The 72,089-nt window shown below is 42.0% G+C and overlaps 2 protein-coding genes across 2 annotated transcripts in view; both read left to right on the forward strand.

The window, feature by feature from the left end:
- The first annotated feature begins 34,765 nt into the window (after nucleotides 1–34,765).
- Nucleotides 34,766–46,203, forward strand: LOC117876210 (cytotoxic T-lymphocyte protein 4-like). Its single transcript, XM_034768178.1, has 3 exons — nucleotides 34,766–34,976; nucleotides 36,197–36,315; nucleotides 46,048–46,203. Exons 1-3 carry the CDS (start codon nucleotides 34,766–34,768, stop codon nucleotides 46,153–46,155), a joined length of 438 nt encoding a protein of 145 aa, XP_034624069.1. The 3' UTR covers nucleotides 46,156–46,203.
- A 20,972-nt stretch (nucleotides 46,204–67,175) lies between these two features.
- The window catches only part of LOC117887934 (T-cell receptor-associated transmembrane adapter 1), a 20,520-nt gene continuing 15,606 nt past the window's right edge, over nucleotides 67,176–72,089 (forward strand). The window contains exon 1 of the mRNA XM_034790756.1: nucleotides 67,176–67,404. The gene's annotated coding sequence lies outside the window, so the exon portion shown is untranslated. The remainder of the gene's footprint in view (nucleotides 67,405–72,089) is intronic.

Below are 72,089 nucleotides of genomic sequence, written 5' to 3' on the forward strand. Positions count from 1 at the left end.
AATTCCTTCATCATAAGATCTCCCTTCATCTCGAATGTCTTTTTGTACAAACTGCAACAAAAGGAATCTCAATAAATTAATTTTGTATGTAGTACAGGGCTTGGAGAGTAAGTTAGGCATGACGCCACACAGCAGCGTTTTCCCCAGGAATTGAAATTAGGGGAGGTGTTCGAATTTACAGGGAGGGGTGAGGGCTGATGAAGGGGTGAGACCATGAGGGTGAAGGTGGACTATATCGCACCATAGTAAAAATTGAAAAATGTTTCATGACCATTTTATTGGTTTTAAAACATAAGTTAAAGCTATCACACAAATTAAAGTTGGCTACTCAAGCCTTCTATGAAGCACTACATCTACATCCTTCTTGGTTTCTTGTTATAATTTTGCCCAACTCTGTTAATGAACTTATTAAATGCAGTGCGTTCATCTTTGGTGGCTTTTCGTGTGTCCGGTACTTCCATTCCTTCAGTTGATATGCTCATTAGTTCATTCGCATGATCAGGCAGAAGGCGACTTCTTTCAGAACACACAATTCTATTCAATGAGGCAAAAGAACGCTCAACTGTAGCTGTTGTGACAGGGAGTAGCAAGAGACGAATTTCTACTTCTTTCATCCCAGGAAACATAGCACAAAGATTGGGTTGAGCCACTAGTGATGATAAAAAAGAAGTTTAAATCAAATCTTCATTCATTCGTTGTATGATATTCCACTCTGTGTTCAAATTCTCTATTCTCTCCTGAGCACATGTCAGCCCCATTGCTGGTAGTGCCTCACTTCACTCAACTGTCGGTGTTTTATAGGACAGGGATCTGTAAAAGCTACATAGAGGTTGAGTAGAATCTAGAAGTCACTGTTGTAGATTTTTAAGAATAGAGTCTGTGTACTTTTTCAGTTGTCTTAACAAACACTTCTTGTCCTCTTCACTTAAGGATTCAATATAAATGCCTTCATTAGTCAACTTCTGGACTGAAGTTTTGCTTCTTCCAGTACTTTTGCAATGGATAGCTCTCTGATTGATCCAAATGTAGCTTCTATTGCTGGACAAAGATCTACTACTGTTGTAGCAGATGCCTGGATGGCATTGTTTAATGACCCAAGTGGTTTCAACAGTAGACTTACAAGAGAGAGAACGGCAATAGTCTTCTCTGAACATAATAGCAAAAGTAATCCACCAGCTTCACTACTTAGATCCATCCCATCTTGGTAGATACTTTCCAAAGCCAGTAATAACGGCTGGAGTAATTTTAAGACAACAGCCAAGGATCGCTCACGAGAAAACCAGAGGGTTTTCCCCGGTTGGACTAATTTGAACTTCAGTCCCAGTGTACCTTCTATATTTTCCAAGATAGTCAGTCTTTTTGGACTCTTGCTGAAAAAAGAATATAATGAAAACATTAAATGTATAGCATTTTAAATGTCTTTTGAAGAGTCTGCAGCTCATGCTAGCACTAGTTGGAGTAGATGGCCTCTGCAGTGTGTATAGGAGAGATTAGGGTTACACTTTTCTCTGAGCAAAGCTTGTACTCCACCATGTCTTCCAGACAAGTTTGCAGCTCCATCAAATGCACAAGCAGCCATCTCTTTGGGGTTCAACCAGGGCCGGCTCTAACTTTTTTGCTGCCCCAAGCAGCAAAAAAAAGCGCCGCCCCCCGAACCCCCCGCCGAGCGCTGCGCGCCTCCGGAACACCCCCGCCCCTCGCCGAGCGCCGCCGGAGCCCATCCCCCGCCGAGCGCAGCCGGAATCCCCCCCCCCAAGCGCCGCGCCCTGTGCCACCCCCCCTGCCGAGCGCCGCACCACCGGAGCCCCCCACCGAGTGCCGCGCCACCGGAGCCCGCCCCTGCCCCCCACCGAGCACCACCGGAACCCCCCGAGCACCACGCCCCGTGCCGCCCCCCCCGCCGAGCGCCGTGCCACCGGAGCCCTCCCCCACCGAGCGCCGCGCTACCGGAGGCCCCCCCCGCGGAATGCCGCGCCGCGCTCCCCCCGCCGCCCCTTACCAGGAGCCGCCCCAAGCATGTGCTTGGGTGCCTGGTGCCGGCCCTGGGTTCAACTGACAAGCATTTAAGTCTTCTAAGATGTGGGTTGTCAAAGATGCAGCCGATGTGGATTCTATAACTTGAACATTTAGAAATGCATCGACTGGCCTATCACTGACATCAAGATAACGTACACAATGACTTAATACCTGATGCCCATTTGCATCGGTGCATTCATCAGCCATGTATGTACATTTTTTGAATGTGGTGAGAGAGTTCTTCACTTTTTCAACTGTTGAGTCTTTCAGTGTTGCACTACATGCTTCTAGTCAGTCAGTTGAGTTTCTTGCAGAAAGATAGTGAGCATTTGCTAGTCTTGTTCGGAATCAGTGTTCAGCTTCAGGACGAACAAGTAACAATGCACTTAACATTGGCCTCCAGTTTGTAGTGTGTGGTATTTCTTGCTTAAATAGAAAGTATGAGGCCACAGCTGTGTTTGTTCACATGAACTGTGTTGTGTCTCCAACATTCTTAACAGCCTCATTAACACTCACTGGTGTTGTCCTTGGTCAGAGGGGACTCAGAGTTCAGAGGTGCTTTCACATGAGTTCACCTCCCAGGTGGGGGGCAAGAAGACACCTTGCTCATTCCTCCAGCTGCTGACTCGTCGCTCTGGCCACTGTTGTTCATTGTGCCACCGTTCACTCCATCGCTCTGTTGCCAAATTGGCCCTCCATACGCAAAATACCTTGCAAAAACTAATTAAAACCACAATTAAGGCCAAAAAAACATCTAATATAAAATTCGGTGTGCTCCCAGCTCCAACAATATTTAACCCAACAAATTTGTAGCGTGTGGTGCTATATTGCTGTGTATGTAAAAGGCCAATAGTAACCCCAGCCACAGTGTCAAAAAAAGGGTAAAAATCAAAATGGTGACCCCTCACAACAAAATGTTGATTCGGCGTCGGGGGGGTGTGTGGGGGGGGGAGGGGAGGGACTGTCACAGGTCCAAGGTCTCCCTCCCTCAGGGAGTCCCATGGAAGGCAAATTAGCATTGTATGTTGCTAACACAGTTGCAAGCATCACAAGGCATTTTGGGGGAAGGCCAAAGGTGTGAATGTGGAATGGAAGATTCCTTGCAGGGTGCAAGAGGCCAAGAGGGGAAAAGAAGGAAAAGAGCAGAGAATGGGTTAACTCAGCACTTCGGCTAGCTCTGTGTGGAGATAAGATGCTGGCCCCAGCCCAAGGTCATGGGCTAGACAAAAATAATCGACACCTGCCCAGCTGTAAGAAAAAAAAATACAACTAAGTTAAGCAGAGCTGCAGAGACAGCAGTGAGAACAGTGAGAGCGAATAAAGCAGCGACGGTGAAGGCCAACAGGAGGGAAAACAAAGTCTCCAGAGCTGGTGAAGGCCACAGCAAGCCCAATTGGGACTGGTACAAAGAACACAAGGCACAGAGGGCCCTGGACAACAACACCTCCAAAGAAACCCAGAACTTAAAACCCTCCCACAAGCCCAAGCAAGGAGAGGATTACAGTGGACCCCGGACAACCTGGGCCCAGAACAAGACTCCCGTCCACTCTTCCCCCTCTTCTTCTTATGTTACACCTAGGCTTGGCCAGCCGTGGGTAGAGTATGTGTGAGTATGAAAGTGGATTAGGGCTTGGGGCACTAACGCTTTCTTCCTTCCTCTGAGTGACATGGTGAGCACCCATCACTCTCCTCTGTTATTTTATTAATAAAGCTTTAAAAGCTTGGTGTGTTTCATCATCTCCTCCCCAAACAATCATGTGGCCTCAGCCTGATCACCTAACGCCTCAAGCAGATTGGTAACTGAAATCTGTCACACCATCACCTTCTGCTGCCACCTGCCACTGTGACCTCTACTAGTTGGTTTCTTGAGGTTCCACCCAGCTCTCAGTGATTTCAGCTGAGCTCTCAGTGGGGGAATCTCACTGCTAGTGCAGACTGGGTCATCTCTTCCACAGATACACTGTCCCACAGCAGATCTAAGCACTTAGACCTGATCATAGTGATTTCAGCTGTAGTGGTCACTTAACAAAACAAAAGATTATCTCTGGAGCCTAATCAGCTCTGTCTTTAAACAGTGGAGAGGGGCAAATCAAATAGTACTTGTGACTCAGGCAGACCATCAAGCAAAACACCTGTCCCCACCCTCTCTCTTGATGCCCTCAATCAGCACAGGCTAAGTACAGTTCTACTGCCCTTTACTCATACAATAAGAACAACATTTCATTACGCCTGCACACTCAAGTGATTTGTAATCCAACCCCAGCCAAAAATCTATCATTTGGGCAACGCAGCTCAGTTTCCTGGATACCTAGGTAGCTTAGGTGTGAATATAAATACAATCTGGTCCTAAAGCCTTTCCCCCCCAGCCCATCACTAGCTGTCAGGGAGAGCTCATTTAGACTTTGTTTACAAAACATATTTTGAAATTATTAGGTTGGCCAACATCACCGAAATGAATGCACCGACATGGCATAAAAAACAACAGCTGCATAAGGAAGCTAGTCTATGTTCATACTTTTCAAATCTATTATACTTTTTCAAATACATGTATTTTATCATACACTGTATATGCTTTTAAAGTGTGTATTAATGTTTCAATTTCAATTCAAATTTCCAAACAAACAATCACTAAATTGGCAAGACTGCATGTAACTAGTTCACAAAACTGGGGGGGAGGAGGGGATTGGGGAAATTCAGGGGGGGTGTAGGGAAATCTCTGCCACACAGAGAGACGATAAGCAATATTGAACCACCCAATTCAATGAGCGCTGTCAGTCCTGGATACTGCATGACATAGGAGTCTTGTGGAAAAAATAGTATATGATCATGTAAAGGCAGAATATTATAATTCATGAGAGTGGGGGCAAATTATGATTGCACAGGCAATCTAAAGTCTACCATTTTTTAAGTTTTGAGTGCTTGACTTTGCAACACTATTTTTATACAAAATACTATATATGGTGTTTTTTAATACAGGCCTCATCCAAAACCTATTGACGTCAATGAAAAGACTCTTTGATTTCAGTTGGCTTTAGATCAGACTTCATGTTAGCAGCATACTATTTGTTGATCTATAGGCAGATTCATTAGTGGGACTGCCTGGCCCAGGAGATTATGGGTAATAATGTCTTTCCCCTCTACTAGGGGTAGCCAATTCTCAATTCTATTCAACCTATTAGGCAGGGAAAGCCATTACCATCTGAGGGTGGTTTGATAGCCTGGTCCATTAAGTTGGCAGGCATCCAGATCACAAAAGCCACCAGTGGCTGTTATTTTGTACCATTTGGGGAAATTTTGAGGGAGTGGGAGGGACAGGACGGAGAAGCCAACTCTTACCCTCCTCCCCCAAATAAAAACCCCATAACTGATCATGAAGACTGAATTATGTTCTTGTCCCTACAGGCAATGCCTGCAGAGGATCAGGGTTAGGTTCCATTGATCCGTTCAGTGGGGAGAAACTTGAACTGCTAGTACTTGTGACATCCGTGTTTTACAGAGAGAAAATGTCTAACTCATGAGTTGGTCAAATGTTCATCACCAGCACTAAATTCTAATTAAGTGAAAAGAATCTTTTTCAAGCAATCAGAATATTTCCTTCCAGAATAGCCAGGTGGATCATAGCACAGGAGCCAAACCCCATTTTAAAGGTAAATCACTGCTTATCATTGACAAAATTTAGACTAAAAATATTAATTTAGCTCACTGGGTATTTTACAAAGTGACAGAATTGACCAAAGTCAGCATTGGAATAAGCGGTTTTGTCAGGGCTAAATTTAGCTTCATGTTTTATGGCAACTTCTCCACCTGATCAATGGGTACTTTGTCCTTCATCATTCATCCCTTTGGATCCCATCAGCACCTATCCTACTTGGTTTGTATTTTGTTTTTTCCACCCCCCTTTGAGACAGGATTTTAAATCTAGGGAGCATTGTTTAAGTTCTACAAATAATCAAATATAGTACAACTCATTCAGTTTGGAAATTCAGCTTGAATACTGCAGTTACTTCACTAACATATGCTTCGAGGCATAAGAGCAAAGCAGTAAACAATAAACCACAGACGCTAAACTAACTGCTAAGGCGTACTAAAACCCACAAGACTGGGGTTTCAGTTTAACACCACATATGCTGGCCGTGATCAGAGACCCTCTATGGTACACAGGACAAAAAAAATTAAAAATGCACTGCTACCTCATGGAAAGTTTTCAAACATTCCTCGCACACAATTCTGTCAACACATTTTAGGAGATTCTCTTTTTATTACCAGGATATTAGACTGACTTTTTCTCTTGTTTTATTGTCTCCGACTCCATATTCTCCATGTGAGGCCCTGATCCTTTCCGCAGCTACCAAGAGTGACAGTGCAGGCAGACTATGATTAAGAGCTCACCATCTACTACAATTATGAAGAGTCAGAAAATATAGAAGTAGCAGCATTAGAACAACGTGTATAGTGGGGGTCCTGAGAGCCATTGAACCAAACTGTAAACCCTGTATGTGATGGGAACCACTTCAAACCGGGGCGAGCTGCTGTACCCCCAGCACTCCTAGTTCCAGCATCACCCAGTATGGAAGTACTCCAGATTCCAACATGCATTATTATAAATCCAGCACCATAGGGGTTCATTGCCATTTATAGGCAAATTGTGGCAGGTTTCTGGCTCAAAGAATTTATAGTCCAAGTCAGACGACATAGAAAAAAATAATGAAAGGCAGGGACAGGCTGCAGGAGGACAATGCTTACAACCATACAATAACAAAGGCTCATAGCTAAGAGGTATTTCTGCAGCCAGTTGGTTTCCTTCCACCCCGCCTTTTATTTTTAAAGTGAGTTTACTTTGTGACCAGAGTGAAGGCTGTTATAGAACAGCAGCTTCGTGGCTCAGATGTGCTCCGTTTTAGCTTTTGGTTTGGTTGGTTTAGATTTAGCAGCATGGAAAAGCTGAACATTCAGCTTCCCAGAGAGATTTTTAGGAAGGGACTCACACCAAGCTGATTTCTGGTACAATTTTCCATGTTGAGGACTGGAGTAAGACTTAACTGTTGCACAGGGCTTTGTGTGGGTGTGATGGGTTGGATCACACAGAAACCCCCGTGGGAACTGCCAACTGATGTGCCAAGACTACTTCTGCCCCTGCTTTCCTGCCCTGCCAGCCTGATACTCCAGCATCCTGTCTTGTTGAGCCAGACACACCAGTCTGCTCCAACACAGACCCAGGTCTGAACCACGTGCCCCAAAGCTGCAGACTTAACCTGAAAGCAGCTCACAGATGTGTTCCTGTCTTTAACACTCATGCCCAACTCCCAATGGGGTCCAAACCCCAAATAAATCCATTGTACCCTGTATAAAGCTTATACAGGGTAAACTCATAAATTGTTCGCCCTCTATAACACTGATAGAGAGATATGCATAGCTGTTTGCCCCCCCAGGTATTAATATATACTCTGGGTTAATTAATAAGTAAAAAATGATTTTATTAAATACAGAAAGTAGGATTTAAGTGGTTCCAAGTAGTGACAGACAGAACAAAGTGAATTACCAAGTGAAATAAAATAAAACACCCAAATCTAAGCCTAATACAGTAATACAACTGATTACAGATAAAATCTCACCCTGAGAGATGTTTCAATAAGTCTCTTTCACAGACTGGATGCCTTCCTAGTCTGGACACAGTCCTTTCCCCTGGTATAGCCCTTGTTCCAGCTCAGGTGGTAGCTAGGGTATTCCTCATGATGGCTCCCCCCTTCGTTCTGTTCTACCCATTTATATATCTTTTGCATAAGGTGGGAGTCCTTTGTCCCTCTCTGGGTTCCCACCCCCTCCTTCTCAATGGAAAAGCACCAGGTTAAAGATGGATTCCAGTTCAGGTGACATGATCACATGTCACTGTAAGACTTCATTATCCACTTACCAGCACACATGTATACAGGAAGACTTACAGGTAAAACAGAGCCATCTGCAGTCAATTGTCCTGGTTGATGGGAGCCATCAAGATTCCAAACCACCATTAATGGCCCACACTTTGCATAATTACAATAGGCCTTCAGAGTTATATTTCATATTTCCAGTTTCAGATACAATAGTGATACATTTATACAAATAGGATGACCACACTCAGTAGATTATAAGCTTTGAAATGATACCTTACAAGAGACCTTTTGCATGAAGCATATTTCAGTTATATTATATTCAAACTCATTAGCATTTTCATAAAATCATATAGAGTGCAACGTCACAGTGGGCCTGGGCCTCTCTGATCTGGGGTGAATTTCATAGTGAGTAGCTATTCAACATATCTTTATATTAATGCACATCTATCCCCCCTGCTGCATAGCTACTGTCTAAGCAACTTTGTGTACTGTTTTGAGCTGGACCAAGATCAGTCAGAGCTCCTGGGTCATAGAGTCAGAGATTAAGGCCAGAAGGGACCACCAGAGCATGTAGGTGTGGAATGACTACTAGAACATTTATTGTACAGTAAACAGACAGACTCATCTCACTTGCTGCTTCAGCACTTAATTGGCATGACACGTATACAAGTGTGGCCAGAGCATAAAGGATGGAATTCTCAAGAATCTGTCAGAGGGACAATAGATCATCAACCCCGAAATGTAGTTTAAAAAGTCAAACAACCTCACCATCAATAATACACTCCAGTAACCATTTCCAGGTGGAAATTACAGACAGAACCTGTCTATAAATGTTTACTTTCACACCCTGACTCAGATTCTGAAAGCTATGGTCCTCCCTGCCCCTCAGTTTCCCCATCTGTAAAGTGGGGATATTGATACTTGCCTCCATTTGTAAAACACTTTGAGATCTACTGATGAAGAGCACTGTATAAGAACTAGGTATTATTATTTTAAGAGAAAAAGTTCGGCAAAGAAAGAGTCAGGTTACATTTGTACATCACATTGTCTCCAATTCCATGGACATACATATGGTATCATCTTTGGGTACTTTATTTTCTAGTGCCAAGCCCTCTAGACTAGGGTAATTCCATACATCTGAATTTTAATTAGAGGAAGTTACTTTCAAGAAATAAATCTCTAAAATAATAAAGTTTGGTTAATTAAAACCCTGCACATACTACCATCCTCCTCTTATTCAAGTTAATTTATCAATGTTACTTCTTTTGGAACATCCAGTGTTCTCTATCACAGTCTTTAAAATAGCTCCATTAACAAGTGAGATCTGTTAGACTGTTGAATAGTCTTGAAAGAAGTGGAAGAATCCCCATCTCATACAAAGTTAAATAGAACATAGTACTTGGGCATGTACCATACAACACACTGCTATATCGACAGAGGGATGGAGGAAATTACCTAATAGGTGTTTACCAACTCTGGTAGGATTTATGAACCAAAAGAACAAAATGTATGGTTTTATGTGATACATTAGTTCCATGCTTATTTACCTTCCTGTTTATTGATTAACTGTACTTAACATATTTTGTCTGGTAGTTCAAAAATGGTTAAAACAAAGATTGAATTCTGGTTTCCAGTTTTGTGCCCACAACCGAATAGGAGTTCAATTTTGTGGGCACAAAACAAGTCTGATTTGCAGGTGCAACTAGCTAAATCAATGTCTAAAGGAAATACTTATAAAACCATCCTGCAATCTTGTGAGGACTGTTTGGCTCTTACAGTAATTGCAGAAACATGCTTGTCTCATTTCTGTTCGTTTTGTAGGTGTTCATTACAGTCCTTTCCCCCAATAAGAACACAGTCTAGTTTTAAGTTTCCTGTTGTGGTTAACACATTCCCCCCCTCCAAAGAGCCCAACATGAATGATTGTAAATCTTATTTGTGTTATTGTATTTCTAGCAGAGTTAAAGAGGGAAAAAAGTCAGTTTTATTAAAGCGAGCTTTCAGTTTGCTTAAATTGGGAACTCAGAACAGAAAAGCAATGCATTCTCCAGTCATAGTTGGTTTATTTTATTTTCTCCTAATTAAGGCTTGGAAGAGCTTAACTGTCCAAAGTGAAGGTATGGTCATAATATATTTCAGATCTATTTCTTTAGCTACTAATACTGTTCTAATTTTGGAGGGGAAGTTTAGTTTATTTCATTATCACTATGTTGATCTTAAATAAGGCTGAAATCCTGGTCCCATTGAAGTCAATGGGCACATCAGTGTGGATTTCATGTCAAGTGTTTTTCTCTTATAGAAATGTATAGTCATGAAACTAAAGGTACTTCATTAAAATCAAAGGGCAGAGCTTCAGGATCCTGTGCCTTTGTCATTTTATAGCACAATCTCTTTTAAACTTAATTTTATAGTCATTATATTAGGCAAAAGTTCTTGTTGGTGGACAAGGGGTTATATTAGACTGGCTTGGATACATTTGCTGATGACAGACTTCACCTATGTTTCAAAATAATGGCCAAACTCAATGACATTTCTAAAAAGGAGGCATAGTAATGTTTTGTTATTGTGAATTTGTTTTAACAACTTCTTTGCAGTCAAAATATTTGGCAAACATTAAATGGAGCAATCCTCTTATCTGCTTTTTACGGCTGGGGAAAAATTAGCACAGAGGACGTGTGATTTCCCTCAAATCACACAGCAAGGCTCTGGCAGAATTAGGAACAAAACCCCAAATATCCTGCTTCAGAGCCATATGTTTGGATTACCCTTCTCTTTCACTAACATAGAAAAGGTGGTTTATTTTGGAATACTTTCTCCATAAAAGATGACATGACTAGAGCAGCTTCATGTTTACAGTAGCATAGCAACCAAGAATCAGGGAGGTCCGTGGTTTTGCCATTGAAATATCCATTTAGATTCAATTAGCTGTTTTTAGGAGGGTGAGGAATGAAATGTTTGAGACCTAGTCCGAACTTTATTTTTTTTCATAGCAAAGCACAGGAGAAACATTCTAAATCAATGTATACAAAATAAAGTCCACAATAGCAGATAAGATTCAAACAAAGAAATATAAATCTTTGCTTTGTAATTTCTTTATCATTGCAATATTTGAGAGCAAGAATTAACTAATTTTAGATTACATTGTTCTATTCTGTACATATACCCTGTTCTGTCTGTTAAGAATAACATGAATACAAAGTCTAGGAAGAATGGTTACCATGAACAGCACTGTACTGGTAACAGAGAGACAAGGTGGGTGAGGTAATATCTTTTATTGAACCAACTTCTCTTGGTGAAAGAGACACGCTTTCAAGCTCCACAGAGCTTTTCTTCAGGTCTGGGAAAGGTACTCAGAGCATCACAGCTAATTACGTAGCTTTAGAATACGTTTTTGACACATACTCTAAGGGATCATTCACACCCCTGCAGTCATAGGACAAAAAAGAAGAGTTGGTTGGTTACAGATTGCTATAATAAGCCATAAATCCAGTGTTTATGAAGACCATGATTTTTAATGTCTAGCAAAGTTGTGAATTTAAGCTACCAGGCTCATCTACTGAAGGTAGTGTGCAGATTTTCTTTGAGGATGACGATTGAGAGGTCACATACGGAGCGATTGTTTTGTGACAAGCATCTGCATGCAGACAACACAGTTTTCTTCTTCTATCACATTTCTGTGTGAACTCCTTCAAGAAACCAGACGATCACTATGTTCAGTCATGGTTTTTATTGGGGGCATTTAGAGTGCCCTAGATGAGGTACATCATATATTGTGATAGGCATGGCATGGATCTTGCAAGGTGTGTTGTGGGGGATATTGATCAGCATAGCAGGGGAGATACAAAATCTGTGATTCTGGCAGAGTCTGGTGCTGCTTTGAGTTGGTGGCTCCTGGTCTCTAGGGAGTGGGTTACTGCTGCTATGTTGGAAAGGTTGGCAGTGTTTTGAGGCCAGAAGAGGGGGTTTAGGAAAGATTTCTTTCAGGATGTGGTCCCTATCTAGTATGGGTTGTAATTGTTTAATGATACCTCGGATAGGTTCCAGTGTGGTGTGGAAGGTGACAACTTGGGGTGTTCAGTCAGAGGGTTTTCCCCTGTATTGATACAGGTGTGCTGGTGGTATTTAGGTGTCCTATTCCATGATGCAATCTACTTTTCTGGAGGGAATGTCCTTGTTTGGTGAAGGTGGTTTTAAGTGTTAAGAAATGGATCCCGGAGTTTCTCCTTGGAGCACATTGTGTGGTATCTAAGGGCCTGGCTATAGATAAGATTTCTTGGAGTTTTTGGGGAGGTTACTGGATCTGTGAAGGTAGGTGTGGTGATCCATGGGTGTCTCATATATAGTTGTCTGCAGGGTTCTATTATTGAAGCCCACAATGTTGTCCAGGAAGTTGATTCTGGTGTGGGCGTATACGAGAGAGAGTTAGATGGATGGATTCTGGTGGTTGAAGTTGTGGTGGAAATCTATGCGGGAGTTTAGGTGGTCCGTCTCAAGGATGAAAATATCAACTATATCATTGGTTTTGTGGTGCATTGGTCCAGAAATTCTTCCTCAAGATGGCCCTTGAAGAGGTTGGCATATTGGAGAGCCATCCAGTACCCATAGCTGTTCCCATGGTTGATATTGAAGTATTGGTAACTGGCATGAATAAACCCAATATATAAACATATGAAGTTTCTAAATCGGAAAGCAAGAATAAACAACCAATCTTCCAAATATTATTTTGTAGAGCCAAAATGTTTAGGTCATGGCTACTCACCTTAGGCTAATTCCTGAGGCCCTTTATCCTGCAAAGCATTGAAGCACATTCTTAACTTTAAGCCTATAAGTCGTCTTTTGAGCTCAGTGTGGCTGAACATGTGTTTAACTTTAAACATGTACTTAAGTGCTTCGTGGGGTCAAGGGCAGTGTGCTCAGCACCTTGCAGAATTAAGTCTTGTGTGTTAATTCATACAAAGTCTGATTCTACAGACCTTCCATTGAAGTTTATGGCAATTTTAAGTATCTAGGGACACTAGAGACCAAGCCTTTGTAGTATAAAAAGTTTTTCTATGGAAATTGCATCAACGAGTGAAAAATGATACATTCTAAGAGAAGCTGTTTAAAATACTAGAGGTGCTCTTAAAAAAAACTCTAAAATTTTAGAGCAAGAATTCCAGCCAGAAAATAGTTTTGACCAGTAGCTAAAGTTGTCTTTTTCACTTGAATTTCTACTGTATTTTTTGCTGATCTTTGGAGATCTAACATAACCAGATATCTTCCTGTATTGGACAGATTAGACAACTGATAGCAGCGTTTGGGAAGAGCACCTATCTGGAAGATTACAGTTGTGACAGACTTATAAAGGCACTCATCACTGTGATATCTGGGTGCAACTGACGTGGCTGAAATTGTGTCATTGTGAATCCAGAAAGAAATACACCATCCTTCCCAGCAGCTTTAAAAAACAAAGGCAATGAACCTAGTAGTCAGCTACTGTCCAACCTTCTTAGGGCTAGTTAAGATTATTGCTTTGATATTTAAGTGCCACTAAGACCCTAGGACTTCAGAGTTCGGTCAGTTGAAAAAGCCTGGGCCGCAAGATGAACCTTGACACTGTAGAGGTGGCCAAGCTTGTGCTTGTAACCAAACCTGAGGGAATATGTAGCGTAGCCAAAACACTAGGCCTGATCTTTCACTGGAACTAAAACAGGTTCTCTGCTTGCCAGCGAGGAATAAGAGCTTTTAATTTTTTGGCATGCTAGTCAGTTAGCCCAGATCCTCAACGGACCTAAACGGTGTTTAGGTGCTTAATTCCTATTTAAATCCACAGGAGTTAGGTGCCTGAATATCCTTAGTGACTCTAGCCTAGTGTTCAGTATGTTACGTTTTGGGTAGTGTCTAATTTGGCAGGGCCTTGTAATCTTGAGCCTGTTCATTATTTTTTATTTCCTTAGGCATCACCTGCTAATGATCCTGCTGTCACATTAGGGATGTCATTTGTGGTGGAAGTGGAGGAAATGTGCATTCCCCCAACTTCCCCCCCCCCCACACACACACTTGTGCCCAATCTGTCCAGTCTCCTACCCACTTCCCATGGAGAAGTCCCTGTGAGGTTTAGAGGAGCGGGGGGATTGTGCCAGGGGAGACATCCTCAGTCCCCCACTGTGAGGGAGACATAGACACCTGGAATTTGACAGGACAATCCAGGCCAAAGTAACATCTACCAAAGACTGTCCCTGGGCTAACTGGAAAATCACTGGGTTCAAGCTCCTGCTCAGCTAGTATCGCAATAATGGCCATTACTGCATCAGACTGCAGAGTTCTTCATTAGGCACTGCTTATTGTAGCACCCGCAATGTGCTATTTCCTGTCCAAACCTAAAAGGTACAGTCCCTGCCCCCAAAGAGTTTGCAATGGTCCTAATCCAGCACAGTTACACATTGTGATGATGATAAATGGTAGAGAGTTCGGAGAAGAGCCACAAGAATGATTAAAGGATTAGCTAGCAGCCCTTATAGTGATAGTCAAGGAGCTTCATCTATTTATCTTAACAAAAACCAAGGTTAAGTGGTAACTTGATTACAGTTTATAAATACCTACATGGAGAACAAATATTTACTAAATGGATTTTTTAGTCTAGCAGAGAAAGGTGTAACATGATCTGATGGCTGGAAGTTGAAGCCAGACAAATTCTGACTTGAAATAAGGTGTAAATGCTTAATGGTGAAAGTAATTAACCATTGGCACAATTTATCAAGGGTCATGGTGGATGCTCCATCACAGACAATTTTTAAGTCAAGTTTGGATTTCTTATATAAAATCTAAAAATTATTTTGGGGAAGTTCTCTAGCCCGTGTTGTCTGGAAGGTCAGACTAGATTATCCTAATGGTCCCTTCTGGCCTTGGAATCTCAGAATCATGTGAGGTGTAAGTGGCTGCTGGATAAGGCTGAGTGAACAAGGAATGTAAGAACCTCATGATTAGATGTACTGGGCCCAATTCAACTTCCAGTAACACTAGTGTAAATGGGGGTAACTCCAATGTAATAAATAGCGCTCTGCTAGAGTAAAATTCAGAGATCAGAACCAGATCCATTGTGGGGCTTCCCACTAACCTATGAATTATCCAACATTGTTATTGTTGGAGAGAAGCTACAGGACTAAGTCACAAAAGTAGCAGATATGGGAAAGACTTGTTGGATTAGTTTGTCCAATACCAGGATTTTTTCCCCTGCAGTGTAACAGATGAGCCATTGAGGTTGGGATGGAATCTGTTAATTATTTTTCTTTGCTCTTTACAGCACACATGTGAGGCAGGTAATTATGCTCTTGTGCATTTCTGAAAACTCAGGAGGGTCTTCAAGACAGTGTCTTCATCTCCTAGCACCCTAGACTGCAGCCCTGGAACTCACTGCTATAGATGGAGCTTCAGGGAACTCTTTGTAGTGGGGCTGTGTGCCTAGTGAAACTACTCTGAAGCACAAGCTTGGCCACCTCTACAGTGTCAAGGTTCATCTTGCAGCCCAGGCTTTTTCAACTGACCGAACTCTGAAGTCCTAGGGTCTTAGTGGCACTTAAATATCAAAGCAATAATCTTAACTAGCCCTGAGAAGGTTGGACAGTAGCTGACTACTAGGTTCATTGCCTTTGTTTTTACAACTGGAAATCACCCTAAAAATAGTGATTAAGAGATGACAGGAGTTTTCCATGGAAAGGGTTAATCTGTCCTGTTACCCACCATCCTTCGGATCCATGCCATTTTGCTCAACTGACAACAAATGGTTGTGTCCTCTAAGGAAGAGTTATGCCCTTAAAATACACAGGCCTGGCCTTGTTCACCAGCAGGCTCCATGCCAACTGGAGATACAGGCTAGGGTTTTCAGAAGTACCCAGCATTGGCTCAACTGCTTTTCCACTGAAATGAATGGGAGGGTTTAGGGGTTGAAGCATAGTACTTGACTCAGGAGTCCTTTCCCAGCTCTGCCATTGGCTTGGTGGACAGATTGGGCTCAAGAGGAGGGGTGGAGCTGGGGGAATGCACATCAGTTCTCTCACCACCCCTGCAGAGATAGCCCAGGTTATGTATTTTTCCCAGAGTACCTTTTCTGTGTACATTCTATCTCCCACCCCCACCCATCTGTGGCCAGCGTTAATCTCCCTGAACTGCACTGTTAGTGAGCCAGAGGGGCCCCATTGGGGAAGGGGGGGCTCAGTTGAGACAGAGGCACGGTCTCTCTGTGCTAATGGCCCTGGCCTTCCAAGGAACCCAGGGGATATATTGGATTTGGGGAAATTTTCTCTTCTCAACAAAACAATGTGGGCAGGACAATTTCTGCAAGGTGAAACTTCACCTGAGTGTCTTCTCCTTGAGCCTCTGCTTATTTGTTTTTCCACACAAGGAGCTGATCTGAGCTTATAGCAAGAATTTTCTGTGAGAACAAGGAACTCAAATACATAACGAACTTAACTTAACATGGGAACGATCACACCCCTCCTCTGATCATTTGCAATGGAGTTTCAACTAAACCCTTTTCTTGCTTTTACTATTCCAAAGGCTGTGTCAGTATTTCACACCAAACCTCACTAAGGTTGAGCTGCAGAGCTGGCCTGCATACATCTGGTGAATTCCCCAACCCCATGAGTGCAACAACATGCTCAGACTGATACTTCTTTAAGTATGGTTGGCCTCTCACTTTAGCTTAAGTTTGTTATTAATGTTTCCAGAGATTGAAAAGGTGAGAATTTAAAAAAACCACATGGTGAACAAGCTGAAGACCTTTGGGGGTGGGGTGAGGTGGGAAGAGGAGAAAAACCACCAATGGTTCAGATGAGATCAGTATGCCACAACAGGATGTGCATAACCTGGTTCTAAGTGGTTATTTCATCCACCTCAAAAATACCCTGAAAACTAAGTAATGCAGACACGAGTCTTCTGTTTTTGGAACGTGTTTTAAAAAAGGTGACAGTTTGGAGCATCCATTATAATTAGTTATGACAACTAGAGCAGTTTTGTGGTCTAAACACAGTTTGAGATTTAACAGTTCATCTGTTAATTTCCAATTTGTAAGGTGCGAGACAACCCTCAACACACTCACCTGACATACCGTGTTCTGTTCTGGTCACTCAATTTGAAGATTTTACAGAAGCAAAACGGAGTCCATATAGACAGACAAGCTAGAGGTGCTGAAAGACTTCTAGGAGAAGAAAGGAATAAAATTAAATAATCACAATCTTAGAGAGGAGATTAATATTAAGCAATGTTATTGAAAGAGAATGAGTTTAAAATGGATAGAAATAAACTGTACACAATGCCTAATTTAACTGTACAAGTCACTAACTAAGGCACTTGCCAAAGCAATCCAAGTAACCATGCAGATTTTAGAGTACTTAGAATAACAGAGATTTGAACAGACAGCTAGACTAAACCTTAACTATAGTAGACCTGGCAATTCATTGTAATAGGATCCCCATCACCATAGTATCTATGCACCTCACTATCTTTAATGTACTTAGGCCATGTCTACGCTAGTGAGTTTACAGCAGCACAGCTGTACTGATACAGCTGCACTGCTGTAAAATCTCTTGTGTAGCTGCTCTATGCTGGCAGGAGAGAGTTCTCCCATCGACATAATAAAACCATCTCAACAAGCGGCAGCAGCTAGGTCAGAGGGAGAAATGATCCCACCGGCATAGTGCTGTGCACACTACCACTTATGCCAGCAAAACTTATGTCCCTTAGGGGTTTGTTTTTTTTCACATCCCTGAGCGACATAAAGTTTGCTGGCATAAGTGAGAGTGTAGACATGGCCTTACTCTCATAACAACTGAGAGGTAGGGAAGTGCTATTATTCCCTTTTTACAGAGGGAGAAGCTGAGGCACAGATAGGCTAAGGGACTTACCCACAGTCATATAGGAAATTTGGTGTAGAGCAGGGATTTGAACTCTCATCTTTCAAGGCCTAGGATAGTACCCTAACCCCTGGCCCATCCTCTTCCATTGCACCACCCAGCATGGTTATAGAGGCCAAACATTACCAAGTATGAAGAATATAAACCCTCATACCATAAGGCAACCCCTAATTGCCGGAGTTAGGAAGAAACGTACCCAGTGGTAGTCAGCAATGTAGTGTCCTTACCAAGGTTTCTTAAACCTTTATCTGAAGCATATGGTACTGGCCACTGTTAGAGACAGGATATTGGCCTAGATAAATCGCTGGCATATTAGGAGATCTTGCAGATTTTGTTCCTTGCCTGAGTTTATATGACAAATTATTCACAATAAATTATGACCACGTACTGAAAATAGATCCCTCTTCCTCAAGAAAACATTGCCTAAGTGGATATACTTCATCACCAGGACGAATGAGCAAGCCTTAATAGTGATGGCTGGACATTTACAAAAAATGTCTTGCTAGTGAAAATTAAAGCCTCATAATAATTAAGCATGAACACCTGAGCTAAAAAAATAGGTGGTACTGTGAAGTTAAGTGAGTGACTTTGACCTATAATGAAATAGGAGTTCGCTGAGTAGGTGTTTTTAGACAAGTATTTTTAATCTGAATGGGCTTTAGTTTTCCTGGAGTAGGCATAGCAAAGAACAGATGGACACTAAGACCAGGTCTACAGTCAAAAGTGACGTCAATCCACCTACCTCGCTCAGTGGTGTGAGCAATCTACACACCTAAGTGACATATTAAAGCTGACCTAACCCCCAGAGTAGACAGCATTAGGTTGCTGGAAGAATTCTTTCATCAATCTAAACTAACTACGCCAACAGGAGACCCCCTTCCATCACTGCAGTGAGTGGCTACACCTGAGACAGCTGCGCCACGCCACTGTAGTTTCAAACGTAGACTAGCCCTTAGTGTTTCTCTATTGTTACTCTAAAACCACAACATCAGTTTGACACATTACTTGTTCTTGGTGTCTGTTGCTCTTAAACATAGAAGCTTAAAAGCTCAGATGCAGGCTTGAACATATTCAGCAATCTGTTATACAACATAATCCTCGATAAACTATGCATTATGCAGCTTCCACTATTGACCCAATGTCTTGGTGTTATGTTGGGCTGGAGGTCTGTATTATGCCCTCAGCAGGCTTTAGACACCAGGGTCAACATTTTCCAGCTCTGCTGCCAATAGGAAACTAAGATGGTTGGGAGACCTCGCTAGAAAATTATGGTAATCTAAAACAGAGAATGATGGTAACCAATAGAAACATCAGTGTTTCATTTAAGATTGCAGGGGTGAGATCTTCATACCTGCTCTGGCCCCTTTACACTGGGTGAAAGGGTCAAAGCAGCATAATGAAGCCCCGAGCAGAATAGGATTCCCCTGGTATAGGCACTGTGGCAAACCGCAGTAAATCTGCCTCTCAAAAACAATTCCTCCCATTGCAAGCCCTGGTGTAGAGGCCATGCTGGGAGTAGGGCCACAAAATACAGTGTGGAGGCCCAAAGGGCAGCCCCAGGAGGCTTTTCCAACTTGGAGAGCCTCCACACCCCTCAAGGACTGTCACATTATGCCTCAGGCCTCTCCAGTCCCCAGCAGTCCAGAATCATGAGGGCACAAAGATAGCTTCAAGGTACCTTGGCCCCCTCCCCCTGAGCTGCAAGTTCTGTGCTGTGACTTTTAGAACCACAGCAAGTAATCTGTGTGCAAACTTGTGAAGCAAAACCGTCCACAGATTTAGATTCTGTTCCTATCTGCAGGCTGACTGGCTGGCAAAATCTGACCTCTCTTTCCTATTCATATATACGTACATCTATGTCTAGCACTACCGAGATTATTTGTCAACATGTACAAATTTAATGACTGTTAATTTGTGCTTTATTCTAAGGTCAAGCAGACAATTTATCTCAGGCTCTGTCAATTTAATTGATCATGGCTTGATCTTACACCACCACAGGAAACAAATAGCAAAAACTCCCCAGCACATACCTCTTGCCCTCCCACCCAATCACTTCAAAGCACCTTGTTCAAGGGTCCCATCCTACCAGATTAAGACCTGCACCAGCCAGTTCCCACTGCATTTTATATATGGTGGCTTTTAATGGAACAATTCTATAATATCAGGTGGAATAGGAACCAGAGAAGGTAGCCAAGTCCTGCTCTGACCACCAGCTACCAAATTCCTATAGTACTGCACAGCTATATCTGGAATGCAAGCTCAACCTTAAAGCAGGAGTGGAGCTACCTAGCCAGACCTAATGGTTTTGGAGTTTTGTAGTAGCTGATACTACAGTCAACAACTCTGTATTGTAGACCATGGACACGTGTGTCTTGTTCCAAGAAGCTCTCCGTCATGCTGCAGGCATCAGCCAGAAGGGGATGCTCCAAGTTCAGAGCAGCCTGCATCCTTTGGCTGGGAAGAGGAATGATGTGGAATGTTTTAGTCTGGAATCAAACATGTTTAATTTGCTCCCACCCTTTGTTGCTCTCTTTCTAGCTAATGGACTAAAAATATGGCAAGGAACTCTTATTTGGTTTATGCAATGTATTTCTGCTTTATCTGCACTTCTTCATAACCAACAACATTACAGGACAGCCCTAAGCACTATAACAGCCTTGATATGCAGTATAAAACTTGGCAGCTTTTGTTCTCAAGGGGTTTGTGCAAAGCTTCTCTTGCTTTTTTGCTCAGAGTTTGTACTTTCTTGAGTTTCAGTTTTGAATTTACTCAAAACTCAAAGAATTTCACATTGGTACCAAGCCACGTAGCCCTGTCTGGCACCTAAAATGTGACCCTGTTTTACTTAAAATGCTTGTGAACGTTACCAAAGGTTCAAGTTTGCAATAAAATCTGAGATCAGGTAACTCTTGTCATAAGCTAGGCAAGAGATTTGCACAGCTTTACTGTCACCAAACTATTGCCTAGGGTCAAGATGAACTGACTGTCACGAAAAGAACAGGAGTACATGTGTCACCTTAGAGACTAACAAATTTATTTGAGCATAAGCTTTCCTGGGCTACAGCCCACTTCATCTGATGCATAGAATGGAATATATAGTAAGGAGATATATATACACACACATACAGAGAACTTGAAAAGGTGGAAGTAGCCCTACCAACTCTAAGAGGCTAATTAATTAAGATGAGCTATTATCAGCAGGAGAAAAAAATCTTTTGTAGTGATAATCCAGATGACCCATTTCAGACAGTTTGACCATTGTCACAGTTTCAGGGTCACTGCACCTTTATCTCCACTTCATGATCCGCTCCAGGAGTGCCCAGTCAGGTCTCAGGCTCCAGCTATAACCTGTCTCTGGGCAGGGATCAATGTCCCGCTCCCTTCTGAGTGGGGATGTCAAGGCTACATGCCTTCCTCACTGTGATATCCTCAGCATGCTGTCTGCCTAGCAGCCAGTGCCTGTGCATTGCTTTCTCTCTCAGAGCTATGAACAGTCACAAGTTACCACACAGCTTTCTCGGCAGAGTATGTTTATCCTTAGGGTAAAAGCCTCACAGGGGTGGGGTGGGGGAAATACAAAAAACAATAAGTTCTTCCTACACGCTTACTAAACATACCAGAAATCACCCATCTTCCACTTGGGAAGGCTGGGAGGCCAACACCTGCTCCAGTCCTTCAGCAAGGGTAGCATTCTCCTTAGAACCAAAGGTCCTGCTTGTTTTCCAAATCAAAAGGAAAACCCTGATGTTAGGGGTTTTCCCTGCCATCCTCCCCTGGTTCTTGTCAGACAGAAAGCAGAAAACCAGCAGTCCGCAGTGCAAGCAATGCGATGTTTATTGGGGTTAGTTCCAAGCAAACATGTCCATAGCTCTACACGCTGCCAGAGTCTGTTTCCCGGTGTCCCCATTGCCAGCTCTGATGCTGCAGAGCCTTGCCTGTGGCCTCATTCCCCATTCCCACCTCCTCCTTCTTAGCAGGCCCAAATATACCTGCAGTGCACATAGGGTGACCAGACGTCCCGATTTTATCGGGACCGTCCCGATATTTCCTTGTTTGTCCCGCGTCCCGACCGACATGCGGTCGGGACAACCGGACAAACAAGGAAATGCCCCGGAGCCTAGAGCCCGGAAGTACTCGCACCACCCCCCCCCGACTCCGCCCCCTCCTCCCCCGATTGGCTCCCTCCCCGAATCCCCGCCTCTTCCCCGGGCTCACCATTCCCCCTCCCTCCGCAAGCGCTGGAGGGAGGCCCGGGAGACTCAGGGGAAGTGCGGGGCCGGGGTGAGTAACAGTCCGGCCTGGCCCCGAGCAGGCAGGACTCAGTCGGGTGGTAGGGAGAGGAGGGGGGCGGCCCGCGGGGCCAGGCGGCGGCTGTTGTTGTCCCCCCGGTCAGCGGGACTCGGGAGCAGCCGCTGCTGCAGCTCCCACTGCCGCGGGGGAGGAAGCGGCCATGGCGCTCCGCAGCTGCGGCTCCTCCGAACCCCCCGAGCCGGGGCCTGCTGCGGGGACCCAGCAGCGCGCACGCTGGGCCCAGCCCCTGGCCAGTCGCGTCTGGGCTGCCCAGCTGGTGCTATCCCGCGGCGGCCCCGGGGCGGAGGCATCGGCAGCCCAGCCCCGTTCGTTCCCCTGCGGGACGGGGGGGCTGGGGCCCGCTGCCCCCACTCCGGGGCCGCCGCGGGATAGCACCAGCTGGGCAGCAGCCCAGATGCGACCGGCCAGGGGCTGGGCCCAGCGTGCGCGCTGCTGGGTCCCCGCAGCAGGCCCCGGCTCGGGAGGTTCGGGGGCGCCAGAGCCGCAGCCGCGGAGCGCCATGGCCGCTTCCTCCCCCGCGGCAGTGGGAGCTGCAGCAGCGGCTGCTCCCGAGTCCCGCTGCCCGGGGGGACAACAACAGCCGCCGCCTGGCCCCGCGGGCCGCCCCGCTCCTCGCCCTACCACCCGACTGAGTCCTGCCTGCTCGGGACCAGGCCGGACTCTTACTCACCCCGGCCCCGCGCTTCCCCTGAGTCTCCCGGGCCTCCCTCTAGCGCTTGCGGAGGAAGGGTTTTTTTTTTTTTTTTGGCCCCGCCCCCCGCCACGCCCCCCCGCCACGTCACCCCCCCCCCCGCGTCCCGATATTTGTATTTGGTGATCTGGTCACCCTAAGTGCACATGCCTAGTCACACCCCTTACATGTTCCATTTTGGAGGGTCGGGAGTCTGGGGTCCTTGTCCCACCTCTTTTGTATCCCATGGGAGGGGTAAGGAGTAAGGTTGTGCTCTGGCCAAGGCCAGGACTTTCTTTGGGTTTTAGGGTCTTATGCCTCCCACCCCAAACCCCCTTGCCCTTCCTAACTGGTTGCTTGACCTTGGCTTGAGAGAGGAGCCAGGCAGCCTACAAGTGTATGCTCATATATTACACTCCCACCATACCCTGTAACACTTAACTGTTCTTATCTGTTCTCATATTACTAACAAACATCTGGCCAGGCAGAAGCAACACACACACACACACACTTTGTTCATACATATTAGCATAAAAGTATCAAAAAGTCAAACCCAAAGTTCTATCCCAGCCTAACAAACAGGTCTAAATACTAACACCTGAGTCTGTGTAAACTCAGCCTCTTATATCAAAAGCCTTTCTTTATCTCCTGATTTCTGAAAAAACTCAGTTTGACTAACATATACAAGCCACCACAGGAGGTGGTACCTCTCTGGAGTTGTTTATAATCTGAGCAACTCACCTTAATCACCCCCCACCCACCCACTGTTTTGAGCTCCTGTAGGAGTTGTGGTTACCCGCCCCCATGGAGTAGAACACAATCATACCAAAACCATTAACAAATTTAATACAGTGATGCCGTAAGATACTGCATGGGGTCGCAATTATCGGTCACACCAAAACAACCACAGAAAGGGGGTGGTGGACAGGAAGCCAGGGAGAATGTAGTAGTATTTATAAAGGGGAGCATCATCAGTATATGGTTTGTCATTATCTACACATAAAAAGTCTTTAGTCCCATTTCCCCATAAGCTCTCCTACCTCTCAGGCAAGTCCAGAGCTTCCTAAAGAGTCAGTCAGAGCTCTGTTGGTGCCCAACTCTCTCCACACCAAGTACCCTTCTCCCCAAGATGATTGGCTCTCCTGCTGCTCCTTTCTAGAGCAGTTTTCCCCCCTCAGCATTCCTTCCACCCCCCAAGACTTTTTGAGTAGTGTCTTTTCCCTCTAGAAAGAGCTGGGTCTGGATTACATAGGCTGCAGGCCCCTCTCACCAGCCTTTGGGAGGATTGGATAATTGAAGCCAGTTGCATGGGGATTTTTAATCCTCCCGCATATGACAGTTTGCTTTGGAAATTGTACCTCTTGCGTGTCCGTTGTGAATTAACCCAAAAATTGCAAATAAATTCAGCTAATACAGCTAGATTTTACCCAATATTGGGTCACAACAATGCAAAACCCATAGAATTTCATACTGGTACACCAGAAGCAACATAGCCCTCTCTGGCATGACAGTAGCCAAACCATTGATAGCCTTAATTTATTCTCCTTATCATATCTATCTGGCACCACAGGCAAAGTCCACATGGGTCCCCCATGTCTTGACCCCCCACACCATGTCTCTGTTTCAACTCTATGGCCCCATCCTTCCATAGGGTGGCAGCTATTTCAGTTGAGGCCTTTCTGAGTTATTGTTTCAGGCCACATGCAGACTCAGACAACCATTAGTTCACTCCATTCACATTTTCAGGCTTCTCTTTGCATCCATGTGGGCCAGAAACTTCTTAAAATGAAAGCCAATATCCTGATCTCATTATGCAACTCCAAGAGATGGGGTCCTAGGCACTGGCCTTTGGTGCCTATGCCTTACATACAGCTGTGGCAGACAGGCAATTTCTATTTACCACAAACATCCCAAATAAAATCTTCATTTCTGAGCCACGAATTCAGTTCCATTAGTGCAGCTAGGCAAGAGTCACAGACTGTAATCCAGATTTCACGCAGTCCTGGAGCTTTTAATTCACGCCTGAAGGTTGATTCTGAAAAACAAGCGAATGAAATGTAAAGGAAATAGGAATTAGAACCTTCTGCAGCACTTTGCTCTAGTCATCCATTATGAAGTAATTAACAGACATTCTACAATAAGGAGAGTACCAACCAGCAACAATTGACAGATAAATCCTAGGCCATTAAGGAGCTCTTCAGAACTTCATAAATAAGCGAGAGGAAGTAAGAAGTGAATTACGAGATTTGTAATTAAATATTGTAAAATAAGCTCATATTTATAACTCACTAAAGCTTCCATCTTCAACATCAATGGTTATAGAATCATAGAAATATAGGGCTGGAAGGTCATCAAGGCCAACCTCCTGCATGGAGGCAGGACCAAGTAAACCTAGACGATCCCGGACAGGTGTTTGTCTAACCCATTGCTAAAAACCCAATGATGGGGATTCCATAACCTTCTTTGGAAGCCTATTCCAGTGCCTAACTATCCTTGTAATTAGAAAGTTTTTCCTAATATCTAACCTAATAAACCTCTGATGAAGATTAATCCAGTTACTTCTCATCCTACCATCAGTGGACATGGAAAAAATTGATCACTGTCCTCTTTGTAACAACCCTTAACATATCAAGTCCCCCCTTCAGTCTTCCTTTCTCAAGCCTAAACATGCCCAGCTTGTTTAACCTTTCTTCATAGGTCGGCATGACAGAGTGCACCTATTGAATTCTGGGAGGTGAGTCTGCACTCTGATCACTCAGATGTTAATTAGTTCCCCTTGAGAAAGCTGATGGGGGTAATTAGACAATCAGGCTGGCCAGCTGGATGGAATAAGGAGCTGTTCCTGGGGGAAGAAGGCGGGAGTGGAGCTATGTCGCATGCCAGTCAGGGTTTCTAAACCATTTATCATATCTGTTGCTCTCCTCTGGACTTTCTCCAGTTTGCCCACATATATGATCCCAGTGTATATACAGAATCCTGGGGTAAATTAACTAGCCCAAAGTATTGGCAACATCAAGAAAGGAGTGAGAAAGAGACCTTACTTTCCCTTTAGAAGATATATCCCCCGGTCTTGATTTGAGAGTTTTCTTTTAAACCTTAAGGTACATCTGCACAGCAGCTGGGAGGTGTCATTCCCAGCTCAGGTAGACATACAGGCACTAGCTCTGCTTGAGCTAGCACCTAAAAATAGCAGTGTGGCCAGAGCGGCACGAGCAGTGGCTTGGGCTAGCTGAGTATGTACTCAGGGACCGGGTGGGACTGTACTCGGCCAGGTAACCTGAGCCACTGCCCATGCTGCCATGGCTCAAGCAAAGCTAGCATGCGTACCTCTACCCAAGCTGGGAACGGCCCCTCCCGGCTGCTATGTTGCTGCTCCCTTAGTCAACATGCTTGGATGCTACATTTCATAAATCAGCTGAAATGTGCCTCCTACTCTATCTTCTTCCCCTCTAACATTATTGGGATCTGAGTCTTTTCCAGCATGAAAGGAATAACTCATATTGTAGGCTATTTTACACTTGTAAGCAAAGGGAGTTACACCTATTTTGGAGGAGGACAATCAAACCATGGGTTTCACATTCTCCTAGCTGCTTTTTGTAAGTACACCTCTACCCCGATATAACATGACCCGATATAACACGAATTCGGATATAACGCGGTAAAGCAGTGCTCTGGGAGGGCGGGGCTGTGCATTCTGGTGGATCAAAGCAAGTTCGATAGAACGTGGTTTCACCTATAATGCGGTAAGATTTTTTGGCTCCCAAGGACAGCATTATATCGAGGTAGAGGTATACAGGAAATGGATGTTATGATACCTGCTCCTTGTTAATGAGGGCCACAATTAAATCCAGCTTTTATTCATAGTAGTGGATACTTTGCTAAGGTTGCAAACAGTTTCTATTCCAAATCCAGTCCCCACTCCATTTGCATGTACACCTAAGTCTTCAGCAACACTCACGTTTTGGGGGCTGCATGCTTGGTCTCTGCCTTACGGTTTGTTCACTTTTTTCCAAACACCTCCAGAATCCTTTCAGCTGTTTTTCACTAAAAGTGGGCAAGGGGAAATTTTCCCTATTATACACGTAAATAAATGCATGGATGCACCAGAGACCAACATCGCTGCCTGAAGCCTGAGCTCTGAGAGGATAGCAAAGCAATCTGCTTCCATTGACTCCCCAAGCCTACTAATCCCCCTGCCACCCCCCCAAAAAAAACAAAATCAGAACAGAGTTGCAGAGAATGGATTCTCCAAGAAAATCTGAAAATTTCAAGCTACCTCACTAAGAAGAATGCTTCTGGCTCACAGCATGAAGAAACCGCCCAGACTCCAAGTGAACACATAGCAGCCAAACTAGGCAAAAATTCCAGAGTTGAAGAAAATCAGGTGGTCTGCTTTGCTAGCCATTTGGGGAGGATCTCTGAATATAAGGCCATGAGAGATGATCTGATGACCAAGCTTTTCACAGTAAAGGAAGTAGCTGATTTGAGAGAGTCACATGCTAGAGGCTGGTCCAAGAGAAGGAAGTGAGGGAACCAGAGCTGCATGACACTAATTGCATCTCTCTCTCTCTCTCTCTGCTCAATTTAAATGGGATGATATAGAAAACAGATCAAGATGGAACAACATCAGAATTAAGGGACTGCCTCAACACGCTGAGAGAGGAAACCCAATCTGGCATGTGTAAAAAAAAAAACAGCACCACCCAAAAATTTAATTGTGGAGTTGTTACATCTGAGCTCTCTGGAAGAGGTAAAAGTGGAGAGAGCAAACGGAGTGCTGCTCCCACGACCTGGCCTCATACTAATCATAAAAAACCCAGAGACCCAACTGAAATTTCATGATTATCAGCAGAAAAAAAAAATTGTGAAAAAAAGCCAGAGTGCATTCAGAACTCATACTCAAAAGACCACTAGCTGCAAATTTTCCATGACCTCTTCTGCCCTAACTTTTAAAAAGAGGAGAAGAGTTGGGCGGGGGGGGAATTATAACTGCACTCAGGAGGGCAGATATCCACTGCAGATGGAGATTCCCATTTGAACCCTCATTCAGCTTCCAAAATCAGTACTAGAGACTAAACGCAGGGCGGGGGGGGGGGGTTGGAAACACACTTCAGTCACTTGGGATAGAAATCCAAATCTCAGAAATACAAGACAGCTCTCCAGAGGTAGTAACTACACATAAACTGCTGAAAAACTCTTGGCAAATGGTTAAAAACCAGGAAAAAGACGACAGAAGAGACTCTATAGACCATACTGTCATTGGCAGAAGTTCAGACACCTGAATAGTAATCCAAAAAACTAATCAGAAGGGACTTCTTAGGAGTCACCAGGAATGAACAGCTGAACAGGAACTATGTTAATGTTATAAAAATAATAGTATGATGTTCACTTTAATGGGGGGGGGGGGAAAAGAGTAATAGGTGTGTTCTATATTTTAAAATATAGAGTAAATGAAGGACAATAATAGCGAAGTGGGGGTGGGATTTCAAAGTTGGAGGAGATTGGAGAAAATAGAGAGGGGGAGGGAAGGAACCTTTAGAGGGTCTGTGGGAACCCATCGCATAACTCAAATGACCAGATGGTAATCTATCCCTCAGGTTGAGGAACAAGGTCCTATAGGTGGACCAGGTACCTTCTTTTGGATTGCAATAGAAGCAGTCCAAGTGCTTTTGTGGAGATTACATGGGCTCAGGGGTCAGCAAATCAGTCATTTGGGTACTGTTTTACATGTTATGTTGGTATTTCATTTGTGGATTTAGAGTAAAGGGAACGGAGAAGAGGGGAGGTAACTGGGGAGGTAGGGAGGAACTAATACAAGAAATAGACATGGAAGTTCACAAACATAAATCATGCCGTATTCCGGCACACTGAAGTAAATGCAGCATAATTAGAAACAAGAAAAATTGGCAACACAAGTGCTCATGTCATCAAACAGCTAAAGAATCATAATTTCAGGTTTAAGCTAAACTAGTTACTGTCAATGTCTCTTCCTTTTAAAATATCATTGAAAGTCAAAGAGCTAAATAATGTCATTAAAAGGAACAAAAAGCCCTGGTGGAACTTAAAAACCCACTCTCAGATTATTCTACTTCAAGAAATCCATCTTCAGGAGGTGAAAATTATAGGCATGAAAGGCAACTGGTTTCAACAGACATATCTTACTTCAGCTAAAGAAAAGAGGAGTGGGCATAATATTTGCTAAACATGTACCTTTTCAGATTAAACATCAATTTAAGGATAAGAAGGGACGATTTATATTGCTGGGTTATTAATAACAGTGGGATCAGTTTAAAACCCGACAAAACTTTGGGGAAGGGGAAATTATATTTGGAGGAGACTTCAATCGTACTGGGACACATCTGGGGGGAGGAAAAAAAACACCCCATGTTGGATAGGGAAGCAGGTACAGCACCGAATTCCTGGTGCCAACTATTCACTCTTTCAGATTGCTGGCGAGAATTATGCCAAGGGGAAAGAGATTAATCATGTTATTTACACCTTACAATCTCTAAATCCTTAATGAAGCAGACAAGATTTGCAGAAACTGGCAACATTACAAGATCATGCATCAGTGGAAGTAATATTTGATAGCTGGGTTGGGTCCCAAAGATCACTATACTGGAAAATGAACTGCTTGCTTCTCCAAGGAAAGATCGGGTTACAGCAATAAAAGAGGACATTGTTCAATACTTCGAATTAAATGATATGGACAATATAAAAAGGTGCCTTCTCTGGGAGTCAGGTAAAGCCATAGTTATGGGTTAGCTGATAAGCAGAGCCTCTCAATTGAAAAAAGAAAGGTCTAGAAAAAAAATAGAAGTAGAACAGAAGATTAAAAGGTTACAAGACATTCATAAAAACACAAGTGCAGAAAAAACAAGCAATTAACTAATTTTAGAGGGAAGTTGAGTATGTTGATGCCAGTGAAAAAGCCCTTGGAGATACAAAGCAGATGTTTTATGTAAAAGGAAATGAAAGTGATAGGCTATTAGCTTCAAAGCTTAAAGGGATTCAAGAGCAACATTATTCCCCCCAATTAAGAGCAATCAGCAAAAGATTGGGTCTGAATTACTTGCCTCAAAGCTGCAGGTTTACCTGAAAGCAGCTAGCAGAAGTGTGCTTGTCTTTAGCACTCAGATGCCCAACTCCAAATGGGGTCTAAACCCAAATAAACCCGTTTTACCCTGTATAAAGCTTATGCAGGGTAAACTCACAAATTGTTCGCTCTCTATAACACTGATAGAGAGATATACACAGTTGTTTGCTCCCCCAGGTATTAATACAGACTCTGAGTTAATTAATAAGTAAAAAGTGATTTTATTAAATACAGAAAGTAGGATTTAAGCGGTTCCAAGTAGTAACAGATAGAACATAGTAAGTCACCAAGCAAAATAAAATAAAATAAAATACGCAAATCTATGTCTAATCAAACTAAATACAGATAAGATCCCACCAGTTCCAGAATGCTCCCTTTTACAGACTAATCTCCTTTTAGCCTGGGTCCAGCAATCACTCCCCCCCCTTTTTTTCAGTTTCCCCCAAGTTTCCGGGGGGGGGGGGTGGAGAGGCTCCCTTTTTAGCCAGCTGAAGACAAAATTTAAACTCTTGGGTTTAAATAGATTCTCTCTCCTGGGTGGAGACCCCCCTCCTCACTTCTATGCAAATCCAGCTCCGAGACGGAGTTCTGGGGTCACCTGGGCAAGTCACATGTCCATGCATGACTCAAATTTGTCAGTCTTTACAGGTAGAAGCCATTGTCCACATGGTATCTTGTATGTCCCCAGGAAGACTTCTTATGTGGATTGGAGCATTCCAAGATGCATTGTTCCCCAAGTGCTTTCTGATCAGGTACTTAACCTTGCAAATTCCTTCCTAAAGAAGCTGACCAAATGCCTCACAAAGCTTACTTAGAAACCAAGCCAGTATACAGACAATATTCTTAACCTCAAGTACAAAATGATATGTGTGTACAAATAGGATGAATAGATATAGTAGATCATAACCTTTACAGAGATACGTTACATGGCACAGGCAGCACAAAACATATTCCAGTTATTTCATTTAGGCTGTGTAACAATTGTGACGGTACCTCCCATAAGGCTTTATGGGAATATGACATATGTGCTACTTTTGCTGTTTAATAATAAACTCTATACCTCAGATACTCCAAGCTGTGAAGTTATTAAAAAAAGATCTGGAAGTTGCAGGCTCTCCAAAGAGAAGCCAAATGGATAAAGAAACTTGATCTAAAGAAATAACAGAAGAAATCCTAGAAGTAGTAGCAAGTATGAAAAGTGGTAAAACTCCAGGACCTGATGGCTTTCCTGCTGAACTTTATAAGCTATGTAAGGAGGTATTAGTGGGTGCTTTGAGAGGTAGCTTCAATGCAATTCTGTTAGGGGAGGAACTTCTACAACTTGTGAAAGAAAGAGTTATCGCGTTTGTTCTCTCTAAAGAGGAAAGAGATCTTACCTTATGCAGTTCCTATAAGCCCATATCTCTGTTGAATTGTGACAAAGATTTTAGCAAAAATATTCGCTAGCCAATTGCAGTGTATGCTCTCAGTTTATATAAATCCAGATCTAACTGGATTCATTAAGGATAGACAAACATCAGACAGTATCTGGGGAGTGCTTGGAATCATCCATAATGCCAGAGAAAGCCTTTGATAGAGTAGAGTGGAACTTTCTGTTTCAAGTCCTGTCCCACATGGACTTCGGCCCCAATTTCCTTAAATGGATAGCTGCTCTTTACACCAGCCCAAAAACAGCGGTGCAAGTTAATGAGATTAAATCTCCTCTGTTTGAATTACACAGTGGGACTAGGCAGGGGTGTCCACTGTCTCCTTTACTTTTTGCACTGGCTATGGAGTCTTTTGCACAGAGGACAAGGAACAATGGATCCATCACAGGAATAAAAATTGCAGGAACACATCAGAAAATAGCATTATATGCAGATGTAATTTTTACCTAAACCAAATATTTCCCTAAAATTAGGGTCTAAAGAAATCTAAGATTTTGGTAAAGCATCTGGATTTAAAGTAAATTATGCCAAATCTGAAATGCTAGATATAAATTTGTCAGAAGCTTAAAAGTCACTCTTCCAGAAAATAAATAGGCAACCAATTCTATAAGAGATGTGAGCATTTAAATCTAAAACAACTTGGAAGAGCTTTATGATTTAAATGTCAAACCACTCCGTGGAATACTCACAGTTAGGCACTTTTGCTGAATGGCTGGGCAAGTTATTTAGCAATCAAAATTAATTTTAACTGAACCACTCTCCCCTGGTACCAGTACTTTCAAGTCAGGCACTGTGTTCCTCAACTTTCTAGAAAATCTGTTTTATGCAGAAAGCTAACTTTAATAGAAGTGATGGTGTCTGGTCAATTAGGAAACAAAACCAGACAAACCACTAGTTTATATCAATCTTTGCAGACAGATTTTTTTTTAAAAAGGAAAAATATCCCTATATAACACTTTGTGAAAAGTATGTGTCTAGAAAAATTACCCCAGAGAAATAGGATTTGATCTGGAAAAGAGGACCAGCAACTTCAGTCTGAAGCACAATACAATAAAATTCCTTTAAGATACTATTTCAGTGGTACCTCACACCAGCCAGGTTAAAAAAAAAAAAAAAAAAGAGAGACTGAATGGGGATAAATGTTGGCAAAATTATGGTGGAAGAAGAGATTCTATGCATAGGAGGTGGATATGTTCAGTCAGAGTGTATTGGGATGCAATCTGTAACCAACTTGTTGGATATTTATCACCAAATGATCCTTTGGTAAACCTCCTGGGGCTTCCTAGTGGAAATGGTCACACAAAAGGAAATGAGGAATTATTCTCTTATCTGTTAGAGGCTGCTTGGTAACTGGTCATGTCTCAATGGAAAAATAAAAACAACCACCATTGAGCAATGGTTCAAAAAATGTAAGTTGTGGTTATGAAAAAAATTAACACACCAATGATCTATGCAGCAAAATAAGAGAAAGACAGATAGATATTTGATTACCTTTTACTCAAATAGGGTGACCAGATGTCCCGATTTTATAGGGACAGTCATGATTTTGGGGTCTTTTTCTTATATAGGCTCCTATTACCCCCCACCCCGTGCCGATTTTTCACACTTGCTGTCTGGTCACCCTAGTACTCAAAGTACATTCACCTAACCTCCACCCCAGCCCTTTTTTATTTTTATTTTTTTTTAATATTAACATTTGATAGAGACACCTGGTCTGTTAAATATAGAGATTAGCATATATAGAGAGATTTCACTAAGTTTAATGAAATCACTAGAAACAACATAGGTCTTGTCATGATGTTCATTCTGTAATATGGCAACACCCTGTTAAATAGAAAGATCCGATGACTAGATTCCTGTATAATGTCTCTTTAAACAGAAGATAACAGTTCTAATGATTGTTTTGTTTCTCATATGTACATGGCAAGGATTTGTAAACTTGTTAAAACTTCCTCAATAAATAAGAAAAAAAAAATGGATGCACTTTAGGTAGTTTTGGCAATAGCATGTGAAAAAAGCTGAATCTGAACTGAACCTTTGAAAAAGCATTTGAGTAATTTAGCAGCACAAGTCCCATTGACTTTCAGTGGAACATGCTACTAAATCACTTGCCCCTTTTTGAAAAGCCAACCTTGTTAAGCTTTGGAAACTCAAGTTATGGACATTTGAATATCTATGTAAGGACATGCACATTACATTAGGCATGAAGCTAACAACTTTTTGAGGAAACAACTAGGCCCCTGAATTGTTTTGAATCACAACAGCTTCCCCAGTATTTTAGGAACTCTATGGTCTGAAAGAAGCATCAATCCTCTTCTCTCCACAAAAGTGCTCCCTTGGCTCACGGTTGTCCAAACTGATCCAATATTTAAACTGTCTAACCAGAAAATATCCAGCATTTAACAATCCCCTTGTTACATCAGTGGTAGCTGCACATGTAAAGTGCGCCTCCATAGTATTAGTGCCAAGCTCTGCAGGATTGCTCACAATGAACAGTATTGCCCAAACATCATCAATCGGGAAGACAGTGGGGCCTTACCGGTAGAGCACCAGATTAGGAGGAGGAGACATAGGTTCTATTCCCAGCTCTGCTGCTGGGTGATCTTGGACCAATCACGTCACCTCCCTGTCTTAATTTCCCCATCTATAAAATGGGGATAAGAATACTGAGTTCCTCTGTAAATGCGTTGAGATCTCTAGATGGAAAGCGCAATATAAGAGCCAGGTATTATTACTTTTGTGTGTGTAAGCACTACTCAGCTTTGGGGCTGCAGAAACAGACTGTGTTGGATGAAGTACAGCAACTGGGCACTGCCATGGGCTTTCACACAACATGTATGTTCCCACCTCCCTAACAAGACAATTTTTTAAAGATGAAAAACTTGCTTGAGAAACCTGAACAAAAAAAAAAAAAATTTTTTTTTTTTAAAAGAAAAACAACAAAACTGTGTGAATTAGGAACGAAAAGTCCAGATCCCTCTCTCCAGAAGAGGAGCTGTACTAATCTCTAATTACCCTCTTACATCCTCTCCCCTTCTGATGAGGGATTTCTTAAAGCAAGCAAACAGTGATAAAGCAGTGCTCCTGCTGTGATATAATCAGGAATGCTGATGTAACAGCCCCCTGAGAGAACACACAGCCTTCTAATTAAGGCTATTTTTAATCCATTAAACAGCCAGATTAGTACCTAATTACATTTGGAGGCAGATAAATCTTAAAGCAAGTGTGAAAATTTAGGACTAATTTGGAAGCAGTAGCTGAAGATCTATGAGATAAGAAAGGAACATGGACTAATAGATGATTTGTGCTTTTATTTCACAGCCTATATCACAGTAATGCAATATCCCACCGTAGCCTCTATTAAATATGGCACATCTGCACTTCTTGATTGTATATTTGACTTCCAGTTTCTATCAGAGGCTGAAATTGAAGTCTACTGGAATATACAATTGCTGCTTTCTAATGATTCCATGAAGAAAATAACCATGTCTTCAAAGAGGTTGCCTTTAAACCAAAGTGCTTTGTTATCAAGGGATGATGGAAAATACAAGCTCACAGGCAATCTTCTAAAAGGCGTAGTCTTCTTAGAAGTGAAGAATCTTCAACCACGGGATGTTGGTCTGTACACCTGCAAAGTGGCACGCCTGATACCACCTCCATATCTAGAAGGAAGTAGCAATGGAACTTACATCTGTGGTAGGATTTTGCTAAGCCTCATTTTGAAACTTTTTCTTGATCTTCAACTAAATTGTGTTAGTCTTAAAGGTACCGTACTTCAGTCGCTATTAACATACCAGTATTGCCAACGGACACCAGACTGTTATGTTCTACGGAGAGAAACTGTAGCATGAGAAATATAGCATGTATCATTGTATGATATTCGTTTGCAAATGGTGACTTCTTAAATAGCAACTACTGTCCATACTTAAGTCTAAATGTAATAAGCAGTCTTTATCCTTAGATATAGGCATTTTTTCCCATAGTCTGAAAACAAACAAAAAACCCACACTTTAATGCTAATGCAAAATGCTGCATCAACAACAGCTCTGGAGACTGAAGTTCTAGGTTTATCCACAGGCCCAGTATGCCAGGGACATCAGCAATTCACAAGTTTCCCCACTCTACCATGCTGTTTTGGTACAGTACTGCCCTCTAGTGACTAGCCTACAGAATAGAAGAGCCTTACTGCTACTAAAGTACCTAGCACAAATTGGGTGTTATGTAAATATCACATCCTCAGTATTCCACCTAAAAAGTTTCTCCTTTAGCCTAAGTCACTAACTTTGCATTTTGGGGGAAAAAAAAAAAAAAAAAAAAACGTTTTTAAATGCCACACCTATGTGCTGTAGCAGATAAATGATGCTTTCATACAAAGTCATAGATTTATTGATACCATCCAGGGCTGAATGTGTATTTATAAATGGTTATTCATTTCAGTAAAATATAGATTATATACTATAGAACAAGATGCTCTTAAAGTCACACTAGGAAAACCACAATCTATGAACTATTGGCCTTCTGTGTCAGACATTAAATATTAAAATAATGTTAATGATTTTTAAGATTAAAACTAGAGTCCCAGTACAGTCATATATTTCCAGCTGGTTTCTAATTTCTAGGCCTTGTTTTTAGACAGTGAAACATTTTTGCATACTAACTTGCAAATGGCTTGACATTTTGTTTTCCAAAAGCCCTTTTGGAGTTCCTGTGTTTTGACTCTGCAAAAACAACAAAACATTTCTCTTGAAGTGTGTGGGGTTTTTTTTTTTTTTTTTTTTTTTTTGGTTTGTTTGTTTGTTTGTTTTTAAACTACAAGGCAAAAGCCTACATTTTTGTGAAAAGCTCAATGAAACCTGAGGGGAGAGTATATGCTTCAGAACCAGGTTTTATTTTAAATTGTAATATTTTATGCTTAGGAATAGAAGATACATTGCAAGATTCCTGCAAGTCATCAGAAACTAAATTTGTCATATGCTTGGGGACCCTGGCAGCCTATACATTTGTGATCATCATGACTACCATAATTTATGTACTGGTAAGCACACCATTTTAATGAGTAGATTTCCCAGACTAACATAGCAGCATTTTGTTTACAGTGAGGTCCTGTTTGTACTCAGTTTTGACAGGACTACATAATAACTGACTTGTTCAAGGTCATGGAGTGTAGCCATCAGGAAGAAGTATGCATTAGCCATGTCTGAATACACTCACCATTCTGGTATCTAGGTGTGCAGACCGGACCAGGGAATGGACAACTCTTCACGTGAATCTTCCCCTTTTGAGATTTGAAAGAACTCTATTAGTTTACCAAAGACAATTTCATTCTTAAAAGCATTAAAATTGTGCAACACGTTCACAGCAAACCACTGATTTTGGATTAGCTTTCCAAAGCACTAGGGACCAAGTTATCATTTCAGGTCAAACTATCCTGCAGCACACTGGGACTTTTCATGGTTTTGGGCCCAAAACCAGGGTGAAATGCAGGGATTTGGGGTGAATGCCACTGAGTTTTTGCAGGTTGTACAAACCTGAACTCAAAGTAAACACAACAGGAGAAAAACCTACAATACAGCAGGGAACTAAATATGAAGCTCCACCTACCCATCTTATGTATTTACATGGCCCCCAGTCCTGCAGTATGGAGGCTCTCTCAATGTATTTCTCCTCACAGCACCGCTGTAAGGTAGGGAAGTACTATTATCCTCATTGTACAGGCTGGGAATGGAGTCACAGAGAGGCCAAAGCCACTGAACCAGAGGTGTGACTGCAGGATCTGTAGCCATACCAGAGCTAGTTTTAATCTAGCTAGCTTGGATACCAATAGCAGTGAAGCTGTGACAACATGGACTAAAGCACAGGCTAGTCACCACCGCCAGAGTACACAGCCAGGGTCCTGGGTGGGCTCATACAGCCACCACGGCTTCACTGCTCTCAGAACTTGAACTAGCTAGATTAAAGCTAGCTCAGGTACGTCTACATGTGCTGCAATCACTCCTCCAGCTGCAGCGTAGGGATACCCTTAGTGAATTGACCAAGGTCACACAGGAAGTCTGGGACATAAGAACAGAAAGAAACAGCATAATACTACAACAAAAAACTTCTCCTAGGGGGTATATCAAATAGGTTAAAGTAGGAAATAGTAGAAATTCCACAAGAAAAATTTCTTGTAAAAAAAACAGATCCAAGCATCTCCAGTAAATTGCAATAACCTTCCAGACTTTGGAAGGTTTATTTGAACTGCAACATCGGAGTGTTTCCCATTAGGAATTAGAAGCTGCAAGCCTTGTAGTTCCAGGTCCTTTTTCTTTAGATCAGTCTGCTATTGCCCTCATTGCGTTATTTTCAGTCTGACTGTTCTTTGTTTCAGAGGGGTAGCCGTGTTAGTCTGAATCTGTAAAAAGCAACAGAGGGTCCTGTGGCACCTTTGAGACTAACAGAAGTATTGGGAGCATAAGCTTTCATGGGTAAGAACCTCACTTCTTCAGATGCAAGAACTGCTTCTTCTTGCATCTGAAGAAGTGAGGTTCTTACCCACGAAAGCTTATGCTCCCAATACTTCTGTTAGTCTCAAAGGTGCCACAGGACCCTCTGTTGCTTTTTACAGATTCAGACTAACACGGCTACCCCTCTGAAACAAAGAACAGTCAGACTGAAAATAACGCAATGAGGGCAATAGCAGACTGATCTAAAGAAAAAGGACCTGGAACTACAAGGCTTGCAGCTTCTAATTCCTAATGGGAAACACTCCGATGTTGCAGTTCAAATAAACCTTNGGAGCATAAGCTTTCGTGGGTAAGAACCTCACTTCTTCAGATGCAAGAAGAAGCAGTTCTTGCATCTGAAGAAGTGAGGTTCTTACCCATGAAAGCTTATGCTCCCAATACTTCTGTTAGTCTCAAAGGTGCCACAGGACCCTCTGTTGTTCTTTGTTTGTATCTTAAAGCATTTTAGGAGATTACTTTTTCTTTGAAGTTTATTACTGTGCCACCAGTCACTCCCAAAGTTACCAGATATGATTAGAAAGAAAAAAAAAAAAACCACCCTGAACCTGCCAACATTTGGGAGATTAAATGTTTACTTAGTAACATTTTTAGTCTTTTATACCAGATTACACTGGAAATATTTTCCCCATTCCTTGTGTCTACTGAGTTGCATATCAGCTTGAAAAGTTGTAATTACTAAAACAAAAAGATCTAGATGAAGGAAGGGGAAAAGGCTGCAGCTTTGATGATCATCCCAGAAATCAAAGTTCTGGTCTAAACTGCACAGGGACTAACAACAAACTCAGATCTGATTTACAGAGACAGTGTAGTCGTCCACCCTTCTGAACTCTAGCTAGAAATTAAAAACGATGTTTTTGTCCTCTGGCAAGACAGCAACAAGAGAAGGTAGTTCTGCTCTTTCCCCACCAGAGAAAACTTGTGCGTGTAAAGCAATTTTAAAGCCTCCAATCAAAGGCACTTTTGGTCAAGGACTGTCTCTTCCTCTGTGTTTGGAAAGTGCCTCGCACATTATGGCTGCTACTGCAATCCAAGTAACGGTTGCACTTTATACTAAGGATAAATTTAATAAATAGTTTATAAAGCTTTAATTAATGATAGATGTTATAAGCATGTTACAGACAAAAGTGTCATATGCTTCTAGTCATCTAGAACACATTAAATGCTTCTAGACGATGTTATGGATGATTATAAACTACAGAAACAATGGACTTTTAATAAATAGCTAATCAATCAGCCTTTTGCTTATATATACAGATGTACTCCTAATAGTATTATCTATTATCATTTAGATCACACTAAGAACAAACTGCTATAGACAGATTCTGCCTTGGAAGCCATTCTTTCCTGACCCACCCCTTTTTGGTAACAATATCAGGCAGTCTCTTTGTGCAAGGGAAGCCTTCAGAAAGGCATGCTGGCAGGAATACTGTCGTAAGGCTTGTGTTTTACATTATACACTGGGTATTTGGGTTTTGTTTCAGCTGCTTTTGGGTACAGAACATGATTTACAAATCTGTGTAGCCTTAAATTGGCTTTGTTGTTGGGTAGGAGCTAAATAGAGCCTCTCTATATTGCATTATGCAGGAGAAACTTACCAGTCTAATTGCAGGACTCCTTCAACCCCTAAGTCTCTCAACAACCCAGCCATCTTACTCCACTCCTCACAGATTTAAGAGTCATTGCCATAATGAAGTCTTATTACTAAACATTTTTACATGCACTAAGTACATGAGAAATTAGTGAAATTAAACTATACGTGTCAAACAAGATGAACCAAGTACAGTCTGTGGTGCAGAATTCTTGTTCACTACCTAATGCACAGAATTTACTCACTCAAAAGAGCTTCCAGGACAGTGAGACTCAAGAGTTATATAATATGCTTTTATTTATATTTTCTGCTAGTGTTTTATATTTCATTCTGAGATGCATAGACTTCTAGGCTTTAAGGCCAGAAGGGACCATCGTGATTATCTACTCTGACTTCCTGCACATTGCAGGCCACAGACTCTCACCCACCCATTCCTGTAATAGACCCATAACCTCTGGCTCAGTCTTTAAGCCACTTAGTTTTTTTGCCCTCACTGCTCCCCTGGGAAGGCTGTTTCACAAATTCACTTCTCCGATTGTTAGAAACCTTCATGTAATTTCAAGCCTAAACTTGTCGATGGCCAGTTTATAGCCATTTGTTCTTGTATCCACGCTGGTACTTTACCAGGGAAGGAGAGGAGTTATTTAAGTTTTTATCCCTCTGATGTATTTATAGAGAGCAATCATCTCTCTCCTCAGCCTTCTTTTAATTAGGCTAAACAAGCCAAACTCTGAGTCTCCTCTCATAAGGTAGGTTTTGCATACCGTGGATCATGTTAGTAGCCTCTCTCTGCATCTGTTCAAATTTGAATTCATCTATCTTAAACATGGGAGACCAGAATTGCACACAGTATTCCAGATGCGGTCTCAGCAGTGTCTCATATAATGACACTAACACTTCCGTCTCAACTGGAAATACCTTGCCTGATGCATCCTAGGACTGCATTAGCTTTTTTCCACAGCCACATCACATTGGCGGCTCAGTCATCTTGTGATCAATCAATACACCCAGGTCTTTCTCCTCCTCAGTCTCTGCTGACTGATAAATCACCAATTTATAGCAAAAATTGATATTAGTCTCGAAGTGCATGACCTTGCACTTTGCATTATTAAATTTCATCCCAATTCTATTACTCCAGTTTTCAAAGTCATCCAGATCTTCTTGTGGGATATTCTGGTCCTCCTCCATATTGGCAATACCTCCCAACTTTGTGTCATCCACAAATTTTATTAGCGCACACCCACTTTTTGTGCCAGGGTCATTAATAAGAATGTTAAATAAAATTGGTCCCAAGACCGATCTATGAGGATCTCCACTAGTAATCTTCCTCCAGCCTGACAGTTCACCTTTCAGTATGACCCATTGTAGTCTCCCCTTTAATCAGTTCCTTATCCACCTTTCAATTCTCATATTAATCCCCATCTTCTCCAATTTAACTAATAACGTCCCATGTGGAACTGTCTAAAATGCCTTACTGAAATCCAGGTAGATTTACTGCACATCCTGTGCCAAAAATCAGTTAGCTTCTCAAAGAAGGAGATTAGGCATGATCTACCTTTTGTAAAACCATGTTGTATTTTATCCCTTGCTTGGGATGCAGGCTTCCGATACTTTAAGTCAAAGTTGCAGAAACTAATTCCAAGCCTCCGCCACATTTAGATCCTTGAGTTCTTCAGTCCAGTCCACTTTAACTAATTCCCTTAATTTTTTTTAAGGTTTGCCCTTTTGAAATGAAGGAGCCAAGTTGCAGATCTATTTTATTTATCTTTCCATTTAGTTTAATTTAAACTGAATTAGCTCATGATCACTCAAATCAAGTTTGCTCCTACAACCAGTTCTTCTAGGAGGTCCTCGCTACTCACAAATACCAAATCTAAAATGGCATCACCTTTTGTTGGTTCAGTGATTATTGGAGTGAAGAAATATAATAGCTATCACATTCAAGAAAATCTGGGTCCTACCATTATTAGTAGCACTTGTCCTCCAATCTGTAGCTGTGAAATTAAAGTCTTCCATACTCAAACAATTCTGAGTACTAGTTATTTTATTACAAACATTAAAGATGTCTCTATCCGCATCTGAATCGGATTCTGGCGGTCTGTAGAATACCCCAAGCACTACCCCAAGGGAACCTCTAGTAGCTTTCTTCCCCAAATTGATTTTGACCCAGACTCTTTTATCCATCCAACACTTCTAATTTTTTTTTTTAAACAGTCTACCTCATCATTAATATACAATGCTACTACACCCCTTAGCCTTTATTTGTGTCTTTCCTGAACAGCACACATCCTTCAATAGCTATACTCCAGTCATGACTATTATTCCACCATGTTTGTTATCCCTGTAATATCTGGTTTCACTTCCTGCACCAGTAGTTCTAGTGCCTCCATTTTGTTACCCAGGCTCCATGCATTGGCGTACAAACATCTTAGTTGTTGCTGCTTGGCTTCGCCACATTCCTCCTGACTGAATCAGGGCCACCCAGAGGATTCACGGGGCTTGGGGCAAAGCAATTTTGGGGGCCTTCCATAAAAAAAAGTTGCAATACTGTAGAATACTATATTCTCGTGGGGGCCCCTGTGGGGCCCGGGGCAAATTGACCCACTTGCCCCCCCCGGTGGCCCTGAACTGAATAGTCATTCTACTGCCAGTGTTACCTACCTGACTTTCCTCTTATTGTCCATTCTCCTACCCACTGCTGTTCCTTTCTCCATTGCTGTATCTTTTCTTACTTGATTTTTCTCCCACTCAATGATAGAATCAGGTGTGGCGATTACTGAGTGTCTCCTGACTGTCTCCTCCAAATTCCCAATTTAAAGCTGAGAGGAGGGGTAGCTCAGTGGTTTGAGCATTAGTCTGCTAAACCCAGGGGTAAGTTCAATCCTTGACGGGGCCACCTAGGGAGCTGGGGCAAAAATCAGTACTTGGTCCTGCTAGCGAAGCCAGGGGGTTGGACTTTTGGGGTCCCTTCCAGTTCTATGAGATAGGTATATCTCCATATATTATTATTAATCAATTATGCCAACCTCCACTCCAGAAGTCTATTTCCCTCCCTATGCAGGTGGAGTCCATTCCATACAAACAGTCCTCTCCCCATGAATGCCTCCCAGTGGTCAAACATCCCAAATCCCTCCTTATAGCACCACTGCCTGAGCCATTTGTTGATCATCATACCTTGATTCTCCTCCTCTAGGGATGGGAAGAATCCCACTGAAGATCACCTGAGCCTCCATTTCCTTAAGTGTCTTTAGGATCCTCTTCAGCCTCAGGTCCACATCCCATATCTTAGCTCTTGGAAGACAGCACACCCTTCTGTTCTCTGGATCAGCTCTAGGGACAGGCCTGTCTGTTCTTCTTAGTAGAGAGTCACCAAAAATGTAGACTTATCTTTTCTTCGTGATGGTGTGATTCTCAGCCTTCCTTCTGTTCCTTTTGGCTTCAAGTCATCTTGTTTTTTAATTCTCCCATGCAATCTTCTGTGAGGCATTCTGCATCCTTCTGGGGCTCTGAACTCTGGATATCTCGATTGGCTCTTCCCCTCTTCTTACAGGACTAGCTTCTCTTTTTCCTGGCCCTCCCGCCTTCAGTTACTGCCTGCTGGGCCCCTTCTTCATTTTCCAACTCAGCAAAGCTATTCCTGAGCTCTATTTTTCCTCTGCTTGGTTCTCATAGTCACATGCTTCCACTGGCCACTTTCCTAACCCAGCAGTCTCCCCTTAGAGTTCTTCAGTCCACCTTCCATCCACCAGTCTTGACTTTTCCCTTCAGCTCCTCTCACCTTCCCTCATCATCTGGTCAAATCCCCTTCAAAATTCAACCATACTTTCCACGTGTGTCTCCAAGCCTCAGATCTTTTCTTCCATCAGCTTGATCAGGTGGTACTCCATACAAAACTCTTTTCAGGTACCCACTCCAGAAACATGTACAACAACCCACAGCCAGGGCCGGCTCCAGGGTTTTTGCTGCCCCCAAGCAGCAAAAAAAAAAAAAAAAAAAAAGCCATGATCGCGATTTTGCTCCGAAAGGGAGTGAGGGACCTGCCGCCGAATTGCCGCCGAAGAGCTGGACATGCCGCCCCCTTCCCCTTGGCCGCCCAAGCACCTACTTGCTGGGCTGGTACCTGGAGCCGGCCCTGCCCACAGCTTCCACATCCAGTCATCTTCATTGCTTCTTCCATTCCTTCGGTCACTACCACTGCTGACTATCTATCATGGCCTTCCTGCCTAACCTCCTGTCAAGGAAAATGAAAAACCAAGACTCCAAACATGACCCTCCCCAAACTTCCTTTACAAACTCCCCTGTTTACAGTTCTGTTTGCTGGCTCCTGTGCCGCTGGCTGACTGTTTAGCTGTCTTTATAGGACCCATAATCAGGGAAACTCCACCCCAATCAGGGTTCTGCTTCTCTCACAGTACACTGCCCCTTGCCACCCTTTACAAACTGAAGTGGAAACACACACACACACAGCCCCCCTAAGGAACAGGGACTTGCCTCCTCCCTTCTCTTCCAAGAGATTTCCCACTCAAGCTTCCCTATACCTCTTACTAATCCTTTGATGCCACTCTGCTGCATTTTATTAATTCGTTTTTCAACCTTTACTTTTGATCTATACCCAAAATGTAAGGCAGCTGATTGATGGTCCAGAGGAACCACTAATGAAAAGTGAAAAGCCTACCTTTTCTAAGGCTGCTGTGAAAATGGAAATGCTGAATTATAATAGTGGAACATTCTGATGGCCAAGAGACTGGGTTCTTGTCCACTTATACTGGAGGTGTCAAACAGCAAACTAGCTTCACTCAGAAGTGAACTAAAAAAGAAAAACTACTCAACATTGGCCTGTGCCTCAGATCCAAGCACCTCTGACTTTTGGGACATTTGGATGGAGACAGTCTTCACAGCCTGGACGCCTCTCCTTCAGCCACTTCATTTTATGTCCATATTGGTTGTAAAATCTACATCATGATTGAAATATACAGGCTTTCATTAATATCCAGTGTGAAACCCAACTACAGACATACATTTTTAATAAATGGAGTACCAAGTTCCACTTGAAACATTATTACCTAATAGATCAATTTTAAGTCAGAGGTACTGATGTTTTTATGGCTTCTCCATTCAGAATAATGGGTCCCTAGTCACAGAGGCTTCATAATTTGAATAGAGGGCATCTTTTAGATTGACAATGTGATTTATAAATCTTGCATCATGAGTTGAGAATCATTATGTAAATCAGGAATGTTTCTTGAAGTGAAAATTGCTGTTGCTTTGATGAATGAAATCTGTGTGTTCTTTGGAGAAATGATTTAAATTCATAATCCCACCACATATTTTCATGGGAATAACATTATGCTAATGAAGCCTATTATCGATTTGTAATCCTACCTAATTAAATTTGGGCAATGGCTCGTCGCATAAAGACATATGTAGTTTAATTTCCTGTGTGACTCACTGTCATGCCATGGCCTATAAAGGATCACACACAGTCTATGTAAACATGTAAACAAGAAAAAACTCCCACCTGACAATTGCCCCCGATTGTGAAAGATCATGTGTCTTCTATTTTATGCTCAAAGTAATACTTGGTATTATCTGTTTATTTTTGTCAGACTATCAACATTTCTGATGTCAAGTCTTGCATGGGGTGTTAGGGTCTGATCAGTCTCATAAGGGGTTGAAGAAATGAATCAGATATTATTACAAATGGCTGCTTTTCCTTTGGTCTTTCACCTAGTGTAAGGTATTTTAAAGACCTGCAGTGCATTTTCCCTGGCAGATGGAAAGACATGAAGAAAATAACTAGCATTGATGGGGGAGGATGGGTGGAGAGAAATCCTACGTTATGTGTGACTGGTGAAGTTATAACTAACTACAGTAGAATCACTTAAATCCTCACTAAGACCCTCCTCGTCTTATGAGCTACTAGTCTCTCCAGCACTGTTGCTTCCTAATTATCTGATAAACCAACCATTTCAAATCACCCAGTGTCAATGATTAGGATCATACTGTGCTATTGTTTTATTCAATCTATTTATTTAGGTCTTATAGTTGTGTCTGTGTTTTAAAGAAGCAGCAGCTTCCCCATAATTAAAGTTTCATCTAGCTTCCATTTTATAGGCCTCTTTTAGCACTCTGAGAACTTTGGCTTTAAATGTGTTCTTGACCTGAAAACTGCCATATTGATCCTGAAAACAGAGAAGGAATTTGCAAAATTTGAAGAAAATTCAACTATATTTGAGTTACTAGTTATTAAGAGTGACCCTGATTTGAAGTTTTAGCTGTTGTCTAATTTTTCTCTCTTCCTCAAAAATTGCATGTTGCTATTGTTCCTGCACACTTTCACATAGGTAAATCTCCATGAACGTTTGTTCACAGGCTATATTTGAAGAACATAGATTGTTTAAGCAAAGCAGTGTGGCGGAGGACAATTTTGACTCCAATCCTGCGCACCCGGATGTCAATGGGAGATTTTTACCATGAACTTGAGTGGGAGCAGAATCAGGTGCAATGGCCTTGTTACAGGAAGCTCATTATCTTTACCCCTAAAGGTGATAAAGCAACACTGACAAATTAAGAAGTCAGAATAGAAGTCAACTCTTGTGTGTATAAGTTGCCTGTGCAGCTTTAATAGATCACACACTTACTGTTTATGTAATATATCTTAATGCTTTCTTTTCAGGTTAGAAGAAAACCTACCTGCACAAGTTCTCCTTCACAGCCAAGCAGAGACTCTTTGATATACGTGGATATGACTTTTGCAAAAGAAAGTACTAAGAGTGATGAGTGAAAACTGTGGAGCTAGAAATGTTGGAAAGTGGCTATCCCAGCCTTGGTTGAAATTCTAGAATGATTATATTTTTTAATCATAAAGCATGATGGGTATAGAGCACTATATGCTTAAGAACAGCATTAATTTGGTGGGATTTTGATTTGTTTGTTTTTCAACATTGTAGAACTAGAATTTGTCCTTAGTCAGCAAAGCACTTAAGTATCACTTGAGGTTAAGCAAGTGCTTATGTCCCATGGAGCTCAATGATTAGCTGTTGTTAGTTGCACATTGTCTTAATTATTTTTTATGGTTTCTCTTACCACTTGTGTTGTATTGTAGCCTTTACAAGAAGCCAATCTTTTTGTGGCTGCCCAAATAATAGGGATTGCAGCAACTTGACAAGAGTTCTTTTGGTTTGTTTTTAAAAGCAATCACCATGAACCCCTGCATTCTGAAGCATTCTGACTAACTAGTGAACATGGTAAAGGAGCCATTCATCTTGATGGAAGAGCTCACACCCAGCCCCACACCTGGGGCTCTGCTCCTGGGGCCCCAGCTGCTGGCCCTGCTCCCTGGCTGCTGGCCCCACTCCTGGTCACAGGGCTCTGCTCCTGGCCCTGCACGTGGGGTCCCAGCTGCCGGCCCCTGCTCTTGGCCCTATGCCCGCCCCCAGCTGTGGGCACAGCCTTGGCCCTCCTTACCCCCGTTCGGGTCCCCCACTCCCAAACACAGAGCCCTGCTTCCAGCCTCAGCTCCGGGGAGAGGGGGGGCGTGGGGCGCGGACAGCGGTAAGGAGCTGGCTTTCAGCACTCCCAATACTAAAATTGTTCCAGCACCACTGACTTAATCCATTCTATTTCATATTCCATTCACACACTAATTGTCTGTATGAAGTTTTAGTTATCTTCCCCTTCTGAATACAATATGTATTTTAAAAATAGTGTCCGCAGAAAGGAAAACATGCGCGCACACACACACACACACACACACAGACACAGACACATGTCAGCCTCTGAAGAAGAGACGGTATCAAGAGGAGACATATGTTGGAGCCATATGAAACATGGTACATCTGGTTGAGAGATGAGGTGGGAAGAGCTCTACAAGAGGACAGTTCATCTCTTCTCCTACTTGCTGGTACTTAGCTACCTGTCCCTCTTTGGAAAGGCTTCAAGTAACCCAGTTGTCCTGAAATAAGAAGAGTGAGATGAGACTTGAGCCACATGAATCCTTTAAACATACATATTTAAAGGGTTCACACAGCTGTCTGAAGTGGAGCCAAGTGGGAAATGGTTTTCCCATTCCATGAAAATTTTCAAGGTTTAAAAAAAAAAAAAAAAACCCACACACTCCATCCCAAATCAGGACCAAAGTTAAAAAAAAAAAAATCTAAGTTTTCATGAACGAATAATCAAAAAACACCAAACAATTTCTGTTGATTTTTTGGTAGAAAAAAAACCCACTAAAATTTGAAATAAAGAATCTTTTTGCACAAAACAAACTTTTCATTTCAAAAGTGTCAAAATAAGACAATTTTGAAACTTTTTTTTTAAAATATCAGGAGATTCATCAAAATAGACCCTTTCTAGTGAACACTCTTTGTTTTGACAAATCAGCATTTTCAGACAAAAGACATTTAGTCTGAAAACTCCCAATCAGCTCCAGTTCAAACTACCTAATGAGGCAGAAAAGATCATGATTCAAACCTACTAGAGGACACATACAGAACAGACATCCGGAGTAAAGTTTCTCTTCCAAGAGAATCATTAGAAAAACGAAGGGGACTGTCCTGCTTAATTAAACAAACAAAAAAAATTAGCTATAGAGCAGTTTTTCCCCTGCAGAGAGCAAGGGATGAAAATCAGGTGAATCAACTGTTCCTTTCATCCTTAATCATACAGAGAACATCCAAGCACTTGACAGAAAGGGCACTGTCAGTAGTTGGATAGATCATCTGCACTTTACCCAGGGTTTACCCAGGCCTGTCTTCGTTATAGACACAATTTTCTTTAATGACACTTCTATTTATTTCTCCAAATCCGAAGAGTTTGTTAGTGCATGTTAAAGGTTTCAGACTGATAGCCTTTCACTAGGCTAGGTGAGACAAAAAGAGCGGCAATACAAGGTCCTGCAAATGTCACTCACTGCTGCCTGTCAAGATCACTTAAGGGTAAGCAGCACTTGGTTCTTCATGCCCACTCTTCTAGAACAATACTTCGGTCATTATCCTATTGCTACGATACTGCTGTGGTAGGGCAATTACTGAAGTGTTTTTAAGAGCATTTAGTGCTTAGGTTGTCCAAATGAGAAGGCCATTAGTGGTTGGGTTTGTGTGGGAGGAAGGATACCTGATCCAGTAGACTTGATCTTAGTCGAATTCCATTTTTCATAGGAACCTAACAGCCTTCAAAAGAGGACAGATGTTCATTCACTCTCAGCCTAAGCCATGTTCGAACCAGTGAGGTGAAAGACTATTTGTATCCCATTACCAATTCCCCTGAGCTATCCAAGCCCACTACAATGTTCCTTTTAATCTGGTTACCACAAGCCAATAACCTCTCTGGATAGACGCTACCAGTACCTTCTCTAATACTTTACCTACATGCCTTAAATCTTTTATTCTAGCCCGGTGTAACTAGCATGAGAATCACTTACTTTTCTCAGCATTATTGCAGTTATCTGTCAAGCAGGAAGAAGACTTCTCTCTTGGGTTAATTCACTTGTGCTATTCTCTCACTACTGCCTTTTCTTAAAAGAAGCAAGAGTAAGATTGAAAAGGCCCCAGTAAGCTTATGCATAAGTATTAATTGGGATTCTGTTCCCATGGAGACAGATATCAAGATGCTCAGGAGGAGACAAATTTACCAGGACAATATATCCCCAGCCACATGCTGCTTTTAGTACCTAAAGGATGGTTCAGCCATGTTACGTGGAAGAGAGTTAGCTGGACAACTAATTTGTACAGAAAAATGTTAAACAGAATAATCAGTCTCACTTACTGCTAATGGCTCCAAAGAACATTATAAAAATGGGAGGTCGAATTAACATTAAAGAGCAACAGATTTGTAGAGGTTACTGTAAATCTCATCAACTAAGAATAATAAAGCTTTAAATTGGCTTAGCAGCAGGTCAAGCACATGAGGTTAAGAATTAGGTCATCTAGCATTCTGTGATGTTGCTAATAAGGGACTGATATCAATGAAGGTGAATAACCTTTGCTCATATCCTTTGCATTTATCTTCTTAACTATTATCTTAATCCTCTAGGTTGCCTCACTGTGTAGCACAAAGCCCAGCATTATAAATCCTTGCTCAGCTTTTGGAATATTATTTTCACCAAATTAAAATCTCTAAAGTAATTGTCTGTTGTACTCAGCGGTAACAGTGCTTCATTCTCCAACGCCCATGGCTTTCCTCATCAGCCAATTAGCTGTTCCAATCACATTCTTCATCAGCAGAAACCCCTCATGCTGTATGGAGAGTTTACCAGCTAGCAAACTTCCAGGAAGGCAACCTGGCTAGCAGAGTCAGGACCCCCGGATTTCATTGCTGGCTCTGTCACTGATTCCCAGCATGATTCTGGTGGCGTCACTTAACATATCTGGAAAACAACAACAACAACAACAACATTTATGCCATGGTAGCTACTGGGGTGTTGTGAACTTTTACTTGTGTACAATGCTTATAGATCATGGCTTGTAACAAGAGTGTTTATTATCTAAAGAACCAACTTCCATCGTTGCTTGTTTCTCCCAACCTCCTTGTTCACGTCAGGTCCTCTTTTATCTGCATCTCATCTTTTTTTAATTCCTCTGTCCTTACAGTTTTGACCATTCAATTGCATTTCCTTTTACTCCCTTTATTACTGTCCCCTCCTCCATCTCTTTCCAAATTTCCATTATCTTCACTTACTGTTTTCCTTACCATCTTACCCTTCCTCTTCAGTCCTTTATCCTGTATCCTCCCACCCTTTCCCATAGTCATTCTCCGGAAAATAAGCTTATGTCTATAAAAAAAAAAAAAAAGAGGAGGGAAGGTATTTTATTTTTCTTCTCCCCAGGTGGTCTTGCTAAAAAAAAATAGCTTATTTTTGTTACAGTACTACCTAAAGATCCCAACTGACAAGAATCCCATTGTAAGCTCTTCAAAAGAGAAAAAAGGATATTTCCCCATTATGCAGGTACATGGACTAAAGGCCCAGATCCTCAAAGGAATTAAGCACCTACTTGGAATTGGTTGCCTGAGTATTTCTGAGCCTGGGGGCCTAAGTGACTTGCCTACGGTCACACAGGAAGTGTGTGGCAGAGCCCAGAATTGATCACTAATGTCAGTCCCATTCTAGTGTCTTAACCACAGGATCATCCTTCCTCAAATGAGCCTTCCAAAAATGTTAAGAGGTTAGCCCACAGCAACGATAGCACTGCAGATGATCTGCTCTCAACCCTAATGGAGTTTCTGGTTGTTTTACCTTGTGTCCGCTGCACATCTCAGTACAAACTAAGCCAGGGTTGTGCTATGAACACAAGCAGAGCAGCTGCTACCAGTGTAAGAAAATTGGTTTCTACACAGTTGTATATTTAAAAACAGAAAGAATAGCTTTTTTTGCACCTATTTTTGTTACTCTTGGTCTCCTAATTCTTAAATAAGCACAAGAAAGTCAGCTTGGAAGATTATACATGGAAACATTATTAATAGTAACAATGTAATGTACTTCAGCAGAGAGGAATGAGAAGATGTGCAGTTACAAATGATCTTTCCCGTCTTTTATCAGACACAGGAAGCAGGAGGTTTCCATCTCCATGATGGAGAGGCAATACGCTGCTGCTGCACAGGCTGTAGGGGATCAGCAAAAGAAATGGAGGGGATAGCATTATACGAACCACTCATTCCATTCAGTGTGCAAATTTGTCCTCTGCAGCAACAGCAGGAAGCAGACTGTAATGCATAAAGCTACAGAGCAGATTGCTTCTGCTTGGGTGGTTGAGATGAGGTTGACTTGCCAAGGAGAGGTTTGAGCCATGTTCCCACCTAGAAGACCTGCACTTGGGAACACCGTAGTGCAGATACCAAAGTTCCCCCCCCCCCCAGTTTGTAGCAAGGAGAAGACTGCCAAATGCTAATTCGGCTATGGGATCCTATGAATTCTCTTAGTGTCCCACTTAGATCAATGGGTGCAAAGGTCTGCCTGCAAGGATCCAGTCTCCAGCAAAACTTTAGAGGAGACAGCAGCAGGTTAGTGATTACAGCATCAACTCAGTCTTTTTTATTTATATTTTTTGGTGTTATGGAGGCATGCTTTACTTTGAAGGCAAGTTCTTCCTCATTCACAGCTGTCCAAAAAGGTAGGGGAGAAGGGGGTGGGGTGGGGTAGAAAAATCAGGAAAACTAAATCATCACAACCAAGAAAGCACGCATTGCCTCACTATTAGGGTAACACCCAAGAGTTCCCACGAAGGCATGTTCCCCATGTCTCCTCCATGAGCTAACAAAAATGATTCATTTCAAGTTCAATTGAGTCATAAAGAAATCACAAAGTTCCCAAATTTAAAACAGAAACTTAAAATCAGATGTTCAGATACAGCCGGTCACCACAATCATGAGTCATCTGTTGCACAAAAAGTGTTCGGGGTCCCGCTTTCATGAAACGCTAGCCATCATCTATAGTTTAACAGTTCACCACTCAATAGTTCCATCCCCTCTCAAAAAAAGAAAAGAAAAACACTCACAAGAGTACAGAGAACCTCACTAATCTACCATTCCTGCACTACCTGTTTTGAAAGTGGAATCAAGGCTGCAAGACCACCTCAGACCTCAGAGTATAAAGGAGAGCAACCTAGGCATCAGCAAGATAAACTGTTATGCTTTCATATCCCCACCACACATTTAAAAATTATGACATAACTGTTGAGAGAAATCTCATTGTGGGTCACTCCTCTCAGAGTTAAAAATTCCTGAACAGAAAATTTCCAGTTAGGTAAGCTATATAGATCAAATAGCGATGAGAGTTTTTGAGGAACCTAAACACCATTTTATAGCTGAAATATGTTTTGATGCAATCATTAAAAGAGCACTATACCTTTCTTACCTACAGGATTTCTTAGCAGTTTTTCAGTTGGTTTCTCTTGACAGATCATTGCTTTTCCATGTTAGAAAACAAAACTAATATAACCAGGGTAAGTAGCATGGGGATACAGTCAAATTGCAGGAATACTGATTTTAAGTCAGCAGCAAACCACAACCCAGAAGCCCTCTACTTTCTTGAATCGAGAACACAACCTCTTTCTGGAGTGGAGAGAGAAACTACATTGGTGTTGTGTGGGTGGAGCCTGAAAGAGAACTCTAGGCAACCCTATCTTTAGAGAAAAACATCTGTTGATTTCCCAGCATTTGATGCATCATTCCAGGCATTGCTCTGCTCACAACACACCTGAGCACACCTACTCCTGAGGATAAAGTATAAAAGACCAGTTTGAAAAAGTATGGGAGTGTCACAAGTAGCTCTGAGGTGAATGTTTAATGTAAGGGTAGCTTAATGTATTTGAGTATTTCTTGGAAAATCCTTACATTTCCTTTGGAGCAAAAGAAGGCTGGGCCTTAAATGTTTAGATGCATGTGAATTTTTACAGTAAGATATTTAGACCCCAATCCTAGTATTTATGAGCATTGTTGACTTTACACAGGCAATCCCACTGAACTCAGGGCTCATTCTGTACCAGGTCTGTAATTATGGAACCCTCTACCATTGGAGAGCAGTCAGAAATCATGGGACAACTCCTGTGTTTAAAGTTAAACACATGCATAAGTTTGCAGGATCAAGGCCCTAGTTTGTAAACCTCAACTCTGCAGATAAACAGTTTGCTGTCTTGCAAAGTCATGAAGCAGGTGGGCTTCCCATTCTTCTCTCTCTCCTTCCCCTCCCCCACATAAGTTTAATATGCCCATCATTGCAGTAGAAAGGTACCAAATGCAATGAATTAGCAAGAAAGAAATAGTTATCACTGGCAAATGATGAACCATTTTTCTTCCTTCTTGGCTACTTGTTAATCATTAAGAGGTGTCTTGTAATGCGCTCTCAAGGAAGTGAGAAACAAACCCAGCCTGATTTCCACAACTTCACAGCCATAGCCCTTCTACTCCAGAAGCCCTGTCTCTGACTCCTAAGATTTTTCACTGGGCTCCATCAACTCTGCTGTTCTTGTTACTCGGAGTATTTGCAGGGTGGTGCGGAAGAACAGCTGTTCCCTGACACATACAGGTTCTCTACCAATGAGGATTTTGAAGATAGACACCAGCACTACATATAGGCTGTCCAAACCTTTTTTTGTTTGCCATACAAACTACACTTTGCCTTTCCCGAGCACATGACCTGCATGGGAGAGTTCTATCTGTACTTTGCATCTCACTGTGTCCTCTGGACTTGACTTTCTTTTTGGCTAAAATGAGTAAACAAGCATTATCAGTTTGTCACTGGATCAAAAGCAGCAGCCGCCAAGCACCTGCAAACGAGGGGAAATAAATTGCCTGTAGAATACGATAACTAGTAATGTCTCAATCTTGTATCTGAAATGTCATCTTTAAACATGCATGGGAGCATTGTTCTCAACTGGTATTTTCTTGCCAAGCTAAGAATTCTTGCAGGGTTTGTTTACATTTGGGGCAGGCTGAGGTGAGGCAGAACAGGGTAGTCAGGAAACAGATAAAGATCCATTCATTTCAAAGTCACCTTTTCAAATCTGTTATGTTTCTCTGTATGCAAAGGGAAAGCATTCTGACCGGAAGACTTAATTCAGACAAAGTATTTGTTTGCCTTTTGTATATGGAGAAACAGAACAGATTTATAAAGATTAAAATTTGTGATTTGTAAATATTTCTTGAAACCGTCAGCACTAAATTGAAGGACAAAAATGATTCTCTCTCTATTCAGGAGAGTTCACAGAGACTTAAAGTTGTGATATACAGAGTCCTAAAGTACATAGCATCATCCCAAATGTATAGTGCCTGAAGTTCAGCAATTGCTGTGAAAGGAGTCTTAGTCCAGTTTCCAATAACTTAAGTGTGCGCTTCACAAACATACCACTGCTATTGGCATTCTTGTTACCAGTTGTAGAGAGTGAAAGGACTGAAAGAATGCAAATAATGAAATACTCATCCATTCATTTGGGGTGGTGAATTATTTTAGATGAAATATATGGGCCTACAGTAGGGAGACCAGATAGCAAGTATGAAAAATCAGGACAGAGTGTGGGGGATAGTAGGCACCTATACAAGAAAAATCCCCAAATATCGTGACTGTCCCTATAAAAATCAGGACATCTAGAGTCTCAAAAATGTTAACATGACTATCACTGTCCATTAAACATTAAAACAGTTTTAAACAAGTTTCTGGGTTTGGTATACAGACACCTCAGGTCGCTTGTTACCATGGCAAACACATGATTAAAAATCTTGTTAACCTTTTATTAAAAATTCAAGAGAAGGAGAAACAGTTAAGCATTTGAAATGTAAAGTATTAAGTAAAGGTTTCATTTTAACAACATTCCTTTTTCCCTTTAGCTGTTAGGAGTCTTTATAAGGGGAAAAAAGCCCCTATTTGACAGTCTTTTAGATAGTATTAAAGGTAATAACTATACTCTCTTTGGGGAAAAGAAAAAAATGTTAGCTGAGAGGAGCTGGAGCTGCTATTGTTCAAGACAAAAGGGAAGAGGAAAGAATATCTGTCACGGACTCACAGATCGTACCCACTCTTGGCCCCCTGTGGTCCGTGGGGGGTGCCCCTTTCAGTGAGACAGCGGTTCGCAGGAGTCCATCTCTCTCGGAGCCAGGCCCCTCCACCTCCTGGAGCTGCACCGCTCTGAGCCTTAGCATGTCTGTCTCTCGCCGTGGGCCCCCTCAGGGAGTCCACTTGCTTTGGACCCCCGGGGCCTCCACCCCCCCGAAGGGGTTGATGCAACCCTGTTCTCTAGACCGGAGTGACTCTCAGCCAGTGTAAAACAGGAGGGTTTATTGAGCGACTGAACACAGCACAGCACAGGAAACCTTCTGACCCTCAGGCCCTCTCCAGCTCAGAGCTCCGCTGCTTCCCAGCTGGGCATCTGATATCACCGGCCCCAGGCCCCGCCTCTGTCCATTGTCTTCTTTCCAGGTAAACAGGGTCCTCTGGGCCTCCTCTCCTCTCCACCCCCCCTCTGGCTGGAACTGTCTGGTTAGGTCATGGGGTCCTCTCCTCGCAGCCCATTGTCCTTCCACTGGCCAGAACTGGCTGCGACTCCTGAGCTGGGTCTCTGGTGAGTGTCGTCAGGTCACCAGTTGCCAGGGTGTGCCTCCTCCAGGGCATTGGCTGGGGTCCCAAGTTCCCTCTCCAGTCCTCTGCAACAACAAACTCCCTGTCCCCTCACCTCGTTAAACCAGTAACACCCAGGGGGCACTGAGTCCCACTCCCACTGCATGCAAACCATTCGAAAACAATGAAAAGATAAGAAAATCCCCCACTTCATCACAATAGCAAAGATGAAAAATTCAGCTTCTGTCTTTGCTGCTGACTTATATGCTAGAAAAGACATGGGTACTGCACATGGTCTTATCAGCCACTCAGACCTAGAAAACTTGTACCAGCGTCAGGCTAATTAGGGCATTGCTTTTTGGTCACAGGCTAACAGCAGTGTTGCAAAATATGCAGTCTAGGCCAACTAAGCCAAAGTCGCCTTAGACTGAAGGCAAAAGGAAAGGATAGAAAAGAGAAAAAATAAGGTGGGGAAGAAAAAGGATACACAGGGGAAAGAGATGGCAATGAGGTCTCACATCCCAGGTGGGTTTGAAACTTAGCCAGAGATGGTGATGTCATGTGGGTCCCCATCTTTGGCCTGGTCTGGACACCACACAGGCTCAGGATAGTGAAGCGCAAGTCGTATAGTAGATCTTAGGGTCCCAGGAAGTGGTAGGGGTGGCTGCCATGATGGTGATGTTCACTCCTTCCTGTTCTTTCATCTTTCAGTCTGCCAGCATCTGTGTCCACCACATTTTCTTCCCAAAGTCTGTCTTTTTTTTTTAGGACCCAAAACAGGGAAGTGATAAGTGGAATAGCTCATCCCCTCGTCATTTTGTCCATCAAATAGGATGAATTTCCAATACCAATTTTGATCCATTGCTTTCCAGGCCCATACTTGTTCTGTTTTCTGGGCACGATTCTAACACAGTCTTTGAGGCCTTTTTGTTTAGGCAATTCAGTCCGTCTCTCTTTTGCACCTCCTCATCACGAGTTATTGTTACAGGTTAGTGACATTTTAACAACTTTTATCCACTCTCTCAGAGTTAGACTAACAGTCAGGATAGGCCTACTAGGCCCCAGGTACAGAGGATCCCTCCGTGTCAACTTGAGGTATACTCAAAACTTCAATTTCATCTTGAAATTGAATATGGTCTTGTTTAAGACTATTCGGCTATTGGTGGCCTCAGGTCTATTTATCACTACACTAAGTGGTGCTAGTGCACAGAGGGAGAGAGAAAGGGGGTGGGGTTTGTGGTCAGACTTTTTGCTATGTGCTGCAGTAAAATAGGAAGCAGGCGAAGCAACGTTCTTCATTCATAACACTGCGACATTAACGGACATGAAATACTACAGCCTAGATTGTGTTCTAGGAAGGGGAAATTCACCCCCAAAGCAGAGAGCCAGCATAAGGCTATGAATTAATTTCAGTTGGAAATTAGAAGGTCTCTACTAGGAGTGAGGTTCTAATAGGGCAAACAACCTAACTAATTTTAAAATAGCACTTGATAAATTTACAAACGCGATTATAAGATGGAGTTGCCTGCAACAGCAGCGGACTGGACTTGATGACCCAGAAGGTCCCTTCCAGTCCTATGTTCCTGTGTACAAATAACAGGTTTAAGTGATGCATAGGACTTGTGCTGTGCCTCTGCACAGGGGGCATTTCACCCAGTGAGCAGTGTTTTGGATCAGAGTGGGTTAAAGGCTATTGATCCGTACAACAGACATTTAAACATGGAAGATTTCTTAAAACATGGTTAATATACTCTCCCTTTAAAGAAGACCAGGGGAAAAAATCTGAATGAATGGGTGCACGTTGGGCTAAATTCAATGTAGGGCCTAGTCTGGCACTGGCACAAGAGCCCCGGTGGTGGAAAATCAGTCAGGGGCTCAAGCTGCAATATTGGAACGGGACCATGAACTCCTCTCTGTGGGGAGGGAGGTGTTGACCCCGAAGGCCATATTGGAGAGTCTGGTTTGGGGGGACGCTAGAATGCTAAGCAAACATATCGACAGAATAATGGAAGTTACTGAAGTTGTAAAGGCAAAAAGAAGAATCAGAATATATGTATTAAAAATAGACTTGGCTGAAGGGCTTCAGCATTAAGTGTGTGTGGAGTGAAGGACCTTCCGCTGAATTGCCGCCGCAGATCGCGATTGCGGCTTTTTTTTTTTTGGGCTGCTTGGGACGGCCAAAACCCTGGAGCCGGCCCTGGGTATGCTCAGGCCAAGAAGGGGACAGAAGGGTAGCTAGCCTTGCAATTGTGTTACCCGTGGATCATTGTACCAGACCTAGGTAAGTATAACCGTTCCAGGACATCAACATTTTTACATCCGAGTTACAGCAGGGCAGCCTCCATTACGAAACTGCCTGGGCAATATGGCTGGTGGGAAACGTGTCTGGTGTGTGCCCCTACCACTTTATACTGGGATCCCATCACACTTCACAAATTATGCTGAGCTGAGCCAGATCGCTATTTGAACATTAAATGGGGACGGAGCAGGCAGCAGTCTTGTGTTAGGCCAGTGATTTCCCAACTTTTAAAAGCTGAGCCCTACCCCATGAAAAAAGAAATCCTGCAACATGTTCTCAAAGGCCTATACATCACTATATACTGCCTCTGTTTTCTACCACACCTAATCTTTTGTGCATTCCCAAGCACCCCCCCCCCCCCACACACACACACAATGTGGATCTTACCATTACTCCTCCCTCTCTTTTTTAATATGTTGTGAAGAGCAGTAAAATAGTTGAAGCTGACATTTAAAGAATCATCATTGGCATCACAGTTAGCACCCACTGAAATGAACAGGACAATACATACTTCAGAGCTATTGTGTCCAGCTCTCTGCAAACATTACTGCATCTGTGATATTCAGGGTCATAGAGACAGACTTCCTAATGTGACCCAACTGCTAGAGGCTAATGGAAAAAGAAAAAGAAGGAAGAAGGAAAGAAAGAATGAAAACTAAGGAGAACAACAGAGGCCTATCTGTACCCCTGGAAGTTGATAAGCAGAAAATGCTGCAGTAGGCCCCACTCCTCCACATTTGTGCACTTAGCTTTAGCCCTGTGAACAGATCAACTGATGACAGTTGGACTACTCATTCAAATGAAGCATGTGCAAAAGAGTTTGCATGATCAGGGCGTCAATTAGTAGTAAACCAGATTCCAAGTATGTTGCTAGTGGGCACTGTGCTACTGACAGTGCGGTCTTTCAGATGAAATATAAAGAAGATTTGGGGCACTTTTGGAACAGTAATTAAAGATCCCATACCACCCTTTAGAATAGGGAAATTAACTCCAGCATCCTGGCCAAATTCCAAGTTGCCTAATTACATTCTGCTTGGTAGAATTCTCCCTGTATTTTTCCATTAGGCAGCATTCTTCCATTTCTGCCTTAAACTCTTGTGTAGAGTTACTGCTGAATGGTTGCTATGTTTTACATCAAAACTGGCTGCAATTCAATGTTGAATGAAATGATCCTGGTGAATAATAATATGTATCATTTATGGAGTTCAATTTGTAAAACATTTGAGATGTTTCAAGCATGCAAAACATGATTTCCATGTAAGTCCTTTGTAACAAATCTTCAAATCAGACTTTCATTCCTGCATGCCAGTATGGATTAGATTTTGGGATTAGTTTTACCCACGCTGATAGAAGATGGCATATTGAAATACTGAATTCCAACGCATAGGGAAATAGTGCCGGTCTTGTCAACTCACTATTTTAACATATGAATCTTGCATCCGATTATACATACTTGACAGACCCAAGCATCAGAGAAAATGTTAAACATACAATCTGTTGTGCTACAAATCCCTCAGATGTTTCTTCTCTCTCTTACCATAAATAAGAGATTAGGAAACTTCTTTAAAGGAAGATCTTTAGAGGGAGATTTAAAAAAAAAAAAAGAAAGAAAAAAAAAAAAAAGAAGAGGTGGCAGGTCCTTTCCTAGATACTATCATTTCCTAGAATATGTACTTAAAAACATCAAAAAAGTACCCTCACTGTAACTGCAGAGAGAAAGGGCTTGTGTTTACAAATGAAGTATTGCACAGTTGTGTATACATTTATCAGCTCCATCATCAGGTATGTACAGGGAATTAGCCCAAACTCCCCCTCACCCTCATTTTTGGGCCAAATTCAGTTCTCATTTACAGCTAATTCTGGTGCCTTGTAGTACCTGACTCCAAGAAGGTTTCACTCATGTAATGGAGGGCAGAACTTGGGCTTCTGGGTCTACTAATATTAAAAATGCAGAATTACATGGTGAAAAAAAGTTATCAGTTACATAGTCTCAAGAATGATGACCGAACTTTGCTTTGCTTGGTCCCTGACTATGAACTAAACCTCAAAGTCTTTGATTCTTTATTTTCTTATAAATGATTAGTGTCTGGCTACATTTTCTACAGTGAGCATCTTAAGAAAGTGAGCTGGGGACGCCTGCCAGGACAGCCGTAAAAGTCACAGAATAGACATTTAAAAAGGAAGAACAAAAGGGCTTGTAAAAAAGGGAAAAAACCCACAAACCAACGTGGTCAGCCTTGACCACATGGCTTTTTACAAAGGCTGTAACACCTGTGTTGTTTGAGTACTGAGCACTCACCTTCTGAGGATTATATACAAAACAGTGCTAAAAGCTGTCCATTTTTTTTTTAAACTACAGGTGTCAAACAAAGCTACAGCACAGGTTCTTCCCTACTCTTACATTAACATTTCACTACATGTATGGAGAAGTCCCTTTCGCTAGGGTGACCATGAATGCATTTTCCATCATACTTTCACCTGGAAGCAAAGCTGAGTGTTTTAAACTGTACCTTGAAGTCAGCAAAGGGCTCCATACATGTGGGACCATTGCATGTTAAACTCACTTACTGTTCATTTAAATTGTAACCACTTTGGGCACGGCTCATCCTTTATGTTGTGTTATGTGTTATAGGGTCCAGTCTTCTAAATCTACTGTAATATTATTAATACTAGTATTCTGCGTTGTCACTGATGGAGAAAGTGAATTAACATGAAAGCAAACATTTCACTTAGGGCTCTCATTGCCTACCCTGCATTCAGGAACTGGCAGCTTCTGACTACCGGCTAAAGAGCCTCCCTTTTAATTCATTATTTTAAAGTGTGCCCTTCAGGTTATTTTGTAAGCCTCATGGTTGGCTTCTTCAGGAGCCTTCCTAAAACAGTGTGAAGAATGACTCATTGGGAAAGTCAGACATTCCATTTCGCTCAGTGGTGTCTGTCTATTTAGTATTATTACAAGCTTGGCTGGTCTTGTATTGACAGCCATACAGCAGCGTGCTGTACTACAGTTCAGTGATGTGAACAGACTCAAGCATTTTAAATTGTCAGTCAAATCAGGCTCTGAACTGAAGTCTCCCAGCAGCCGCCAGCTAATGTCAACAGTGGTACCTTTTATTTTTAAAGGCCATTATATGGATTTGCTTATCTTTATGAAAGGACAAGAAAACCACCACTGAACCCCTCTGACCAATATTAAAAATACAATAAATCACTGAAAGTGGCCCAGTGCAGATCATACATCATCTACTAATGATATGACCTGACTCTGTGATGGCCTTTAGTTTTTTTGAGTGCTAAATTCACTTACAATGGTGGGGAAAAGAAACAGTCACAAGTGACTTAAAAATATTTCCTTGTCATATCTCCCTTTTCATAGAATCATAGAAATGTAGGGCTGGAAGGGACTTTGGGAGGTCATCTAGTCCAGCCCCATGTACTCAGCCAGGCCCAAGTAAACCTAGACCTACCCTGACAGTTGCTCATTGAGCCTGTTTTTAAAGGCCTCCAATGATGGGGATTCCAGAGCCTCCTTCAGAAGCTTTATTCCAATACTTGACTGCTCTTCCAATGGGAAAGTTTTTCCTGATATTTAACCTAAATCTCCCTTGCTGCAGATTAAGCCCATTACTTCTTATCCTGCCTTCAGTGGACATGGAGAACAATTGATCACCATCCTCTTTAGAACACAGGATTTTAGCATACAACAGGAATGGCAATGCTATTCTTTAGGCCCAAATGTGTCAATAACCTCCAAATAAAAATGTGTAAAATAGGACTTTAGGAAGTAGAAAGCAAGGAGAGTCTGTTTGAGATAGGAAATACCACAAAAGGCATTAAAAAAAAATTGGATAATCACATATAGGGGTCTCACTAATTTACACAAGTCTTCTGGACTAGCAACAGAGCTCTTCCCTACTGCACGTGTAGGCACATACCGACTGTTGTATTACAAAGAAGTTGGTGCACGTTTTTCTTAACCCACATATTCTGTTGAAAAGGAAATAACACAAGAACAATGCTAAAGCAGTACAGTGTGGTGAGACATCACTATTTTCATCTATCAGATATTTCTTTAAATAGCCAGCCGCAAAACATGGCTGAGCTGAAAAGCAGCTTGGTTATTCAGCCTATTAGCTACTGCAATATAGTACACCACTTCTTTTACTTTCTAAGGCACTGGTACCATAGGTGCGGACTCGGCGGGTGCTCCGGGGCTGGAGCACCCACGGGGGGGGGAGAGAGGTGGGTGCTGAGCACCCACTGGTAGCCCCCCTACCAGAACCTCCCCCCCACCCCGCCAGCAGGCCCTGCAGATTAGCATCTCCCCCTCCCTCCCAGCACCTACCGCCCACTGCAGATCAGCTGTTTCACAGCATCAGGATGCGCAGGGAGGGAGGGAGAGGCGCTGATCTGCGGGGCCTTGGGGGAAGGGGTGGAGTGGGGGTGGGGCCGGGCAGACCTAGGGGGGAGCACCCCCCAGCAGATTAGAAACTCAGCACCTATGACTGGAACTCAAACACCTAAGCAGGGAACAAAGTTACATAAGCTGACAACATAATAGTGGCAATAATACTTTGAGATCTATTGAAAATCACTGTGTAAATGCAAAGGGGATTAGAATGAAGGGTTAACACAGTATCACCACCATGTGTATACATGAGTCTCAGACACTCAATGGGTAAAATTTTCTAAAGTGCCTAAGTCCCATTTTCAAAAGTGACAGCTGCTTGGCAGCTTCTCTCTCACTTCTAGTCAATGGGCTCCTAATTGTCTGAAGTGTTGTAGTCATGTTGATCCCAGTATATTAAAGACACAAGGTGGGTGAGGTAATATCTTTTATTGGATAACTTCTGTTGATGAGAGAGAAGCTTTCAAGCTCTTCAGGTCTCTGTGTAGCTTCAAAGCTTGTCTCGCTCACCAACAGAAGTTGGTTTAATAAAAGATATTACCTCATCCACCTTGTCTCTCTAATGGGTTCCTAAGTCACTTTTAAAAATGGGAGTGAAGCACAGTTTGAAAGTTTTACCCACAGTGTTATGAATTCACCTCACACTATGGTGCAAATCAGAGAATAGAAGTTCACAGAGCTGGGAGGGGGTAAAGCCAGCAAGAAAGAGGCGAACCAGACGCCCTGAGTTCTGTGGGGCAAGTCATGTTAGCAGCAGGATCAGACTTCTACTTACAAAGGGGAAAACTTATTTAAAATAAAAAAAAATAAAAAATAAAAATAAAAAACCACACATGTTGCTTTGTTAACAGTGTCAAGGGAAATTATGACTATCAAAAATCTACTCATAAGTAGAATATATAAAAACATTCCTCCAATGGAAAAGTCCCTCTTTACAGTGGCTATCAAAAGAGCCACTGGCAGAGAGGGATGACTTCTGTCTCTCTCTTCCCCTCCCCCCAGTAGCAGCTCTCCTGAGCCTGAACTAAAGCCCATTGAAGTTAATGAAAAGACTACTATTGACTTCAATGGATTCTGGACAACGGGCTCTGCCTATTCCACTTGGGTCCAAAACCCACTCAGCTTTCTCATGCAAGTAATCCCTAAATATTGCAAGACTAGGTGTGTTCTCTCTCTCAATGGAAATTTTGACACTGATTGCCACAAAGATAAGAGGTTTTTCTGCAGATTCAGCTTAGTGTCAGCGTCCTTGAGAATAAGGTTGTGCAGAAATCGGAAAAAAGTAGTGGTTTCCCCACAGGAAATCTGAGATACAGGTTGTAATAAAAGCCATCATTTGCTCGAGTGAGTGGGCTAAAAATAGCAGTGTGGCTGTGGCAGCATGGGCAGCGATCAGGCTAGTAGTCATCCAGCTACATACACGGGGGTCAGGCACGATTGCATGCAGGTGGCTAGATCCAGCTGCAACCAGTAGCACCGGCATGCTAGCTGAAGCAGAGCTAGTGCATGTCTATCCACATACACTCCAGCAGCTGTGAAGCAACACCCTTGAAGTGAATCTGTTCTGGAGCGCTGGGAAAAGACAACTATAGTTGAAATACACCCACATTTTTGAGGGGGACTGTGCATGGCACTGCAGAAGTGGAATCCAAGCTGGCCGCAGTTGGACACTGAATGCACAGAGACTACTCAACACATCTGAGCCCCAAGTCCTGCTTATGGGCCTGTTTACACGGTGGTGTAAGTCAGGAGTAATGCCACTGACATTACACTAGAGTAAAATTGCTGTGAAAACAGAATCAAGCCTTTGGAGGGGGACTTAAGTGGTGCAGACCTAGCACATTTCTGCCCACTTGCGCTGGGGAAGCACCTTCTCAGTTGCTGTGTGCCCTAAGACAGAGGCTCTCAACCTTTCCAGACTACTGTACCCCTTTCAGGAGTCTGATTTGTCTTGTGTACCCCAAGTTTCACCTCACTTAAAGACTACTTGCTTATAAAATCAGACACAAAAATATAGGAGTAAAAATAAAGCACATTACTGAGAAATTGCTTTGTCTCATTTTTACCATATAATTATAAAAAAAATCAATTGGAATATAAATATTGTACTTACATTTCAGTGTATAGTATATAGAGCAGTATGAACAAGTCACTGTATGAAATTTTAGTTTGTACTGACTTCACTAGTGCTTTTTCTGTAGCCTGTTGTAAAACTAGGCAAATATCTAGATGAGTTCATATACCCCTGGAAGACCTTTGTGTACCCCCAGTGGTATGCATACCCCTGGGTGAGAACCACTGCCCCAAGAGATGCACACTGTAAGCAGAATTACTATCTGCACCTTGTAGTAGCACTGAAACTATTCAGGACTTTCACCATAAACAAAAATCACTCTCCGTTCACCAGTGCATTCCATTGTTAGCCACGATGCCACTTATTATGCTGAGGTCTGTCTGTCTTTCAGTGGTTTTGATTCAGGTAATCATTATCCTTTAGGAAGCGGTCTCATACACAAAGTATACATGAAGGGCCAAACTCTGCTGTCAGTTATGCTACTAATTTCAGTAGGAGTTATGTGGGGCATAAACACACCTGATGATTTAGCCCAATTCCAGAAAGTTATATTACCAATGCTTATTGAGACTGATAGAATGACTCTCATTCTTAAACCCCTACAGCAATATGTGCAAATTGCGAGTTTGTATTCCATATTTGCAATTTATGAAGCTAATTTTCCCTATTACTTGAAAGAGATGGTTCTCTCCACTCTAATCAAGTATACCTGAGCCTTGTACCATCTGTCTAGACTGTCATTCCTTTGATTTATGTACGTGTTTTTTCTCTTATTTGATTAATTTGTTTTACATCAATTTTTGAAAAGCAATTTATTTTTTTAACGAAACTGCTGAGGCTTCCCATCTAGTGTTTGCACTATAAGACAGACCGTATAAACAACAACATTTCAGTAGGGCAACTATTCGAGGGAGTGACAAATCTCATCTCTCTGACAACATTAGAAATTAGTTCCCATTAGAAGAGGGCAAATAGCAGGGTGATGGTGGGTGGAAGCATTTAGACACATTTTTGACAAATCCTGACATTCCTTTTAATTTGAGTGGATTCGAACCTGGTTTTGTCTGAGATTTCCAATCAAATTGTGCAGGCTGTGGAGGTTTGGATTAGAACTACACAAAGCAATTAAGGTAAGGATGGGCTTTTTGATAAAAAGTTTTGCTCGAAGATAGTCTTTTCAGGCAGCTTGGTGCCCTGGCCAATAACTTATTCCTGCAAGGTGTGGAGTACTCTGCTCAGAATCAGAAGTATACTGAGACACCCACAAAGATGGGTCTTATTCAAACCAATACAAGACCAGGCCACTGCCTCAATTTCCCACTCCTTTCACCACAGCTGGTGCTTTGTAATTATTCTCCCCTTATGGGGTCTGGTTTAACAGTTCAGCTGAAACCTAGAAATCTATAGCCTTATTCTCCAGCTTGTTTATTCATTCATCCCTAGATAAGATACTGGTGTAGTAAATGCATTTTCTAAATACTGATCCAAGAAAATTAATATATAAAAATAATCCTCAAGGAATAGTTGGAGTAGGAGAGGCATGGAAAACAGCAGGATATTTTTTCCCCACAGAGTCTTTTCCAATGGGACTGGAATCAGCACCAGTATGATAAAAATGTAAAACATACATGAAATTACAACTCTTATATAGACTGCAGAGACCAGCAGGGTCATTTTACTTACTGTAGGTTTATTCAGAAATTATATAGAGTCAGAATGATTGTTTTTGCATTAAAAAAAGTGTATACATAGGTTTAACCTAAAATAAGGCATTTTAGTCCGAGGAAAACAAAAATAAAAGGCATGTCTCCATGAACGCGCAGTGTGTGCACGTCTCCTCGACAACAAGCTGTAGCTTCTCTAAGAATAAAATGGCTTCAGTATCTGAACAGCAGGCAGATATCACAAAAATTTAAAGATACAATACACTATGACCTGGCCTCTGCTCCAGGTCTTGTGCAGGTTATACTTGTAAATCTGCATATTGCAAGAACCTAGATAATAGATTTTAAGGTGTGATGGGGGCCATACTATGATCTATGCATAACACAGACCATAGAATTTCACTTAGTGATTTCTACAACAAGCCTGTAAATTCTGGTTGAGCTAGAGCAGGGGTAGGCAACCTATGGCATGCGTGCCGAAGGCAGCACACGAGCTGATTTTCAGTGGCACTCACACTGCCTGGGTTCTGGCCACCGGTCCAGGGGTACTCTGCATTTTAATTTAAAATTTTAAATGAAGCTTCTTAAACATTTTAAAAACCTTATTTACTTTACATACAACAATAGTTTAGTTATATATTATAGACTTATAGAAAGAGACCTTCTAAAAACGTTAAAATGTATTACTGGCACGCGAAACCTTAAATTAGAGTGAGTAAATGAAGACTCGGCTCACCACTTCTGAAAGGTTGCCGACTCCTGAGCTAGAGTATCTTTTTAAAAGACATCCAAACTTGATTTAAAGACTTCAAGTGACAAAGAACGCACCAGAATCCTAAATAAGACATTCCAGTGGTTAATTTCCTTAACTTAAAATGTTGAACCTTATTTGCTGTGTGGAACAACAGGCAGGCCTGAATTCAGCACTACTCTGGTGTCATTCATACATGTCCAGTTTCCCCACAAAACTGAACAAAGTTTGAATCTGGATTCTGAAGGATATATATCCATTGTATTAAGATGTCACTCCACAGCATACATGACTGTGCTGCAATTGTGCTATTGAGGTAACTGAATACTGTTACCTTGGGCATTGGCCTTGTTTCTCACTCAAACATACTAACCATACCATTGAATTTAATGGAACTATTCATGTAAGTACTGCCTAACATGAGCGGATTGCAGAATCCGGCTCATCACATGAGAATTTTAAGTCTCACAGTCTCATGCTTTTTTGGTGGCAGGACAGATAGATAATACCAAATACAAATTCAAGTGCTCACACATGTATGTTTCACTTCTCTTTGAGGAAAACAATGCAGGAGATCGCCAATTTGATACGAGATAAAAGCCGCCTCCACCACATTTCCTGTTCATAAGTGTGCAAGGAACAGATGTTAAGACTGAATAGAAGTCTTCAGGTACATACTCAAATTGCAAGGCCAAAGCAGAACAGCACATCAACATCTGCCAACGTTTTAAAACCAAATTTTATTTGAGATAAAGGGGGAGGTCTTGCTACAAAACAGCAATATATGAACAGGTACGTCTTTTCTTCCTAATCTCTTGTTTCTGGGTGTATTGTACAGAAAGAGTGTTTCAATGGATTACATATCCCCCGAGTATGTTGCTTAGAGACTCAAAGGCTGAATATTAATAATAATGAGTCATCACCATAAACCTTAGTTAATCTCCAGCTAAGTGGGCCAAAGTGCATGAAGATTTGTTAAAGAAGAAGAAACACTGGCATCATTTTTAGACTTAAAATTTTTGCCTGCATGGGGGGATCTGATTTTACTGTGTGCTTTTTCCCTTATAAAACTTCATACTTGAGATCTTAAAAAGCAATTAGCCACGCTCTAGTTAACTGCAAGTTAAGGACTCCTTTCCAGGGAATCAATCCTGTCTTTAAAGTTCACAGCCGAGGAAGCTTTATTAATGTTAATTTAACATTCATCAGTCACTTAATGGATTTTTGGATAAGGGTCATTACTACAGAACATTATCCCACTGTTTAATTGGAAAGAATATTTTCTTTTCATAGACTAAAATCTGATTTTAGTCTGCACAGAGAAACAGAAGGGCCAATGGAAGCATCAAAATCCACCGACTTTTATCCTCCAAATCACCCCTTAAAATCTGGATCATGTTGGTAGTGCCCAAAAGTAATTCAATACATTTCCCTCTGTGATACAAGGTGCTAGAAGATGTGGTGAATCCAGTTCCAAGTGGACAGATGTCGGTTTCCATGAGAAATCAGAATTAATTGGGTGCTGGTGAAAGGTGGTAAACTGACTGGTTTGGGGGCATCAATCATTTATTTATCCTCTGAATAGCTATAGCTTGGGCTGCTACAGTGCTAAGCTCCCCCACCTTGCTCCTGTACCTTACTTAGAGAAGCCTTCATAGCAGTCTCAGCTGAAAGAACCGAACAGAGAATGAACTGTCTGATCCTGCTTAGTGATGGCTTCTCTAAGTCAGGTACAGGAGCAGTGTGGGGAAGCTTGGCACTGCAACAGCCCGAGCTATAGCTATTGGATAAATAAGAGGATAAATAAATCATTGATTGCCCCCAAACCGGTCAATCAATCAAAGGTCACCACCTTTCACCAGCACCCAATTAATTCTGTTAGAAGCCTTGCTGTGTCCCCCCCTTTCTGATTATATCAGAGCTGATGAGCAGGAGTTCAGACAGTGGATTTTTGATTGCAATTCTAGTAGAGTGGGCTCTGCAAACAGGACAAGATATTCACAAGATATCTGAAGAGGGGAATTAGAAAAGGGTAAAAAGCAATTGCATTGCTAGAAAAATATTTAAAAAGAATCTTGAACTTTTTATTAGCACTATGATAGTACCATTAATGTACAAAGCAATGTACAAGATGCTAAAACAAAGGGCAAACTCTGCCCTGAAGATCAGCAGCCAAAAAAAGCACACACAGGCATCATCCAGTTGTTGAAATTTACATGCTAAAGCAGTGGCTCTCAAACTTTTGTACTGGTGACCCCTTTTACATAGCAAGTGTGAGTGCAACTCCCCTTATAAATATATAAAAACGTGTTTTTAATTTAACACCATTATAAATGCTGGAAGCAAAGCGGTTTTGGGGGTGGAGGTTGACCGTTCGCGACCCCCCCATGTAATAACCTCACAACCCCCTGAGGGGTCCCAACCCCCAGTTTGAGAACCCCTGGACTAAAGGGACCAGAGGAAGGTGTGTGTTTCATTTAGTCTCCCCTCTCAATTTGACCTGTAGTTTGCAAACCAGTAATTCCTTGGCTGCGGGAAACAATAGAGTAGCACGAGAAGTGGCATTAATTCAGAAGAGACCCAAATGCAAAATGTTTTTAATATACAACCATGTAATGTATTAAATATATCCCCCCACAAGGTACAAAAATTGAAATCTAGAATTCCTGGTTCTCATTAATTGTTTTATGAAGCTCTTTGGGCCACATTGTGACCCTCTTCCTCACACACAGAGGAGCATGTTGCTCCAAAAGCAGCCCAATTGACTTTGATAAGATTTGTACCTAGAGCAAGCTGCTTTTGAGAGCAAGTAAATTATTGGAATCTAGCCCTTTACATTTCTTTGTCAGAGTCTGAAAATGATCCTAGAAGCCCTTGATGAAATTGCAGATTTATTATCGTCAAGCTACAGTTATTATTCCTACAGATTTTCTTTGTTCTGAGACTTTTTTTTAAATAAAACACACAACTCAATTGTTTCAATCTTTTGTCTTGTTTTTTAAAAGAGGGTTCAGTTTGATCACTTATTTACATATAAATGGAGAGAATGCAACCAAATGTGGTGATAAAGATCTTTAAAAACAATCTCTCGCCTACACAAAATGTACTGTTTTTGCAATATATGACAGCAGATTATGTGGATGAGAATTAAAATTAGAGAAATTAATCCATAGAGCAATCCAAATGATATAGACAGCTTCAATTATCTACAGAGACATTCTTTTCTGTGCAGAGCTATTGGGTTTCCCCCACCACTGCCTCCAAAGTTGTGGATATTGAAATAATTCATTTAGCATAGTAAATACAGGTAGGAGTCTATTGCAAGCATGCGGGTGATAAAGGATCAGATGGGGAAAAGAAGGGGAACATATCTATAAAGCTAGGAATATGGAAATACAAGATTTTGCTCATTTTCTGTTTAGATAGTGAAATTAGCTTGAAATTTACATTTAAAAAGGGTTGGGCACACAGAGAGGCATTCTTAGGGCCTTATGGATATCTTAAGACTCATTGTTCATGAAATATAAAAAAAAAAAAATGTTGGCTGACAAGCAGATCAAATATGTGTTCACTTATGTAAGAACGATTAAAGATTCAGAATAGAAATGGAATGTGTGTGTATTTATATTTCCAACTTAAATAAAAGCCAATAACAGAATGTTTGAATGAGGGCTTTGGAAAATAATTTTAAAGATTTAAATGTAAAGTGACCCCCTGAGGAAAAAGCTCAATTGGGTGTGTGCCTCCCCTCAGCCCTTCTAAATATTTCTTAATGAAGTTACAAGCCTTTTTTTTCCCCCTTTTAAATAGTTGTGTAGTTTGTTTTTAAATAGTCTGGTTGTCTTTTTACATTAGAAATTCAGATCTTGCATCTCCTGGTTTTGCTAGGAGATTCTAAAGACGTAGGAGGCTTGTGACATCTTAAAATACCAAGGAAGTTAAACCTGATTAACTGAGAAGTGAGTTTTATCTAGACTGAAATATTGGTTTGTTATTAATGCCAAATTAAATCAAATGCCCCCAAAACTGCTGGGAGAACTGTTCATTTTAAAGGTTCAGTAACCCCGGCCTCTTCAGTTAGGGGCTGAGAAAGCTCAGTTCACACCTCAGACTGCTCTTCCTACTCCAGCAAAGTCAGGGAGGATTAAAATTCACAATATTCCTTCAGTAAAAGGACAAACTGGATTTTTGTTGGTTTTAAATTTCAGGCCTCCTCTACTTCAGAAAGGGGCACCATCTCCGCTTAAAAAAAAACAAAACACCACTTGCAAGCCACCTTAAAACTCACTTTTTGGGAGACTCTTCTACAAAACTTTCTAATCCAGTGAAGGCAGGAATGACATTTTTATCCATTACAGCTCCTTATACTTTCCTCCCTCTCAAGCCACGTCATTTCCTTCTCTCCCCCATGCCTGGCAATAAAATGAAAGTAGAGAAAATGAAAAGCAAAAAGAGAGGTTGGGGAGGGGAGAAGGGTAATAAATATCTTCAGGAGTGAGACAGCAACACAAGCAAGGATGGTTTTGTGATTAAGGTACTGGACCGTGACTCAGGTGATCAGAGTTCAATTCCTGGCTCTGCTGCAAGACTTGTGACACTGGGCAAGTTTGGGGGAGATTTTCTGGAGACCCAAAACCCTTTGCAGTTCCTGGAAATTTCCCCTAAGAGGAGATCCCTTTGTTCCTCATTTTCTCCTGGAGAAGAAAGGGGGGTAATGCACACCTATTTCATAGGGATCTGAAGTCTAAGTTCTATTCATGATCTTCAAATGGCAGGCACTCGTAAACATACAAGGTGTTACTGGTGTTCAGACAGCATAGCAAAGGAGAGCCAGCATAGCAAAGGAGAGCCTAGAAATACTTTAGGCAGGCAGAACTGTAGTCTCAGAAAGCAGAGGCCTGAAGGATGTTTCAGACGCACTGCAAAATAATGGGAGAAGTCTCACAGTAGCAACAGCTGTGATCTGACTGCAGCAGTGTGTCTTCTGGGAAAAGGAGAAAAAAATAGGGCTTCTTGAAACCAGCACTGCACTTGCCAAGAAAATATTTTTCTTAATATTTAAGAAAATGCACTAAGGAGGTTTCATGCCCCATGTGAGAGAATGCTAGCATGAGAGAGATTGAATCAGAGGGAGCAATGTAGTTATAGTGCTCAAAATATTCCATACATTGTTGAACCCGGGGAACTATAGATCGGTCAGCCTCACCTCAGTCCCTGGAAAAATCATGAAGCAGGTCTTCAAGGAAACCATTTTGAAGCACTTGGAGGAGAGGGAGGTGATCAGGAACAGTCAACATGGATTCATCAAAGGCAAGTCATGTCTGACCAACATGATTGCCTTCTATGAGGAGATACGGGGAAAGCAGTGGACGTGATATATCTTGACTTTAGCAAAGCTTTTGATATGGTCTAACACAATATTCTTGCCAGCAAGTTAAAAAAGTATGGATTAGATGAATGGATTATAAGGTGGATAG

Source organism: Trachemys scripta, chromosome 1 (genome assembly GCF_013100865.1).
Source record: "Trachemys scripta elegans isolate TJP31775 chromosome 1, CAS_Tse_1.0, whole genome shotgun sequence".
In the NCBI taxonomy this organism is placed as follows: Eukaryota; Metazoa; Chordata; order Testudines; family Emydidae; genus Trachemys; species Trachemys scripta.

Excerpts from the sequence above, each read along its gene's own strand:
- LOC117876210 (XM_034768178.1), top strand. The coding sequence starts at position 34,766 with ATGTCTTCAAAGAGGTTGCCTTTAAACCAAAGTGCTTTGTTATCAAGG. Across the intron at positions 34,977-36,196 it reads CAATGGAACTTACATCTGTG|GAATAGAAGATACATTGCAA; the intron begins GTAGGATTTTGC and ends TTTTATGCTTAG. Across the intron at positions 36,316-46,047 it reads CTACCATAATTTATGTACTG|GTTAGAAGAAAACCTACCTG; the intron begins GTAAGCACACCA and ends CTTTCTTTTCAG.